Source organism: Equus asinus, chromosome 21 (assembly GCF_041296235.1).
Source record: "Equus asinus isolate D_3611 breed Donkey chromosome 21, EquAss-T2T_v2, whole genome shotgun sequence".
Lineage (NCBI taxonomy): Eukaryota > Metazoa > Chordata > Mammalia > Perissodactyla > Equidae > Equus > Equus asinus.
In genome coordinates, this window is record NC_091810.1 from 52057717 (window position 1) to 52129030 (window position 71314).

At 43.7% G+C, this 71314-nt stretch overlaps 3 protein-coding genes and 2 long non-coding RNA genes across 7 annotated transcripts; all 5 read right to left on the minus strand.

Moving 5' to 3' along the window:
• Positions 1–5195: 5195 nt before the first annotated feature.
• On the minus strand, positions 5196–10473 carry CCR5 (C-C motif chemokine receptor 5). Its single transcript, XM_070492723.1, has 3 exons — positions 10320–10473; positions 10180–10232; positions 5196–8582 (listed from the first exon to the last, which is right to left on the minus strand). Exon 3 carries the CDS (start codon positions 8569–8571, stop codon positions 7513–7515), a length of 1059 nt encoding a protein of 352 aa, XP_070348824.1. The 5' UTR covers positions 8572–8582; positions 10180–10232; positions 10320–10473; the 3' UTR covers positions 5196–7512.
• A 7791-nt stretch (positions 10474–18264) lies between these two features.
• LOC139041349 (uncharacterized) lies at positions 18265–27345 on the minus strand. Its single transcript, XR_011496327.1, has 5 exons — positions 27207–27345; positions 26282–26384; positions 25969–26014; positions 24667–24735; positions 18265–19034 (listed from the first exon to the last, which is right to left on the minus strand). It is a non-coding gene; the product is annotated as an uncharacterized lncRNA (long non-coding RNA).
• Positions 27346–27379: 34 nt separating this feature from the next.
• On the minus strand, positions 27380–31394 carry LOC139041348 (C-C chemokine receptor type 5-like). Its single transcript, XM_070492608.1, has 3 exons — positions 31248–31394; positions 31108–31160; positions 27380–29501 (listed from the first exon to the last, which is right to left on the minus strand). Exon 3 carries the CDS (start codon positions 29488–29490, stop codon positions 28426–28428), a length of 1065 nt encoding a protein of 354 aa, XP_070348709.1. The 5' UTR covers positions 29491–29501; positions 31108–31160; positions 31248–31394; the 3' UTR covers positions 27380–28425.
• A 6007-nt stretch (positions 31395–37401) lies between these two features.
• Positions 37402–45769, minus strand: LOC106838386 (C-C chemokine receptor type 2). Of its 3 annotated transcripts, XM_070492715.1 has the most exons (4): positions 45671–45769; positions 45350–45457; positions 42522–42819; positions 37402–41332 (listed from the first exon to the last, which is right to left on the minus strand). In XM_070492715.1, exon 4 carries the CDS (start codon positions 41319–41321, stop codon positions 40179–40181), a length of 1143 nt encoding a protein of 380 aa, XP_070348816.1. In that variant the 5' UTR covers positions 41322–41332; positions 42522–42819; positions 45350–45457; positions 45671–45769; the 3' UTR covers positions 37402–40178. The 3 variants fall into 3 exon arrangements, with proteins under 3 accessions (XP_070348816.1, XP_070348815.1, XP_044610649.2); XM_070492714.1 differs by lacking the exon at positions 42522–42819 and having other exon boundaries at positions 45671–45711; XM_044754714.2 differs by lacking the exons at positions 42522–42819; positions 45671–45769 and having other exon boundaries at positions 45350–45664.
• A 16028-nt stretch (positions 45770–61797) lies between these two features.
• LOC139041366 (uncharacterized) lies at positions 61798–70197 on the minus strand. The gene is made up of 3 exons (XR_011496377.1): positions 70130–70197; positions 64033–64230; positions 61798–62110 (listed from the first exon to the last, which is right to left on the minus strand). It is a non-coding gene; the product is annotated as an uncharacterized lncRNA (long non-coding RNA).
• Between the last annotated feature and the right edge of the window lie 1117 nt (positions 70198–71314).

The following is a 71314-nucleotide window of genomic DNA, read 5'->3' on the forward strand; positions in this document are numbered from 1 at the left end:
AGCCCTCTCAGGTGTGCAGGGCTTCTGTTCCACTGCAGAAAGTGAGCTGGATTGCCCACCGTGTTGAAGAGCATTCTCTGGGGAAGTGCAACCCTACTCTAAAGAGGAAACAGTCATTTCTGGGAAAGTAGCTACAGCTCCAAGAACTTCTCTGAGCCAGGCACTGCATTAAACCCTTAATGTGCAATTTCTCATTTAATCCTCGGAACAAACCTATGAGGTAGGTATTAGTAGCCCTGTATTACAGATGAGGAAACTGAGGCTTAGAAAAATTCAGTAAGAGCCAGGCCTGCTGGCTTAGTGGTCAAAGTTTGGCACACTCCACTTTGGTGGCCCAGTTTTGGTTCCCGAGTGTGGAACCACAGCACTCGTCTGTCATGTCAGTAGCCATGCTGTGGTGACAGCTCACATAGATGAACTAGAAGGACTTACAACCAGAATATACAATTACGTACTGGAGTTTTGGGGAATGGAAAAAAAAAGAGAGTGAGAGAGATAGGAAAATTGGCAATAGATGTTAGCTCAGGGTGACTCTTTCAAAAAAAATTAAGTAATTTGGCCAGTAATTTAAACATAGAAATCCTTGATGCCATTGTCCAAGTTACACTGATAGTTATTGAACAGCTATCATATGTCAGACTTGTACAGTCCATTAATATAGCCATTGGCCATATTACAATTAAGTTAATTAAAATTAAATAAAATTAAAAATCTCTTCCACTGTCACATTAGCCACATTTTGCATTAGTCTGGTGGTCACTGTACTGGACAGTGTGAATACAGAGCATTTCCATCATTACAGAAAATTCTTCTGGACAGTGCTGGTCTAGACACTGTAGCCCAACATAACTCTGTCAGGTAGATATTAATAGTATCCCAAATTACAGGAAAGGAACCTGAGATCCAGAGACTCTAAGTCACTTCCCCAAACTCCCACAGCCTCAGGGCTGGAACTCAAGTCAGTCTGACTTTTAAATTCCTACTGTTTTGTCTACAAGACTCTGCTTTCTACCCTGCAGGAAGGAGTTAACCAGTCAATAGAGAGTCCGGATCTGGGTAAATGTAAGAAAAGCATCATAATTCTCTTACAAGGGAATTTGAAGACTACTAGCTAGTGAAAAAAACCTAAGTAGAGGCATTTTACAGTAAATACGGACTATCGCTGTTTTTAAACCAGTTTTGTTGTATTCTCTGCAGAATTATCATTGACTCACCCATGCCTGACACAGACTTCCAGAGTTTTCCAGTCCTTCAGAGATATTGCTTTACTGGATGTAGGGGAGGAAGAGAATTCCTCCACCTGTTAGGTCCTTCTGGCTGCGCCATGAATTAAATTGACGTGAGACAGAATAACAGGAGAAAAATCAAACAAAGCTTTATAACATGTATATGTGGGTGAAACTCAAGAAAACTGAGCAACTTTCCAGGATGGCTGAGGTCGACACCTTAAATACCATCTTCAGCTAAAGACAAATGAGGATGTTGAAGGTAGGGAGAGTCTTTTATGGGCGATCACCAGAAAAGCACAGTAAACAAGAGTAAGGTTATTATGCAGATTTAGGTCCTTGTCTTCCGAATTGATAAGAGTTTCTAGAGATAAGGTCATCCCCCTCTTCCTGGTACAGAGAGGGAGACACCTTTACAGATGGAGATTTCCCTTACAAATGTAAACGTCTCTTGCAAAGGGTAACTTCTACTTGGTTTTCAGAGCTTGTCCTCTGTCTGCAGTTTTTAAAAGTAACCAGCCCCAAATGATCCTCATGCCAAAGAGACACATTTTGGGATGGCCAATTCTGATCCCCCACATAGACATGGGGTATGGCTCACAGGAGGGATGAGGAAATGGCAGGGGGAGAATTCTTTCACCAACATAAGCAAAATCTACATTCACTTATAAAGCATCTCAGACCTTTTCTACATGAGACACTGTTCTCTCTTGAATTTGAAGCTGCCACACTCAGCATGGGCACCAGATATCCCACTTTTATTTACTTTTCACTTGGAATGGACGGGGCAAAACATAATTCAAAACCAGAGATGAAAGCAAAATACTTGGAGCCTCAAATACAGGTATTTTATATTGCCAATTAAGTTTAGATGCATACACTTTAAAAACCAGCATACAGGAAGACAGAGTTAATGTTCTGTTGTGAAATCGAGGAGCTGAACGCAGATTCTCCCTGGCCTGCGGGTCTCACGCTTCCCGCCAGGCTGGGTCCTCCTCAGGCTGTAGCCCTTGCTCAGGCACACTCTCAGGTTGATGGGCTTGCAGCTGTGGTTTTCAAACTTGGCTACACTTAGAATCACTGGGAGCTTCTAAAAGTCAAAACCACAGGCCACATTACAGACCGATCAAATCAGAATTGCTGGGGTGGGACTCAGGTGTCACTATTTGTAAAACTCCACAGGTGACTCCAACATGCAGCTAAGATCAAGCCAGGGCTATGAGCACGGCCCCCACGAATTCCAGGCCCAATCCTGCCTAATTAACATGGGTGCTGACGGTGAAGGGAGTTTGAACCGCTCCCACCTGCTCTCCTCCATGGCTCACAGCTGGCTACCCATGTGTGATGGGGAAACACCAAGCGCACGAACCCCCGCGGTGCTCTGGTCTACTGCAGACCTTCTGCATCAGCGTTTCTGGGGCTGGGGGCAGACTCTGCTCTTTGCTCACCAGGCCAGGGGGTTAGATTGACTGATCTTCAACAACCTTTCTCTTTTCAAATTATACGATACAAGGAGAGTGATCAAAACGAGGTGATAACAGTAACGGAGAAAGAGTGTGAATAAAAAAGAAACCCGCCTGAACTCCAATCGTACTTGCTTCAAACGCTTGGTACCTGCAATGGTCGTTGGGCATACGAGACAGATATGTGACAGGGGCTTGTGGTGTTTCATGGACTGTGGAAAATGCTTTGTCACAAGCATTTTCTGACCCTGTTGCAAGGTCGTGAGCTCGGGGATCTGCAGAGATTGGCCCTCAGCAGCGTGGATCTTCATTTTACCGCAGGCATCCGCCTATGTCTTCCACTGATGCTCCTTTTGTTCTTTAGAACAATAGGAGAGAGCTGTGCATCATCTGCCCTGAGCTGCTGTGGAAATATTTCCTGTCCATGTGGGCATGGTGCCAGCAGAGACAAATATTAAACAGCTGAACCTAAAAACATTCCTTGTCTACATTGTCTGCCTTCAAGGCCGCTGCTGGATGCCCTTGTTGGTTCACCAAAGTGGCCACATGGGGGCAGTATAGCCCAAGGTTCTAAACGGCTGTGAAGGCCTTTCCATTGCAACTAGTTTGAAAAAAGACTTTTATGCAAATTCTTTCTTACGCTACCACCTTAAGAAAAAGAAACAAAAATAAGCTGCTGAAACACAGAACTTACAATCAAATTAAGCTGGTAACAGAATGGAGCCAAATATAAAACTTGTAAAAATGCTTACAGAAAATTTTGAAGGAAGATGGGAAATTTGGCATAATTATGACATATATATAATCTAAAATATTACAGTTTGACTCTGTTTTGGAAAAATGCAAGCAAGACTTTTATAGTGCATTTTACTTAAAAGCAAAGATGTTATGTAAATGCTGTCCTGTTTTTGCCCCTTCGACCCACCCTCATCTATGGAAGCTCCGCACAGTCTGACTGCACGTGAGTGGATGTGTTAACAAACCGCGAGCAAGGGCCGTTAGAAAGTTCACGACCTGTTCTCTGGCTCACGTCTTCACTCCTAGCCCCCGGGGAGCTGGTGGTAAGTCTCTGCCTTCATGGGAAGGGTTAACACTTGAAAGTTGATCTTCATGTTTGGGAGCCTGTCCTTCCCTCAGATAGAAAATAATTGACTTGTAAATTTAATCACAACAGCGGAAACGCCAATGCGTTTTAAGTTTTTCAGAGCTGTTTAAACTAAGAACCTTTGGAATACAAGAGTAAACAGAATCTTGACTTATGAATTTGCACATCATTCCTCTCTGCTAAGGATGCTCACCTTTACTTTGACTTTACCTATGGCATGGACTTAATGTCCTGCTTGACAGGGGCCTCTGGCTGAGGCAGTAGGGTACCTTCCCCCAGGGGATGGTGAGTGGAGTCAGAACCTGAAGGTCATGATGAGTTCAAATTTGTTTGCTGATCTAAGGGGAGGGGCAGAGAGGAGGTGGGAGTGGAGGGTCCAGGCAAAGGAGGAGTGAAGGAATGGGCATGGGGAGAGAGGTGATGGAGATGCGCCTGGAAAGGCTGCAGACAGCTCAGGGGCAGCCTTTTCTTCATGCTAACCTTCCTTCATTAAGATGGAAAAGGATACAAAGTGCATGTATATTGGCCGTGAAAACGGATGCCTCCTGACGTCCCGGCAGCTGCCTTCATCGTACAGGACAGGTCTCCCTCTCCCTGACACTTCCCTCTGCTGCAGCCCCGCCCACCCTTCCTTGGCTTTTTCCTCCTTTCGGCCTAAGAGATGGAGGCAAGGCAGCCCTTTACATATTATTAGAGAGAAGCTGTCCTGAGAACCAGCCCCAGGTGTCCTTGTCTTCTGCTCACTTCAGGGACCTCCAGGTAGGATGGTGGCCGGCTCTGGGAGGTGAGAGCTCAGCAGGCTGAAAACCAGCGTGTTCCAAACTGTGAATGACCCAGACAGGTCACCTCTACCTGAAGTGCCTATCCTCTCTGATGGTAAGAGACACGTGCATAGAAATCCAGATGGGTACCGTCGTCATCATTGCAATCACAGCCCAGTTTTGGGGAGGAATTTTAAGTGAAAGAAAAGCAACCTTTATAGCAAGCAACCTCATCCTCATGTTCACGTGTGTGCAACTCAGGACTGCAGACCAATGACCAGGCCTTGACATTACCTGCCTTCTTCATTTTCAAACGTAGATGCATGACATATGCTTGGACACACATCAATTTTCTTCTTTTTCTAAATATGTTGATTCTTTTGCTTGAGGACTAGAATTAAATTTGAAATTTAAAAGTTTTCAGGGTCAGGTGCTCAGAGACTGCCTCTTTAGAGGCAGCATTTTTAAATATGAATTATTCTGGCAAGTTGAGCCAGCGAGAGGGTGAACTTTTAAAAATATTTTAAAAGAAATACAATTTTCAATATGTGTGTGTGTATGAAATTTTCCAAAACAGCTGCTTACAAAATGCTCTCACCATTTTATGTGCTATTCTCTAAACGTACACCTGACTGCAAGAACAAGAATACAAACCATCATTTGAGATGTTGGTTTTTATTAGATACATATTTCTTCGAAGCAATTTGTAACTGTCTTTGTACATCAGAATATCATATAAATGTATATATATATATATATATATATATATATATGTATCCACCCAAAGATATCAGAATGCCCTTGAATTGCCCCAGAGCTGGGGTCATATACCCCTCGTGTACTCTCAGCAACCTTAAGAGCCAAAGAAAAGGCTCTTCCAGTCACTTCCTGTTGACAGCCACAGCCCTCCAGTTGCATGTTTCAGAGCTTGAGAGAAATCAGTAGCACCTCTTATTATTGTGACACCTTGCTCTCCCGAGGAGCCTCACTCCTTTATGTTTCCTCACTTCATCTTTACTACGATGCTCTGAGCTACCCCAACATTCAAAACAATCTCAGGCAAGTACGAATAACACAAGTAGCAAATGCAAAATAAAGTCATCACTCTCCGTTTGAAATGAGTAAATCCCATAGTGTTAGGTACGATTTGTCTGGAGAAGGCATCTGTGAGGTGTGTTGAAAGCCCCACACTCAGCCTGAAACACGGAGGGTAGTCAACTGGCCTTTTGTAGCTTATAAAGCTCGAGGCAGCCTGCTCCCCGATGAGTGTGTCCCTCGCCCCCTTTGCCTACTGATAGTTACATATGAAGACATACTTAAACAGTGGTGTGTCCTGAGCAGGCAGAATCTGAGTCATTTGGGCTTCCCTCCGCTCTTTGGGGCCTCTTTACTCAGTGCTTATAAAGCTCTGGATTTTCATTCACTATGTCATCAGGCCTCACCTAGATCTCGCATCTGTCCTAACGGTGTCCCTTGACCTCTGGCTCATGGTTCACAAGCCGAGCGTTTCAAAGCCCCCTGGAGATGCCTCATTCTCCGAGCTGGGGTGGGAAGGATGGCTCTGAGGGCAGGAGCAGTCAGGGAGAGACAGCCCAGAGTCTGCCTGCGTGAGGCTGTGTTCAAGCTCACAAAACCGACCCTTCCTCTTCCACCAACCCCTCCTGTGTTTGACCTAAACCTCCTGCTCCTTGCGTGCTTGACGTCTCTTCTAGGCCATCTCCACTCTGCATGCTAGAAGCCTGGGGGCTCTCTCTGACTCCCCTCTGCCCTTCACCTCCAAGCCAAATCCGCCCCAAGTTCTGCTGACTCTCATCCTAAATGCTGTGAAAATACACCCCTCCTTCTCCTCCCTGGTGCCTCAGCCTACGCGGGGGCCTCCTCGCTCGGTCTGATTGTTGCTGGTCTCCTTCCCAAGTCACGCCCTGCCCATGGAATGAGACTTGGGCAACCCCGGCCAGGGCTCCCTGCTCTTCCCTCAGGTTTTGATGAGCAAAGCAGTCTCAGTTCCTCACTTTCTCAGCCTTGGCCTTCCTCCCCAGGGACGCCCCCATGTCTCCCGACAGCCAGCCTTTGCCTGTGCAGTCCCTGCACCCTGGAGCTCAGTTCCCTCTCCTCCACCGACAGCTGATCCACCTCAAATCCCTTCTCTTTGAAGAAGCTTCAGCAGGCCACAGGGCTTACCTAGTCCTGAACATCTGTGGAACTTAGTAACCACAACTTGGAGGGGAAATCCCCTTGGAGAAGAGCTCATACGTGGAAGATGTCATTTCTTTTCTTCTCTTTTTTTTTTGTGAGGAAGATTGGCTCTGAGCTAACATCTGTTGCCAATCTTCCTTTTTTTGCTTGAAGAAGATGGTCCCTGAGCTAACATCCATGTCACTCCTCCTCTACTTTGTATGTGGGACAGCACCACAGTATGGCTTGATAAGCAGTGGGTAGGTCTACGCCCGGGGTCTGAACCCTTGAACCCTGGGCCGCCGAAGCAGAGCACACAAACTTAACCACTATGCCACCGGGCCGGCCCCAAGATGTTTTTTCTTAGTGGATCACATTCATGTCCTTTTTCCTTGCAGCAAGACAAGGACCTATTTTAAGCACATTTGCAAACCGTACATTGCCTTGCACAGGTAAGAAGCTATACAATTCATTTGGTTATTCCTGTTCAGGTAAGCAAACCCAAGAATCAGCAATTCTCTGAGGAGTTTTTCTTTCCTATAATGAACTTTTGCAGTGAAGGGAGAGTTTCCCAATAAATTGATGCACATGGAGGGGACATGAGAAGGCTGCTATTTCATCAACACATGGATTTGGCTTTCTGGAATTGATGGGCTTAAAGTATCTAATATACTTAAAAGAGACGCCAAATAGATGGATGGATCTTAGACCCTCTATGATAGTAGGTTCCTTTTTAAAAGAACTGCTCCCAGCCCCAGGCTGTGTATAAACACCACTCTAAGTCACAAGCCAACAGAGATTTCCTGCTCGCCGGTAGATCCGGTATAAACGGAGTTTACTCGCTTGGGAGCCTCTCCCTGGAAGACGGGACAGCTTTTGCAAAAGCGTCTGACGATGTGCTTTCGGAAATACCCCAAGAGGTAGTTTCTGAACTTCTCCCCGACGAAGGCGTAGATGACGGGGTTGATGCAGCAGTGCGTCATCCCAAGCGTCTCCGTCACCTGCATGGCTTGGTCCAGCCTATTAGAGCTACTGCATTGATCCAGGCCAAAGGATTTCTGGAAGGTGCTCAGGAGAAGGACGATGTTGTAGGGAGCCCAGAAAAGAAAGTACACTATCATGATCACGAAAATGAGCCTCACGGCCTTGTGCCTCTTCTTCTCGTTGCGACACCGAAGCAGGGTTTTCAGGATTCCTGAGTAGCAGATGATCATGACCAGCAGTGGCAGGACCAGGCCCAAGATGGTCATCTTTAATGCCTGGAAATTCCTCCAGAAATGGTACTGACTGGGTGGGTAATGAGGGCTGCATGTAAAACGAGTACCCTCTTTTTGGGATTTGGTAAAGATGATTCCTGGGAGAGAGACAAACACAGCCACCGCCCAAGTGACCCCACTTGTCATCAGCCCAAAGGTGACCGTCCTGGCTTTTAAAGCAAACACGGCATGGACGATAGCCAGGTACCTGTCGATTGTCAGGAGGATGATGAAGAAGATTCCAGAGAAGAAGCCTATAAAATAGAGCCCAGTCAGAAGTCGACACATTGTATTTCCAAACTCCCACTGGTGAGCTGCATAGTGAGCCCAGAATGGGAGGGTGAGAAGGAAAAGCAAGTCAGAGATGGCCAAGTTGAGCAGGTAGATGTCAGTCATGCTCTTCAGCTTTTTGCACTTTATCAGGACGAGGGCGACTAACAAGTTGCCCACAAAACCGGAGATGAACACCAGCGAGTAGAGCGGGGGAAGGAGCCTGGCTGCGATTTGTCTCACGTCGGTTTTTTGGCAGGGCTCTGACATACCGTAATCGATGTCATAGAACGGACTTGTCGTCTGATAATCCATCTTGCTCAACCCTGTGAGTAAAGAAACAGTGATCTCTTATAAGGTCCTGGAATGTGTTTAGGAGCCCACCATGGATGCAAGCCATCTTATACAGTAATAGCTTTTTAAAGTTGGAACATAGATTTCTACATTTAACTGAGCTCCCTTTTTTTGGCCAAACAATGAACTTTTTTAGTAAAGGGAAGGTTTGCTGCCAGCTTTTCTGCTCACTAGACGGACAGCCCAGCTCTGTTGGGGAAATTCACGAAAGCATCATCTCTCCAAATAAAATCTGGTGTTCTGTCACCACAGGGAGTGAATGGGGCTTTGATAAGAATTTCAAGAAACTGAGTCAGGTGCCGTCCAACACCGTCTTATAGTCCGTGCTGAAGCTGCTGGTCCCTGGAGTTAGCTTCCTCAGAGCATCCCCACGAGTGTGCCAGTCATCATGACCAGTTCCCAAAGGCGCTCTGTGTGCCAACCAGTGTTCTAAGCTTCACATCCATTCAGTCATTAATCCTCAAGCTGACTCTAGGAGGCAGGTCATGTTACTGTCCCCATTTTGCACATAAGGACCTTGAAGCACAGAGAGGATAAGTAACTTGCCCAAAGACACGCAGCTAGGAAGCAAGTGATTTTGAATGCAGGCAGCCTGCACTTTTATCCACCATGCCACCCTTCCTCCTTGGTGAGAGGACTAAGGAGTGGGACTGTTAGCCTGGCACCTCATTGTGGTCAGAATGAAAGGGGATCATGCCCACATGCCCCTCACAAGGTCATAGGAGCCAGCAGCCACTTTGTAAACGCCAGACTGCCTGTCTCACATTGTCTCTGAAGTTTGTGTTTGTAGTTCCTGAGCTGCTAAAACTAAGAGCTCCCACACATACATGAGAAATGGCCGAGTGGAAAATATTTCATCCAGCACCATACGTTCCAGGTTAGCTTGGCCCCTTCTCAGCCTGCTGGCTTGCCTGGTCTACTTCAGCTCCACTGCTCGGCTCAGAATTGCCTCTAATTATCTTTGTACGTCTCAAGCTCCCTGTGCCTCACGTTAGGCAGCTGGGAGAAGCACACAGAAAATTTCACCTTTAAATTCAGAGCCAGTAAAGGAATCATACACTCCATGTGTTGCAGAACTGATATATTAAAGGAAAACTTTATATCATATTGCAATTTGATATTAATTTGGAGAATATTTAGGCTTCCCTTTTTTTCTGGGGAAAAACAAGACCAAACAAAAGAACCAGACTTAACACAACTTCTGGTTGGCCCCACGTTCAAGGGCATCCCCTGCGGAGGCTGTTGTGCTCCTCACCAGAAGATAACCTCTACCAAGAGTTTGGCCAACAATCATCTCTCTGAAAATCTCTCTTTTGAAAGGTGAGGGTTTAAAAGAAAAAATTCTCCCTTTAAAAACTTTCATTCATAATCATGTTTTATATCTTTGATGTTATCACGGTCTGAAACTCTTTCTAAATCCTAAGTCTTTCCTTGTCTCAAAGATGGTATTTTAGGATAGTTCTACGAGCAGCTGGTATGGTTTAATGTCTTCTCTGGGTTTCCTCTACAGGCTGTTACTCAGCCAGGAGCTGAGCTGACTAGTGGCAAAGGGGCTGGGAGGTGACTTACCAGGAGGCCTTCTCGTCAGGGCACAGATGTCTCAGCTGCTCTGCTCTGCTGAGCTGTGTGAATCAAACATATAGACAGTGTGAAAGTAGGAAATGCAGCTTCTTTGAAAGGGGGTGGAGTTTAATGAACAAGTATATTACCAGGCAAAAAAATCAGAGAACAGTTCTTCTTCTTTTTTTTTTTTTTCCTATTGAGCTAAAAATAGGCTGGAGACTAGACCTCCGTCTGAGAGTGTACTCGCCGTCTCCCCCGAGGGCGCCGTCTTCTTTTGGTTCTCTGCTCGTCCACTGCGCAGAGTCTGTTAGAAAACAGAAAGAACTGAAGGATGTTAGAACTAGAAGGACATTCACACCATCTAGTCCAAAGCCCTAATTTCCTGAAAGAAACTGCTGTCCAGGAAGCAAATGATTTCTACAAGACCTCAGGGCTTATCGGTGGTGAGGCGAAAAGGGTGAGAGATTCTGATTCTGTTCCTATTTGTCCTCCAGGAAAACCAGCTGGAACCAACTTCAAAGTGGGACAGGAGTGCCTCACACCAACCCCGCGCTCCCCTTTATCCACTCTCCTTCCATCCCCCCCGCCCACCTCGACTCACACACTCGCTCACCACTCAATACTGTTTTTCTCTGTAAACTAAAATAACATTGTCTAAAGGGTTTTAACTATAGGTTCACCTTGCAGCTAAACACGTCGCCCAGCTTTCTCCGGGTCAGGTACCTGAGGGGCAGTGGGGGGAGTCGTTATGAATGTTCCCTCTGCCTCGTCACTGTCTTGCAGCCCTCCACGCCAGCAGCACCTGTGAGCGCCTGTGCTGGGCCAGATGGAGAGGCAGCGGACCTCCTCCCGCCACGCACACAGTCTATCTGGAGTATGAGAAATTTTCAACAGGAAATGGGCAAAAATTGACAGAGGGACAGGGTCAGGTTCAGGATCATACGAGCAGACTACTGTATAGGCAGTCACATCGAGCTTTCTTCGTGGTTGGTTCCTTATCTGCAAACCTCAACTGTTGACAACAGAGCTGAGAACACAGGGGAGAGCCGCTCCTGAGCCACAAGCACGCCCTCTGGGGGTGTCTGTTTCCTCACTATGAAATAAGAAGCATTGGCTTCTGAGCTAAGGGATGGCAAAGGAGACCCTAAGCCTGTGGAGGCAGCCTCCCCCTCGGGCTGAGCAAGCGACTTCTTCAGGCAGACGCCCGAGCTTGAGGCCTGCCCGACCCTCAGCTTTCCCATCTGTGCGCTGGGCTGCACACTCCAGCTGCTCCCCGGGTCTGTTGGGAGGATTTCGTGAGGCAGCCCCGTCCAGGATTTAGCACAGAATATGCTCTCAATAAACCTCAAAGTCTTAGTTACTCATTTCGTAATCCTTTCTTAGAGACAGTTTATTTTATAGAATTCTAACAAAATTGGTTCGCTGGGGTCCCCGTCTAGAGCAGATTAGTGTCAGCGAGCTAGAGGCTGGAAGGGTGAAGCTAATGGTTGGTGCTCAGAGACCAGGAGGAAATGAGTGTCGGGGAAAGCCAGGAAAGGCAGAAGTAGCCCAGCGACCAAGAACCAGCCCATATAGGGTGATGGTTTGTGTTACAACAGCGCCCAACGACCAGCAATCAAAACCAGGACAGTGAATCATGCAAAAGATGTTCCAGTTCATCCTGCATGGGCAATTCGAGAGGCGGTGATGAAGAACTGGACTCTGCAGACGTGCTGTGGGGTTTAAACCCCGGCTTCACTGTTTCCTTCTTGACTCTGAACGAGTTACTGAAACTCTCAAGCCTCAGTTTTCTTATCTGTAAAATGGGGGCAAAAACCCCAAAACACAAACCTACTCGATAGGTCTGCGGTCAAGATCAAATGATACAACAAGGGTAGGGTCTTTGCAGATCCTGGCCCTCTGTGAGCTACTGAAGCAGTGAAATATGGGCCACACAGAGATCCACATGCACATTCATAGAAAATAGGTCAGCTAAATTCAGTTTGTTTCTCTGAAGAGCATTCTGTGTGCCCTGGCGATGCACGTGGGTGGAACTGTCAGATGCTGCTGGAGAAACATCACATTTCTGTCTGTGACAATGGCCGGGTCTTACTTTGACCACAGGAGCCAAGGCTTTGCCCTGTGTTCTGGGTCTTGGTCACAGGGGTGGTGGAGCTCGTGAAGGCGTGCCCACCTGCAGAGGGCGGCCTGGAGTAATGGAGCAGCCTCAGAGTCGCCCAGACCCTGCTGCTGACTGTGGTGTGCCCTGGGTAAGATACTTCCTTTCTCTGAGCTTTCATTTCCTCATCTGTCAAGTGATGTGCTAGCCCTGGGGGTCCCAAAGCAGCTCCCCCCTTAATTACTAAACGACTCCATGGCCAGGTTGGTTTGGAAAATACACGTTGGGTGGGAAACAGGGTGAGGATTCAGAGGCTGAAACAAGGAAGCCCAGTTTAGCAGGGTGCGTTACCTCCTTTCAGGTTTCTGGGTCCAGAGGTGAGGTCATGTCACCTCTCGGACCGGGATTCGTCCCAAGGATGCACGAGGAAGTGAGGACCCATGGGAACTTCTTCAGCATTTCATCAATGGAACATTGTTCTGGCTTAAACAACAGTGACTGCAAACTAGGGGTTTCTCATGCTGTGACTTTGTTTCTCTGCTTCTCTTTCTACCTTGGCCCTTCCAGTTTGCAGGGTCTCATTCACATATATATACGGCATTCAGGCTCCCCAGGAGACATGACCCTTAGACTGGCTTGTCACTCTAGACTTGGTATCCATATTGGAGAGTGTCTGGTGCCAGTCCTCCTTTCTGGGCACTGGCCAGCCTTTAGACAACTGCTCCAAACCTAGACACTGCACCCAAGTTCCAAGGGTCATTCACTCTCCTTGCCCACGCCGTCCCTGGACCGTCGACTCAGAGCATCTCCCCCAGCATGGGAGAACATCAGCCTTCCCCTTGGTTGCCAAGGGCCCACTGCGTGAGCCCGACGAGCTGAAACTGCCACACAGCGGCTGCCATGAACACAGCCGGGGCTCGAGTGGGCTCTGGGTCTGTGTCAGTCAACAGTGCGATGGGCCACAGAAACGTAGGATTCTCATTGTGTGAGATGAGGAAAAACAGAGAAATAGAAAGTAGGAACAAAATTAGGCACATTTTCACAATCTCAGAACAACCCCTCTTGACACTTGATGTTTCAATCCAGACCTTTTGCTGTGCATACTTTTTGCTTAACTGTCCCCTCACAACACCAGTTCTGTATGATGCTCTTTTCTTTTTTGCTCAAGATTGCAGTATAGACATTTTCTCATGTTGTTAAAAAACTCTTTGTGAGTATAGTTCTTTGTTACTTTTACTGAGGTGTCACTCACATGCAGCACAGGCCACTAATCCTTCGTGTCAGCGTGGAGAGGTTTGCCATGCATGCACCCAGGGAACCACCACCCAGCTCGAAATGATCACCCAGAAGCCTCCCCCAGAGGCAAGGGCCACTCTGACCTCTGTCGTCATGGATTGGATGTGCCCGCTCTTTAACTTCATATAAATGCCATCACAGATGCTGTCCCCTTTCATGCCTGGCTTCCTTTGGTGAACAGAATGCCGTGACTGGACGTGACAGAGCTCTGTGATGACAGTCGGGCTCTCTCTGTGGTGCACTAATGTGGACACTGTGTTTTGCGTGTTGCTGTCAGTGCTCATATCCCGGCCCAGGAGGATGCTCCCAGTGGCCCGAAAGCCACCTTTACCAGAAGAACCAGAGATCCCCGTGATCCTCGCAAAATAGGAAGACTCCACCCCCGGGGGGTCGCATTTTGTCACCTGTGTGCCTCAGCAATGATGCTGGGTGCTGTGACTCCCAGCAGTCCTTCGCCTTCTGCCTCAGACGCTTCATGGGGAGCGGGGTGGGGAGGTCACTGTGCTGTCCTCTCCCTTCCCGCTGTCTCTGTCCTCTAGAGCCTCCCCTTTTCCCAGCCCATGAGTACATCCCCCATGCCCTATGCACATCGTCGAACCAAGTAGAGGCCTGCAGGCTGCTGCCTCTGCCTTTTATTAGATGTGTCCTGACGCAGTGGAAACCCACTCACTCAGTGGGGGCGTCTGCTGTGTGCATTTTGGGTATTGCTTTCGGATCAGGGCCCAGACCTGGGCCAACGCAATCTTAGGTGCAGTGACAGAAGCCGAATGCACCGATTAAGGTCTATCACAGGCCACTGTGATCTTCCGGGGTCGGATCACACCTGTAGCTCTCGATTCAGCTCTATGATAACAGGATATCATGTGGGACTTTTCTTGTCCCAGAGCTGGCAACTGCGGCCTGAAGCTGAGGGCAACAGGTGTGAAGTACCCGCCAGTTTTAAAACCACTGACACCTGGGCTCACCCACCGCCTCCAGGGCTGACAAAGAGTGACAGAATCAGCCCTGTGCCCCCATCACCAGGTCAACTCCTCCCACCGTGTCCCACAGAAGGAGACAAGCTTGGGGGGGAGAGGGCTGTAGAAGTGGGTGGGATTGACGGGGAGGAGGGGGGTTCCTCTCCTCAAAACCATGGGAGGGGCTCTGAGACAATCATGTGAGGAATGGGGACTTGCAAGAAGGGGAGGCCAGCACCTCCTTCCTGGGTGGGGCATCCACTAGGCAGCAGACCAGCTGAGCAGAGGAAGAGGACATGGGAGAGGTGATGGTGGAGACAGGGTGTGGCAGTGAGGCAGCAAGGATGTCCCGAGGATGTGAGAGCACCCCTGGGTCAGGGTACAAACATGGTGCCAAAGTGGTGAGTCTGAGGAAATTTCCAACCTCAGTCACTCACCACACCCAGGGCCAGCCCGCCCCTCAATTCCTGGGCAGCTGCACAGAGGTGGCTCATCAGCCGGGTTTACACTTCTCTGCCCGTGCGTTTCCTCTTGGAGGCGCTTGGTAGACTTTGCCGCTGGCTGATCACCGGAGGCCATTTCAGTTTGTCCGGGAAATGTGAATAATGAGCAAAAGCAAAAGTGGAAAGATGGCATCTTGATGGGTGCCTCCCAGGAAGCTGCAGGGCCTCTCGGAGAAATGCTCCAACCCGGCCAGCTGCTTTGAGCACCGCAGATCAAGGAGGACGGCATGGGGCGGACTACGTCAAGCCCCCAACTCCACCAAGAGTCTTGAGAGACCCAGACCTTGGAATGGTGACCTTTCCTGAGCTCTGCTTCCCTCACACAGCCCACTCAAAGGTTCTCCCCTGGTTAAAGGAGACTCGAGGTTTCCACTGCTAGAAATGGAGATTGTTGGCAACTTTTTTTTTTATTAAAGATTGGCACCTGAGCTAACAACTATTGCCAATCTTCTCTTTTTTTTCTTTATGCTTTTTCTCCCCAAGTCCTCCTGGTACATAGTTGTATATTTTAGTTGTGGGTCCTTCTAGTTGTGGTATGTGGGACGCCGCCTCAGCGTGGCCTGATGAGCTGGGCCATGTCCGCGCTCAGGATCCAAACCAGTGAAACCCTGGGCCACCGAAGCAGAGTGCACAATCTTAACTTCTTGGCCACAGGGCCGACCCCTGGTCGGCAACTTTTAAGTGGCAGTTTCTTTATTGGCAACAAAATCCTCCTGTACGATTATTATCACTGAGTTAGTCACTCTCTCCTCTGGGCTCTCAAAAAATGTCACTTATGCCTCTATTTCTGTGCTCTGCACAGTGCACTGTGATTTACGAATATTCCGTTGTCTACCGCTCCTCCCCATCAGCAGTCCCTGGACTTGGAAGTCTAAGGGCATGGGCAGTGACACATCCGTCTTTACATACACGACCCAGTCTGGCACGTGGTAGATGCCCAGGTGTGTTTGTCACATTGAATTCCATGATGGAAAAACAAATGGACACTTCTCCAAATTTTGCTTATGAAGTCATTACATGCCATATGTATTAATTAGCTCTTGTTTTTAGCAAACACCTCCCCCCAGCCCCCAACTCAGTGACTTAAAACAGTAAACGTGGGCCTCTTGCTCCTGTGACATGTGGCTGCCATGTGGCTGGGACCCTGGCCCTGTTCTCTGTGTCTTCTCGCTTGCTCACCAGGGCCTGGCTGAAGGAGTCACGGTCTGGGACGGGCCCTCCTGTGGCTGCGCAGGGACAGCCAGGGGCTCAGAGTGACTCCACTTAATTCTCCACTTGGGTGAGGCAGATGTCACTTCTGCTCAGTGTCTATAGGCAGAGCCACCTGTGGATCGGGTGGCGCTGTCCCGTCTGCAGGACACACTGCAAGCCACAGGGCAAGGACCGGCATGTGTGATCACACAGGGGAAGGAGTGAAAATTCGTGAACAATAAGACAATCTATCACACCACAGTATGACAAAGCGGGCAGGCTTCTTTTATTGTGGTAAGAATACTTAACATGGGGTCTACCCTCTTAACAGATGTTTAAGTGTATAATACAGCATTGTTACCTATAGGCACAGTGTTGTACAGCAGATATTTAGAACTCATTCATCTTGTATAACTGAAATTTCATGCGCACTGATAAATGGATAAAGAAAATGTGGTATATACCTAGAATGGATTATACAGGCTTAAAAAGAAGGAAATCCTGCAGTATGCAACAACATGGATGAATCTGGAGGACATCATGCTAAGTGAAGTAAGCCAATCAGAGTAGGACAAATACTGCATGATTCCACTTACATCAGGTACCTAAAATAGTCAAACTCATAGTTGTGAAGAATGGAATGGTGCTTGCCAGAGGCTGGGGGAGCAGGAAATGCAGAGTTGCTAATCAGTTTCTTTTTTAAAACAATCTAGTTAGACCATTGATTCATTTTCCAAGTTATAGGTTTTTTTAAAACAATATTTAGACTTCATTATCATCAAAACAAAAGTGAATGCATTCATTAGGATAATGCAAATGTCTGAAGGTGAAGTAGTGACCTCCCCTCCCCCACGCCCATCCCAACACATACCACTTCTCTCTGAAACCTTCTGCAGCCACCAGGCAAGAAAGTAAAACCATGGTAACTTCCAGCTCCTGAGTTGCCAGGTTCCAGAAGCCCATTGTTTCTCACTTGCATCAGATCAGAAATGCACTGGGCAAAATTCCTAACATTCTTGATGTTCTTAACTTGGCTCTACTGTGAGGAGAGGCAAGTCTTGGCTTACTTAAGTGACCAACTCCCCTCCTTTACAAACAAGGTTGGAAAACTGTGATTAGGGCTCATCTTGATTTAGGAGTTCCCATTGGCCAGACAGGACCTTTTTTTTTTTTTGAGGAAGATTAGCCCTGAGCTAACATCTGCCAATCCTCCTCTTTTTGCTGAGGAAGCCTGGCCCTGAGCAAGATCTGTGCACATCTTCCTCTACTTTATATGTGGGACGCCTACCACAGCATGGCTTGCCAAGCGGTGCCATGTCCGCACCCGGGATTTGAACCGGCGAACCCCGAGCCGCCAAAGCAGAACATGTGAACTTCACTGCTATGCCACTGGGCTGGCCCCCAGATGGGACCTTTTGAGCATCAATAAGGACATCTGCAAAGCACAGAAGCATTCAAATCTGATGAAATCCATGACATCATGATGAAACAAAAAAAGGTTTTTGGCAGCAAGTCTGAGAGAACAAAGGCATAGTTGAGAGGACAGTCGTGGCATGTGTACTGTGATCCAAATGATGTTATAGACACTACATTACTGTAAACTAGTAAACCCGTAGGTCATAGACCTCCAGCTCCCTGATCAACAACTATTTCTGTTGAGTCGGCAGTTTCCAAAAAAGACAACGTGCTCCAAAATTTTAACCTGAAAACCAGAATTGTTTGTGACTAATACACAATTTCAGGCTCAGGATGATAGTAACTCTTAATATGATACTTTACTATGTAGTGGAGGAAGACATTTCTTCTACCCACTCTAGGTCCTTCCGGCTGGAAAACGAATTAAATTCACATGGCACAGAATAACAGGAGAAAATTAAACAAAGCTTCGTAACATGTATACATGGGAGAGACCGAAAACTGAGTAACTCACCAAAATGGTGGAAGCTCTCACCTTAAATACCATCCTCAGCTGAAGACAAAGGAGGATGTTGGGATTGGGGGGAGTCAGCAATGGGAGATCACCGGCAAAGCACAGTAAACAAGAGTAAGGTTTTTATGCAGATTTAGGTCCTTGCCTTCCACACTGATTAAGAGTTTCTAGAGATAAGATCATCCCCCCTTCTTCCTGGTACAGAGAGGGAGACACCTTTACAGATGGATATTTCCTCTAAAAATGTAAATGTCTCTTAACAAAGGGTAAGTAAATTCTACTTTCAGAGTTCCTCTCATGTCTGCAGTTTTAAAAAGTAACCAGCCCAAAATAATCCTCATGCCAAAGAGACATATCTTGGGGTGGCCAATTCCAGTCCTCCGTAGTCCCTCCTTTCAAACTTTTAAGTTTCACAGTTCTTTGAAACTTTAAGAGGTTTCATAGTCAGAAGCTGAGTGGTAGATTATTCCATCTCCCGGAACACATTCCTTAGACCTGGTATAGATCAGTCCAGGGAAATTCATTTTAGAAGTGGTGATGCGGGTGGGCTTCAAATTTGGGTCTATATTGTGGAGGCTAATGATCAGATATTTAATAAGAAGTCTTTCTATGGAAAGAAAAAGAAAAACAAGGTTAATGGTTGGAGCAAATTATAAACCGGTTTCTGAGCCCAGGGGGCAACCAGTCAAGATTTCTAGATGTCAGAGTCGAAGCATGTTTTGCAGTTTGAGATGTCTGTGATAATGTCATTGGATGTTGAAGTATCTTTTTGAGTGGCTTCCAGCCTACACAACAACAGACAGGAATCTCTCTTAAGTTTACATCAAGTTGTGCAGCTTCAGTTTGCAAGGCTTCAGGAAAAAGGGCAGGTTCAGTTCTCAATCATTCTGTATGAAAATGAGGGAAAAATTTGAAAACGTTAGTTTGGGGATTTGTAGCCAGATATTTCAGGAGACTGAAAGAATTCAGGATCCAGTCCAGTTCACACGTAGAAAAACCCTCAAAGACAATTAACAGGACTAGGATCTAATATCCACAAATGTGTATTATAGTTTTTTACTGAAACATAATTTTTCTCTCTAAAATCACTCTCATTTTTACCAAGGATAGCCAAATTAAGACTAACTGATTTGCCGAATAAGTGTAGTTTCAATAAAACTTGGCCCAATTATTTACGTAAGTGCAGCAAGAATAGCAATTGATCATATAGGCTCTTAAATCTGCTTTCCTGGAATTTTTTTGTGAGGAATCTCAGATTGAACTTTAAAGGCCTCTTGAGGCCAGAAGAGCCAAGCCAAGGACTTGCCATCAGATTTTGCCTGCAATACCTACAGATTTGGGTGGACTCCTCTCTTCTTGAGGTCCTCCAAAATATTTCAAGTTTCCTTGCACCTGCCAGATAAGTGAACTTCCTTACTTACCAGGTCAGACTGCTAGAATCTCTCTAAAAAAGGTACCAGGCCAATATTTCCAAGTGGCTTTATTCCAGAAAGTCAACCTTATTCCTCAAAGGCAGTATTGTCATATCTGTGCCTGTATGTTTCTCTCAAATATGACATTCTGGTCAAAGCCTTGGTAAGATAACCAATGTTTCCACTTGTGTCCTGTTATAAGGAGAACAGATTCCTATTGAACTTATGCAAATAACTATATTGCCATGAAATAACCATATTCTCTCACTAAGTTTCCAAATTTTGGAGGGATAAGATACAGAGAAAAAGATAAATGTTTCAGTTCTGCTCGCAAACGTATAATTTCACCAAGATGCTACAAGTCATAGCTAGCATAAGAGAAAAGAGAAGAAGATTTCCTTAAATCTGAGAAAACAAAGCAAAACATAAAAAAAGAACAATATTTCAAGCAAAAGTCATAAAAAATTATTATCATCCTCATCAGTTATACAGTCCTGTATAATTGATTCTTGATCTTAATCTTCTGTTAGCAGATTTATGATGTCATCAGTTTCTCCACCAGATTTCTGTAATTTCTTACCCAGTTCAGTTTTATTATCAGAAACCTGTATTCCAGAGTAAGTGTCAGAGTCTTTTCCATGAATCTTTCTGAAGATGAGACATATTTGCAAAAGCAAAAAGCATCAGAGTAAAACAATAAATGTCTGTAAACAACAAGACTCAAAAATGGAAATTGACAAGTTATTTATCTGACAAAGGGTTAATCTCCATAATATATAAAGAACTCACACAGCTCAACAACAAAAAATCAAACAACCTGATCAAAAAATGGGCAGGGCACATGAACAGACATTTCTCCAAAGAAGATATATGGATGGCCAATAGGCACATGAAAAGATGCTCATCGTCACTAATCATCAGGGAAATGCAAATCAAAACTACACTAAGATATCACCTTACACCTGTTAGAATGGCAAAAATATCCAAAACAAAAAGTGACAAATGTTGGAGAGGTTGTGGAGAAAAAGGAACCCTCATACACTGCTGGTGGGAGTGCAAACTGGTGCAGCCACTATGGAAAACAGTACAGAGATTTCTCAAAAAATTAAAAATAGAAATACCTTATGACCCAGCCATCCCACTACTGGGTATCTATCCAAAGAACTTGAAATCAGCAATTCCAAAAGTCCCATGCACCCTTATGTTCATCGCAGCATTATGTACAATAGCTAAGACGTGGAAGCAACCTAAGTGCCCATCATCTGATGATTGGATAAAGAAGATATGGTATATATATATATATATATATATATATATATACACAATGGAATACTACTCAGCCATAAAAAAGGATAAAATCATCCCATTCACAACAACATGGATGGACCTTGAGGGTATTATGTTAAGTGAAATAAGCCAGACAGAGGAAGATGAACTCTGTATGACTCCACTCATAGGTGGAAGTTAACATATAGACAAAGAGAACTGATCGGTGGGCACCAGGGGAAAGGGGGGGGTGGGGGGAGGGCGAAAAGGGTGAAGGGGTGCACCTACAACATGACAGACAATAATGTACAACTGAAATTTCACAAGGTTGTAAACTATCATAATCTTAATAAAAAGAAAAAAAGGAAATTGACAAAGAAATTTGGTTACTTTTGTGACATAAAACACCTTAAAATAATAACCAGAATTATGCCTGATAACCAGGATAGATAAGAATTTTAGGAATGTCATATAATTTTTTAAACATCTATATCAATAACTTTTACCCACAAAACACCATAGGTCCCTTTGACACAGTGTTTAGTTATGCGTTTAACCATAGTGACAACTAAATACTTTTAGGCAAATTCAGAGGATCAAACAGCTGTAAGACCTTAGCGCCTGTGATTAAAGACTTGCTAAACAATACAGGATATTTATTTTGATAAAACATACAATCCCTTCTGCTAGACAACTTAAAGAAAAAACTTTCCATACTCTCTTTACCAAGAGCAGACTAGAAGTTCAGGAGAATTATCCTTTGAGAGAAAAACCAACATTTAATTTCTGCACCAGCTTATTTTTAACATTAAAACTCATTTACTTTAATATTAGTCAACTTCACCAGCATAAAACTCCTTTCAGAATTGCTCCTTCACAAACCTTCCACTACTTTCTTTTTACCTTCAGAATTCGTCCCAAATTTTCTTCCCTTCTGGTACTTTAGGACAGATTTATCTTTCTTAACCCAACAAACAAACATATCTCACTCTTTATACCTTCTTTACTGAAAACATACATTTTACTTTCCTTAGATACAAAGATGTTTTCCTCTTAAATTTTTAGTGGCTTTAATTACATATATCAATTAAATTTTTAACCCTTACAGACCCTAGTAAAAACTAAAAAGTAAGCAACTATGAACTGTGTTTTATATTAGCATACTGTGGTTTGGCAAATTTATAAATACTTTTCATAATTTCTAGAAACATGCTACTTCGTGGTAAAATACAAGACATGTTTACTGATAGACCCAAACTCCTTTTAGTTTCTTTGTAATAAGAAGCCAAAAGTAGATAAACATATATTTAATAATTAATGTCTAATATATTATTTGGAAATGATCTAAATACTCAATGAATTTTATCATTTAAATTGACCTAGCAAAACTTCAAACTTTCAAGTTACCAAAAAGATTCTGGAATTTATTTTAAATATACATGTCATAAGACATAATTATTTTAAAAAGTTTACCTAACACTTGTAGCTTTTTCACATCTGTTTAGTTTACTCGATCCCAACAATTATTTAGATTGCCTATAAAACTTCATGAGACATTAGTCAAAATTAGCCATCATTTAAGTTATTATTTTTGTTAACCAGTTTTGTAATAGAGATAACATCAGCTTATTTGACCAATAAATGTAGAAGAAAGGCTGCATGTCTGCATCATATCCAGTGCTAACTCTGGAGGACATGTCCATTTTAATCAAACCAACATACTTAAATAAGCTTTCATTTACCAAAGATTAATTTATATCATGTTAACTTGAAAGACAGTTGAGTTAGGTTCTATAATATTTACAATTTACACAAGCGCTTATTTTTAGCCAATTGAACAAAGCTCTTAATTGTAGTCATATCATCTGGAGGTAAAAATATCATACACATCTAACATACATATAGACACACACACAGAGTCTCCACACCTATTGTTTTAAAAGTTACTGCCATGAATCAGGTACAGTAATACAAAGCTCCCTAGTTATGAATCCAAATTTTTTTTTGAGCCTTTTTAGTAATATTTGTGGAGAAGACACTCAAGATGCTAGATTTTTGGCAAGGGCACGCTTATGGCCACGTTTTTGGCCTTTTCCCTTTCCTTTTTTCTTCAGTCTTAGAAATTAGTGATGGGCTAGATAGTCCCCAGAGGATTTGCAGGCTCTTTGAGATGAGGGAAGTGGGTGGAGCCTGAACCACCTCTAGAGCTGCTTTTCTAGCCTCACAAGATTTTTTTAAAGATAGTTGCTCTTGATTTCCCGGAAACTGGGTTGTAACTCAAATGATAGTATAGGTTGATCTACCTGTCCAACTACATAATAAAGGTACAGAGAGAGAAACCTCTCAAGTTTTCTCCAAGATGGAGTTTCTGGGGCATAATCCATCCAATTGAAAGTGTTTCCAATTAAAATGCACCCAAGGGGTGAGTCTCCGGGGATGCTTGGGGTATTCCCCATAGCAGTAAAGCCAGTGTCTGACTGACAGTGGGCTGGAGAAAGGGTGCAGAGCCCAAGTGTGGGCATCGATATAGTTATAAGATGTAGTCAGGTCCCGCTCAGCCCAGGCACTTAGCCCCTGAGCCAGCACAAGGTGAGCCAAGGGAAGCAGGAGGCAAAGGCCTGGAGCTGGCCGGAGGCTGGGGCTCCCAGCACCGGGGTTGAGAGTTAAGTCCCTGGAAAAAATGTTTCAAGCTTTCAATTTACCAAAGATCCAGGTTCTGCTCAGGTCCAGCCTGAACTTAACCTCGACTTGGTGACAATAGAGGAGATGACAAAGGAAACAGACAAAGAAAGGAAAAGAGGAGATCAGGCCTCACCCTCGTGGCCTCTTCCAGAGGTTTATCAAAATAAGGGTCATACAACAGTTCTCATGCCGGGGCACACAACACGGGCAGGACAGTTCACAGAATAAATTGCAGGTCTCCTATCCTTATACCCGACTCAGTAGGCATCTAAAATACTCAACGAGTCAACTGCCAAGAGAGGGTACCCCACTTGGGGTCACCGGGGTGATCAGGCCCAGAAACCAGAGTGGGGGCTCCCAGGGGCGGATCCTTTGACACTTTAAAGATTTCTCTGTTTCTCAATTGCAAAGCTCAAAAGGAGCCCAAAATGGCCACTGTAACTTTAAGAGAGATGAAAGAAAAGGGTCCATTACCTTGAAAATCCCCCCTAAACCTAGGGCAGCGTCCTACCCGTTGTTCCTCCTGTGGAGTTCCTATAGCAAGGGGTGATGGGGACATCCCCCTGCATTGCATCCCTTGTATATCTTCCCTATTATGCCTGGCAGTAATAGGTGCCTGGTGAATGGTCTCAGAGATAAAAGAATAGAGAAAAACAGTGAAGAATTTTCCACCCATCTGGGGGACATTCTACCCATTTGCATCCTGGAGCTGTTCTCCCAAGAAAGGGTTCCCATACTCAACCAGAGGTTAGAGTTTGTTACTTTCCTTGAACCAGAGTCCCAGTTGGGACTTTCCCGAGGTTCAGAGTGTGGTCAGGAGCCATAGGGAGGGATCCCAAACCAGCCTTAGGAAAAGAAACCTGCTGCAGGAGTCTTGGAGATTGGCGGCCGTCCTGATGAGTTACATGGTCTACCTGTGGCCATGTAAAATTTATATATTAGAGATAGGATTAGGAAGGAATGGTTTAATTTGTTCTTCATCACCCTCAGGCTTAAGGTACTGGTTCTCTTCGGGTTGAATGCCATGGTTTGCCCCATAAAATAGCCATGGGCAGCAAACGTGGATTCATACAGCTGTCCAAGAAGGTTCCTGATGGAGAAGTGAATTTAGATCCATCCTTGAAAAAGAGAAAGGCACAAGGAAGAAAAGTGCACTTACCAGAACTTCAGCTCACAAGCTGGTGAAGCAAGGTCTCCATACGGGCCACCAGAAGAAGGGATGCAGGCTCTGCAAGCCAAGGAGTCAAAAGAAAGATTTCTTGGACTCTCAGGGTCTGGTAGTAGTACTCCTTTATTCAGAGAATAGCGTGGGGACAGGACCCATGGGCAGGACTTTATCAATAGGTCATGGCCTTATAATATTGGACAGGGAAGTATTCCCAGTTAGACATTTTAAAACATACTCAGGCAAAGTTGATATAACCTCTTTATAAAAAAAAATCAGCTCAAGCATTCTAATCTTTATAAACTTATCAACACTTACACTTTTATTTTTCATCATTTCAATTGTAACCTGAGTCAGGGGCTTAAAGCTAGTCACTATTTTTCTGTGTGTGTGTTTCTTTTTTAATTTGGCCTTTTCATATGTACCGATAAAAATTATGATGAGAACTCTCACAAATTTTTTCCCCCAATTTAGAAGTTTTCCCAATTTAAATGATCCATCGTCTGGCCATATTGACGAGTAGGATCTTAAAAGCAACTCAGCCAATAAGCTTAACCGTGGACATGGGAGGCGTCCCCAAAAGAGATCCAGAAACGTTCACTCCCAAAAATAGTCTAAGAAAGTAAAGGCCTTCCTTGCACAGCAAGCAACAAAGGTTGAGATGACAAAGGCCCCTCATGAAAGCAGTAGGGACCCCCTATGACAAACTCCCCTGAGAGCTGACACAGCCGGACAAAGAGAGAGTGTCCCGGAACCCCAGTCTACTCCACTGGCCACCAAGATGTGTGCCAGTACATGCCTCCTCCAGATGGCGGAGACCAGAAAATTCACAAACCCAGCTCTCAAGACATAGAACAAGACAAAAGGCCCAGACAACAGGCTTATAGAGGTGTCTGTACCTTATGACAAACAACAAAAAAAGACAGACGAGGAAAAGTACTCTCTCTGGGAGGAAAAGGATCTACAACCAACAGGTGCTCAACCAAATCCCAGAGTTGCTGAATCCAAGAAGCTAGTGACAAGAAATTTTCACATATTGAGGTATATAGGGTAACTATTCGAGTTCAAAACTGATTCGGCATGAACTAGAAAGCCTGACTTATGGCCTATCAAACACACATTGTACATCTGCTTATCCATTAAAGTAAGGACTCTCTTGAGAGAAAGAATGCATACTTCCGCTCCTGTGACCTATTGGTAACAACACCTTATTGGTAACGCCCTTTTGGTAACGCCTGGATTAGTCCCTTTCCTGGCATCATGGTCATGTTGACCTGCTAATTTGCAACTGAATACCTCTTTGAAAATGTATCCTGGGTGTGTCCAATGTATCTTCTTTGTTCTGAAAAGATATAAGACAGTACTGAAACTCACACTTCTCTGGAATGCCTTCTAAGGCCTTCCCCGGTGATAATCTTCACTTTGGCTCATAATAAACTCACCCCAATTTTGATTTATAGGTTGGTTATGGACTATTTGCATTGACACTAGCCTCACCAAAATTCCCCCCACTAGTCTAAAATTAGAAAAGCAGAAAATCTCACCACTCCTGCTTCCATTGGACCCTGCAAGCAGAGATCCGGGAGACTGACGTCGTAAGAACTCTTACCTCTTGCCAGCTCTCATCAGGGGTCCAGGATCTCTTGGTTGCAAGCAGTCCAGGAGTGAGCAGTGTCCAGCCAGTGAAATTTTATCCCATCCAAGTCGCCAAACTGTAGGGGAGGAAGACATTTCCTCTACCTGCTCTGGGTCCTTCTGGCTGGACAACAAATTAAATTCACATGGCACAGAATAACAGGAGAAAATTAAACAAAGCTTTATAACATGTATACATGGGAGAGACCCAGAAAAACTGAGTACCTCACCAAAATGGCAGAAGCTCTCACCTTATATCCTCAGCTAAAGACAAAGGAGGATGTTGGGATTGGGGGGAGTCAGTTATGGGAGATTACCAGAAAAGCACAGTAAACAAGGGTAAGGTTATAATGCAGATTTAAGTCCTTGCCTTCCACATTGATTAAGAGTTTCTAGAGATAAGGTCATCCCCCCTTCTTCCTGGTACAGAGAGGAAGACACATTTACAGATGGAGATTTTCTTTACAAATGTAAATGTCTCTTAACAAAGGGTAAGTAAATTCTACTTTTCAGAGTTTCTCTCATGTTTGAAGTTTTTAAAAGTAACCAGCCCAAAATAATCCTCATGCCAAAGAGACATGTCTTTGGGTGACCAATTCCAGTCCCCAGCAACCACATTTGCAAACTGCAGTTTTCAGCTTTAATTTTACTTTTACAAAAAAATGTTGAACTCCATGCCTATATTCAACAATGAGGTCCTGGAAGGTAGTTTGTACCAACCCATCTACAGTGTTCTTCATCTAGGCCCGCCCAACCTGATAACTTACACCCTGAGATCATAGGCCAGACGGGTGATTTCCAAGGCAGGGGTCTCTGTCACATCTCAGACCCCTTCTCTGCCCCAAGGACACAGCCCAGTGCCCCCACCCATTGTTTTCCCTCTCCTGGGCCCAACGAACCTGCTTGTTGCACAGTTTCCTTCACGTTCTCCCCAACTCTACCCCGCTAGACATCCACAAACTGGGTTTGGGAGAAGGACAATCCTACAGGCAAGAGTTATGTGGCAAAGGCTGTGGGGAAACAGATGGGTCAAGGGCAGCAGGGAGGCAGGCAAAGGCAACAGGAAACAGATGCACACAACACACACACACACACACACACACACACACACACACGCATGGTCCGATCTGAGACGTGAGGCCTCTACTGGTGCTGGTGCATCCGTCCTGGCCTCTCCTCTGAGCTGATTCTGGAAGCATAGTGGTCTCACACGTCCTCCTGTGTTCTTGCTAAGGCTCTTCCACTCCTGATGGAGGAACTCACTAGTCCCCACACTTTCCCATAATCACTACCTCCAGCCCACACCGTTCCCTGGAAAGACCAAACCAGGGCTTTTAATTGTTTATCTCATTGTAGCTCATGCATATTTAATAAACAAAAATTGTCACAAATTTTTATAAAGAGGGATGTGGCCTAAGAACCATGTGAAAAATGCAGCATGATATTTAGTAAACTTTAAATGTAGGGGGTGTGTTTGTTATAGATAAAACGTAACATGGCGAACATGTGTCATGAGTGTATGGAGAAGGGGATCATGGACCCAACCAAAGCTCCAGAAAGTTATCGCGGTTCCCAAGCTCTCCACGACCTGGTGGAGTCTTCAAAGTCAAACACGGGTGGGAGATTTATTTTCTGGCTGAATGAGCGAACCCATCACCTTCATCTTCATCCAGCCTCAGCTGTGCTCATGTCTCCCTCCTCCTTACACTTGGCCCTGACCCCACTCACTCTCATTCCGTTCACCGGTGCCTGGCTGCACTCCTCCCCACCTCCAGCTGGGTCCTTGATTACAAGAGATTGATGGAATCAGAGAGCGAATGAAGACATGGAGGAGGCTGGAAAAAGAGCATCAGCACAAGGCGATGAGGCATTTCCAGGAACTGAGATGAGTTTGCTGGAGAGTTAACGTCTCTACCCACAGTTGTTCTGGAATATTCCCTGAGCACACATTGGCTATGCAAGGAGTGACAAAAGTCTGTCTTGGTACACACAGCCCTGAGGTTCTTGGGCACTTGCTTTAGAGACTTACAGGCCTCTATTCTTCAGCAAACCCCGAGGTGTACTATCAAATATAGATTGTTATCTCCCTTTGAAAATAAGCAAACGGCTACTCCTTTATCAAGCTATTGAGAGTTCCTGCTCCCCAGCGGAAGGGGTGTTTCTTGAACTCACTCGTTCTACAGTCTTCCCACAGAAAACTGGGCAGCGAGGTTTGCAGAGATGTTTGGCAATGTGCTTTCGGAAGAACATGGAGAGATACCTTCTGAACTTCTCACCAACGAAGGCGTAGATGATGGGGTTGATGCAGCAGTGCGTCATCCCAAGCGTCTCCGTCACCTGCATGGCTTGGTCCAGCCGACTGGAGGTCTCAAAGTCACTCAAGCCAAAGATTTCCTGGAAGGAGCTCAGGAGAAGGACGATGTTGTAGGGAGCCCAGAAGAGAAAGTACACTATCATGATCACGAAAATGAGCCTCACGGCCTTGTGCTTCTTCCTGGGGAGACATTGAAGCAGGGTTTTCAGGATTGCTGAGTAGCAGATGATCATGACCAGCAGTGGCAGGACCAGGCTGAGAATGGTGATCATTATTATATGGAAATTCCTCCATTGTGGTGGAAAATAAGGGCCGCAGGAGTAAACAGACTCTTTCTCAGATTCCAAGAAGTCTTCTTTTTGGGATTTGGTAAAGATGATTCCTGGAAGAGAGGCAAACACAGCCACCAGCCAAGTGACCCCACTTGACACCACCCCAAAGGCGACGGTGCTGACCTTTAAAGGAATCACACGATGGACGATAGCCAGGTACCTGTCGATTGTCAGGAGGATGATGAAGAAGATTCCAGAGAAGAAGCCTATAAAATAGAGTCCAATCGAAAGTTGACACATTCTATTTCCAAAAACCCAACCGTGTGCTGCGTAGTGAGCCCACAATGGGAGGGTGAGAACGAAAAGCAAGTCTGAGATGGCCAAGTTGAGCAGGTAGATGTCAGCCACCCTCTTTAGCTTTACGTACTTTATCAGGACAAGGATGACCAGCATGTTGCCCAGAGAACCACAGATGAACACCAGCGAGTAGAGCGGGGGCAGGAGCCTGGCTACGATTTGTCTCAGGTCGGTTTTTTGGCAGGGCTCTGACGTACTGTAATCGATGTCATAGAACGGACTTGTCGTCTGATAACCCATCTTGCTCAACCCTGTGAGTAAAGAAACAGTGATCTCTTATAAAGTCCTGGAATGTGTTTAGTACCCCACCATGGATGCAAGCCATCTTATACAGTAATAGGTTTTTAAAGTTGGAACATAGATTTCCACATTTAACTGAGCTCCCTTTTTTGGCCAAACAATGAACTTTTTTAGTAAAGGGAAGGTTTGCTGCCAGCTTTTCTGCTCACTAGACGGACAGCTCAGCTGTGTTGGGGAAATTCATGAAAGCATCATCTCTCCAAATAAAATCTGGTGTTCTGTCACCACAGGGAGTGGCTTTGATGGGGCTTTGAAAAGAATTTCAAGAAACTGAGTCAGGCGCCGTCCAACACCGTCTTATAGTCCGTGCTGAAGCTGCTGGTCCCTGGAGTTAGCTTCCTCAGAGCATTCCCACGAGTGTGCCAGTCATCATGACCAGTTCCCAAGGGCGCTCTGCATGCCAACCAGTGTTCTAAGCTTCACATCCATTCAGTCATTAAACCTCAAGCTGACCCTAGGAGGCAGGTCATGTTATTGTCCCCATTTTGCACATAAGGACCTTGAAGCACAGAGAGGATGAGTAACTTGCCCAAAGACACGCAGCTAGGAAGCAAGTGATTTTGAATGCAGGCAGCCTGCACTTTTATCCACCATGCCACCCTTCCTCCTTGGCGAGAGGACTAAGGAGGGGGGGTCAGCCTGGCACCTCAATGTGGTCAGAATGAAAGGGGCTCGTGCCCAAGTGCCCCTCACAAGGTCATAGGAGCCAGCAGCCACTTTGTAAACGCCAGACTGCCTGTCTCACATTGTCTCTGAAGTTTGTGTTTGTAGTTCCTGAGCTGCTAAAACTAAGAGCTCCCACACATACATGAGAAATGGCCAAGTGGAAAATATTTCATCCACCACCACACATTCCGGGTTAGCTTGGCCCCTTCGCAGCCTGCTGGCTTGCCTGGTCTACTTCAGCTCCACTGCTCGGCTCAGAATTGCCTCTAATTATCTTTGTACGTCTCAAGCTCCCTGTGCCTCACGTTAGGCAGCTGGGAGAAGCACACAGAAAATTTCACCTTTAAATTCAGAGCCAGTAAAGGAATCATACACTGCATGTATTGTGAAACTGATATATTGAAGGAAAACTGTATTTCATATTATAATTTGATATTAATTTTCACAATATTTAGGCTTCCCTTTTTTCTGGGAAAAACAAAACGAAACAAAAGAACCAGACTTAACACAATTTCTGGTTGGCCCCACGTTCAAGGGCATCCCCTGCGGAGGCTGTTGTGCTCCTCACCAGAAGATAACCTCTTCCAAGAGTTTGGCCAACCATCACCTCTCTGAAAATCTCTCTTTTGAAAGGTGAGGGTTTGAAAAATAATAATAATAATTTTCTACCCTTAAAAACTTTCATTCAAAATCATGTTTTATATCTTTGATGTTATCACGGTCTGAAACTCTTTCTAAATCCTAAGTCTTTCCTTGTCTCAAAGATGGTATTTTAGGATAGTTCTACGAGCAGCTGGTATGGTTTAATGTCTTCTCTGGGTTTCCTCTACAGGCTGTTACTCAGCCAGGAGCTGAGCTGACTAGTGGCAAAGGGGCTGGGAGGTGACTTACCAGGAGGCCTTCTCGTCAGGGCACAGATGTCTCAGCTGCTCTGCTCTGCTGAGCTGTGTGAATCAAACATATAGACAGTGTGAAAGTAGGAAATGCAGCTTCTTTGAGAGGGGGCGGAGTTTAATGAACAAGTATATTACCAGGCAAAAAATCAGAGAACAGTTCTTCTTTTTTTCCTATTGAGCTAAAAATAGGCTGGAGACTAGACCTCCGTCTGAGAGTGTACTCGCCGTCTCCCCCGAGTGTGCCGTCTTCTTTTGGTTCTCTGCTCGTCCACTGCGCAGAGTCTGTTAGAAAACAGAAAGAACTGAAGGATGTTAGAACTAGAAGGACATTCACACCATCTAGTCCAAAGCCCTAATTTCCTGAAAGAAACTGCTGTCCAGGAAGCAAATGATTTCTACAAGACCTCAGGGCTTATCGGTGGTGAGGCGAAAAGGGTGAGAGATTCTGATTCTGTTCCTATTTGTCCTCCAGGAAAACCAGCTGGAACCAACTTCAAAGTGGGACAGGAGTGCCTCACACCAACCCCGCGCTCCCCTTTATCCACTCTCCTTCCATCCCCCTCGCCCACCTCGACTCACACACTCGCTCACCACTCAATACTGTTTTTCTCTGTAAACTAAAATAACATTGTCTAAAGGGTTTTAACTATAGGTTCACCTTGCAGCTAAACACGTCGCCCAGCTTTCTCCGGGTCAGGTACCTGAGGGGCAGTGGGGGGAGTCGTTATGAATGTTCCCTCTGCCTCGTCACTGTCTTGCAGCCCTCCACGCCAGCAGCACCTGTGAGCGCCTGTGCTGGGCCAGATGGAGAGGCAGCGGACCTCCTCCCGCCACGCACACAGTCTATCTGGAGTATGAGAAATTTTCAACAGGAAATGGGCAAAAATTGACAGAGGGACAGGGTCAGGTTCAGGATCATACGAGCAGACTACTGTATAGGCAGTCACATCGAGCTTTCTTCGTGGTTGGTTCCTTATCTGCAAACCTCAACTGTTGACAACAGAGCTGAGAACACAGGGGAGAGCCGCTCCTGAGCCACAAGCACGCCCTCTGGGGGTGTCTGTTTCCTCACTATGAAATAAGAAGCATTGGCTTCTGAGCTAAGGGATGGCAAAGGAGACCCTAAGCCTGTGGAGGCAGCCTCCCCCTCGGGCTGAGCAAGCGACTTCTTCAGGCAGACGCCCGAGCTTGAGGCCTGCCCGACCCTCAGCTTTCCCATCTGTGCGCTGGGCTGCACACTCCAGCTGCTCCCCGGGTCTGTTGGGAGGATTTCGTGAGGCAGCCCCGTCCAGGATTTAGCACAGAATATGCTCTCAATAAACCTCAAAGTCTTAGTTACTCATTCCGTAATCCTTTCTTAGAGACAGTTTATTTTATAGAATTCTAACAAAATTGGTTCGCTGGGGTCCCCGTCTAGAGCAGATTAGTGTCAGCGAACTAGAGGCTGGAAGGGTGAAGCTAATGGTTGGTGCTCAGAGACCAGGAGGAAATGAGTGTCGGGGAAAGCCAGGAAAGGCAGAAGTAGCCCAGCGACCAAGAACCAGCCCATATAGGGTGATGGTTTGTGTTACAACAGCGCCCAACGACCAGCAATCAAAACCAGGACAGTGAATCATGCAAAAGATGTTCCAGTTCATCCTGCATGGGCAATTCGAGAGGCGGTGATGAAGAACTGGACTCTGCAGACGTGCTGTGGGGTTTAAACCCCGGCTTCACTGTTTCCTTCTTGACTCTGAACGAGTTACTGAAACTCTCAAGCCTCAGTTTTCTTATCTGTAAAATGGGGGCAAAAACCCCAAAACACAAACCTACTCGATAGGTCTGCGGTCAAGATCAAATGATACAACAAGGGTAGGGTCTTTGCAGATCCTGGCCCTCTGTGAGCTACTGAAGCAGTGAAATATGGGCCACACAGAGATCCACATGCACATTCATAGAAAATAGGTCAGCTAAATTCAGTTTGTTTCTCTGAAGAGCATTCTGTGTGCCCTGGCGATGCACGTGGGTGGAACTGTCAGATGCTGCTGGAGAAACATCACATTTCTGTCTGTGACAATGGCCGGGTCTTACTTTGACCACAGGAGCCAAGGCTTTGCCCTGTGTTCTGGGTCTTGGTCACAGGGGTGGTGGAGCTCGTGAAGGCGTGCCCACCTGCAGAGGGCGGCCTGGAGTAATGGAGCAGCCTCAGAGTCGCCCAGACCCTGCTGCTGACTGTGGTGTGCCCTGGGTAAGATACTTCCTTTCTCTGAGCTTTCATTTCCTCATCTGTCAAGTGATGTGCTAGCCCTGGGGGTCCCAAAGCAGCTCCCCCCTTAATTACTAAACGACTCCATGGCCAGGTTGGTTTGGAAAATACACGTTGGGTGGGAAACAGGGTGAGGATTCAGAGGCTGAAACAAGGAAGCCCAGTTTAGCAGGGTGCGTTACCTCCTTTCAGGTTTCTGGGTCCAGAGGTGAGGTCATGTCACCTCTCGGACCGGGATTCGTCCCAAGGATGCACGAGGAAGTGAGGACCCATGGGAACTTCTTCAGCATTTCATCAATGGAACATTGTTCTGGCTTAAACAACAGTGACTGCAAACTAGGGGTTTCTCATGCTGTGACTTTGTTTCTCTGCTTCTCTTTCTACCTTGGCCCTTCCAGTTTGCAGGGTCTCATTCACATATATATACGGCATTCAGGCTCCCCAGGAGACATGACCCTTAGACTGGCTTGTCACTCTAGACTTGGTATCCATATTGGAGAGTGTCTGGTGCCAGTCCTCCTTTCTGGGCACTGGCCAGCCTTTAGACAACTGCTCCAAACCTAGACACTGCACCCAAGTTCCAAGGGTCATTCACTCTCCTTGCCCACGCCGTCCCTGGACCGTCGACTCAGAGCATCTCCCCCAGCATGGGAGAACGTCAGCCTTCCCCTTGGTTGCCAAGGGCCCACTGCGTGAGCCCGACGAGCTGAAACTGCCACACAGCGGCTGCCATGAACACAGCCGGGGCTCGAGTGGGCTCTGGGTCTGTGTCAGTCAACAGTGCGATGGGCCACAGAAACGTAGGATTCTCATTGTGTGAGATGAGGAAAAACAGAGAAATAGAAAGTAGGAACAAAATTAGGCACATTTTCACAATCTCAGAACAACCCCTCTTGACACTTGATGTTTCAATCCAGACCTTTTGCTGTGCATACTTTTTGCTTAACTGTCCCCTCACAACACCAGTTCTGTATGATGCTCTTTTCTTTTTTGCTCAAGATTGCAGTATAGACATTTTCTCATGTTGTTAAAAAACTCTTTGTGAGTATAGTTCTTTGTTACTTTTACTGAGGTGTCACTCACATGCAGCACAGGCCACTAATCCTTCGTGTCAGCGTGGAGAGGTTTGCCATGCATGCACCCAGGGAACCACCACCCAGCTCGAAATGATCACCCAGAAGCCTCCCCCAGAGGCAAGGGCCACTCTGACCTCTGTCGTCATGGATTGGATGTGCCCGCTCTTTAACTTCATATAAATGCCATCACAGATGCTGTCCCCTTTCATGCCTGGCTTCCTTTGGTGAACAGAATGCCGTGACTGGATGTGACAGAGCTCTGTGATGACAGTCGGGCTCTCTCTGTGGTGCACTAATGTGGACACTGTGTTTTGCGTGTTGCTGTCAGTGCTCATATCCCGGCCCAGGAGGATGCTCCCAGTGGCCCGAAAGCCACCTTTACCAGAAGAACCAGAGATCCCCGTGATCCTCACAAAATAGGAAGACTCCACCCCCGGGGGGTCGCATTTTGTCACCTGTGTGCCTCAGCAATGATGCTGGGTGCTGTGACTCCCAGCAGTCCTTCGCCTTCTGCCTCAGACGCTTCATGGGGAGCGGGGTGGGGAGGTCACTGTGCTGTCCTCTCCCTTCCCGCTGTCTCTGTCCTCTAGAGCCTCCCCTTTTCCTAGCCCATGAGTACATCCCCCATGCCCTATGCACATCGTCGAACCAAGTAGAGGCCTGCAGGCTGCTGCCTCTGCCTTTTATTAGACGTGTCCAGACGCCATGGAAAGCCACTCATTCAGTGGGGGCGTCTGCTGTGTGCATTTTGGGTATTGCTTTCGGATCAGGGCCCAGACCTGGGCCAACGCAATCTTAGGTGCAGTGACAGAAGCCGAATGCACCGATTAAGGTCTATCACAGGCCACTGTGATCTTCAGGGGTCGGATCACACCTGTAGCTCTTGATTCAGCTCTATGATAACAGGATATCATGTGGGACTTTTCTTGTCCCAGAACTGGCAACTACGGCCTGAGGCTGACGGCAAACAGGTGTTAAGTACCCTCCGGTTTTACGAAAACCACTGACACCTGGGTTCACCCACCACCTCCATGGCTGACAAAGAGTGACAGAATCAGCCCTGTGCCCCCATCACCAGGTCAACTCCTCCCACCGTGTCCCACAGAAGGAGACAAGCTTAGAGGGGAGAGGGCTGTAGAAGTGGGTGCGATTGACGGGGAGGAGGAGGGTTCCTCTCCACAAAGCCATGGGAGGGGCTCTGAGACAATCATGTGAGGAATGGGGGCTTGCAAGAAGGGGAGGCCAGCACCTCCTTCCTGGGTGGGGCATCCACTAGGCAGCAGACCAGCTGAGCAGAGGAAGAGGACATGGGAGAGGTGATGGTGGAGACAGGGTGTGGCAGTGAGGCAGCAAGGATGTCCCGAGGATGTGAGAGCACCCCTGGGTCAGGGTACAAACATGGTGCCAAAGTGGTGAGTCTGAGGAAATTTCCAACCTCAGTCACTCACCACACCCAGGGCCAGCCCGCCCCTCGATTCCTGGGCAGCTGCATAGAGGTGGCTCACCAGCCCAGTGGACACTTCTCTGCTGGTGCGTTTCCTCTTGGAGGCCCTTGGTAGACTTTGCCGCTGGCTGATCACCGGAGGCCATTTCAGTTTGTCCGGGAAATGTGAATAATGAGCAAAAGCAAAAGTGGAAAGATGGCATCTTGATGGGTGCCTCCCAGGAAGCTGCAGGGCCTCTCGGAGAAATGCTCCAACCCGGCCAGCTGCTTTGAGCACCGCAGATCAAGGAGGACGGCATGGGGCGGACTACGTCAAGCCCCCAACTCCACCAAGAGTCTTGAGAGACCCAGACCTTGGAATGGTGACCTTTCCTGAGCTCTGCTTCCCTCACACAGCCCACTCAAAGGTTCTCCCCGGGTTAAAGGAGACTCAAGGTTTCCACTTCCAGAAATAGAGATGGTCGCAACTTTTTCTTTTTATTGAAGATTGGCACCTGAGCTAACAACTGTTGCCAATCTTCTCTTTTTTTCTTTCTGCTTTTTCTCCCCTAATCCCCACAGTACATCGTTGCATATTTTAGTTGTGGGTCCTTCTAGTTGTGGTATGTGGGACGTTGTCGCAGCATGACCCGATGAGCTGTGCTGTGTCCACGCCCAGGATCTGAACTGGTGAAACCCTGGGCCGCCGAAGCAGAAAAGTGTGAAGTTTAGTACTCAGCCATGGGGCCGACCCCTGGTTGGCAACATTTAAGTGGCAGTTTCTTTATTGGCAATAAAATCCTCTTGTAGCTATTATTATCATTGAGTTAGTCACTCCCTCCTCTGGGCTCTCAAAAAATGTCACTTATGCCTCTACGTCTGTGCTGTGCACAGTGTGCTGTGATTTACGAATATTCCATTGTCTACCGCTCCTCCCCATCAGCAGTCCCTGGACTTGGAAGTCTAAGGGCATGGGCAGTGACACATCCATCTTTACATGCACAACCCAGTCTGGCACGTGGTAGATGCCCAGGTGTGTTTGTCACATTGAATTCCATGATGGAAAAACAAATGGACACTTCTCCAAATTTTGTTTATGAAGTCATTACATGCCATATGTATTAATTAGCTCTTGTTTTTAGCAAACACCTCCCCCCAGCCCCCAACTCAGTGACTTAAAACAGTAAACGTGGGCCTCTTGCTCCTGTGACATGTGGCTGCCATGTGGCTGGGACCCTGGCCCTGTTCTCTGTGTCTTCTCGCTTGCTCACCAGGGCCTGGCTGAAGGAGTCACGGTCTGGGACGGGCCCTCCTGTGGCTGCACAGGGATAGCCAGGGGCTCAGCGTGACTCCACTTAATTCTCCACTTGGATGAGGCAGATGTCACTTCTGCTCAGTGTCTATAGGCAGAGCCACCTGTGGATCGGGTGGCGCTGTCCCGTCTGCAGGACACACTGCAAGCCACAGGGCAAGGACCGGCATGTGTGATCACACAGGGGAAGGAGTGAAAATTCGTGAACAATAAGACAATCTATCACACCACAGTATGACAAAGCGGGCAGGCTTCTTTTATTGTGGTAAGAATACTTAACATGGGGTCTACCCTCTTAACAGATGTTTAAGTGTATAATACAGCATTGTTACCTATAGGCACAGTGTTGTACAGCAGATATTTAGAACTCATTCATCTTGTATAACTGAAATTTCATGCGCACTGATAAATGGATAAAAAAAATGTGGTATATACCTAGAATGGATTATTATACAGGCTTAAAAAGAAGGAAATCCTGCAATATGCAACAACATGGATGAATCTGGAGGCCATCATGCTAAGTGAAATAAGTCAATCAGAGTAGGACAAATACTGCATGATTCCACTTACAAGAGGTACCTAAAATAGTCAGACTCATAGTTGTGAAGAATAGAATGGTGGTTGCCAGAAGCTGGGGGAGGAGGAAATCCAGAGCTGCTAATCAGACAGTTTCTTTTTTAAAACCCTCTAGTTAGAGCGTTGATTCATTTTCCAAGTTATAGGTTTTTTTAAAAACAATATTTAGACTTCATTATCATCAAAACGAAAGTGAATGCATTCATTAGGATAATGCAAATGTCTGAAGGTGAAGTAGCAACCTCCCCTCCCCCACGCCTATCCCAACACACACCACTTCTCTCTGAAACCTTCTGCAGCCACCAGGCAAGAAAGTAAAACCATGGTAACTTCCAGCTCCTGAGTTACCAGGTTCCAGAAGCCCATTGTTTCTCACTTGCATCAGATCAGAAATGCACTAGGAAACATTCCTAACATTCTTGATGTTCTTAACTTGGCTCCACTGTGAGGAGAGGCAAGTCTTGGCTTACTTAAGTGACCAACTCCCCTCCTTTACAAACGAGGTTGGAAAACCGTGATTAGCTACGTTTAGAAGTTCCCACTGGCCCAATGGGACCTTTTGAGCATCAATAAGGACATCTGCAAAGCACAGAAGCATTCAAATCTGATGAAATCCATGACATCATGATGACACAGAAAAAGGTTTTTGGCAGCATGTCTGAGAGAACAAAGGCAGAGTTGAGAGGATAGTCGTGGCGTGTGTGCTGTGATCCAAATGGTATTATACAGATACTACATTACCATAAGCTAGTAAACCCGTAGGTCACAGACCTCCAGCTCCCTGATCAACAGCTATTTCTGTTGAGTTGGTAGTTTCTGAAAAAGATGACGTGCTTCAAAATTTTAAGCTCAAAACCAGAATTGTCATGTGACTGATACAGCATTTCAGGCTTGGCATAAGAGCAACTCTTCAAATGATACTTTACCACATTTGCAAACTGCAGTTTTCAGCTTTAATTGTATTTGTACCAAAAAAAATATTGAATTCTCTGCCTATATTAAAAAATGAGGTGCTGGAAGGTAGTTTGCTTCAACCCATCTACAGTGTTCTTCATCTAGGCCCACCCAACCTGGTAACTTGCACCCTGAGATCATAGGCCAGACGGGTGATTTCCAAGGCAGGGGTCTCTGTCACATCTCAGACCCCTTCTCTGCCCCAAGGACACAGCCCAGTGCCCCCACCCATTGTTTTCCCTCTCCTGGGCCCAACGAACCTGCTTGTTGCACAGTTTCCTTCACGTTCTCCCCAACTCTACCCCGCTAGACATCCACAAACTGGGTTTGGGAGAAGGACAATCCTACAGGCAAGAGTTATGTGGCAAAGGCTGTGGGGAAACAGATGGGTCAAGGGCAGCAGGGAGGCAGGCAAAGGCAACAGGAAACAGATGCACACAACACACACACACACACACACACACACACACACACACACACGCATGGTCCGATCTGAGACGTGAGGCCTCTACTGGTGCTGGTGCATCCGTCCTGGCCTCTCCTCTGAGTTGATTCTGGAAGCATAGTGGTCTCACACGTCCTCCTGTGTTCTTGCTAAGGCTCTTTCACTCCTGATGGAGGAACTCACTAGTCCCCACACTTTCCCATAATCACTACCTCCAGCCCACACCGTTCCCTGGAAAGACTAAACCAGGGCTTTTAGTTGTTCATCTCATTGTAGCTCATGCATATTTAATAAACAAAAATTGTTACAAATTTTTATATAGAGGGATGTGGCCTGAGAACCATGTGAAAAATGGGGCACGATATTTAGTAAACTTCAAATGTAGGGGGTGTGTTTGTTATAGATAAAACGTAACATGGCGAACATGTGTCATGCGTGTACAGAGAAGGGGATCACGGACCCAACCAAAGCTCCAGAAAGTTATCGCAGTTCCCAAGCTCTCTATGTCCTGGTGGAGACTTCAAAGTCAAACACGGGTGGGAGATTTATTTTCTGGCTGAATGAGCGAACCCATCACCTTCATCTTCATCCAGCCTCAGCTGTGCTCATGTCTCCCTCCTCCTTACACTTGGCCCTGACCCCACTCACTCTCATTCCGTTCACCGGTGCCTGGCTGCGCTCCTCCCCACCTCCAGCTGGGTCCTTGATTACAAGAGATTGATGGAATCAGAGAGCGAATGAAGACATGGAGGAGGCTGGAAAAAGAGCATCAGCACAAGGCGATGAGGCATTTCCAGGAACTGAGATGAGTTTGCTGGAGAGTTAACGTCTCTACCCACAGTTGTTCTGGAATATTCCCTGAGCACACATTGGCTATGCAAGGAGTGACAAAAGTCTGTCTTGGTACACACAGCCCTGAGGTTCTTGGGCAGTTGCTTTAGAGACTTACAGGCCTCTATTCCTCAGCAAACCCCGAGGTGTACTATCAAATATAGATTGTTATCTCCCTTTGAAAATAAGCAAACTGCTGCTCACTTACAAACCAGCTGAGACTTCCTGCTCCCCAGTGGAAGGAGTATATGTTGAACTCACTCGGTCTGCTGTCTCCCCATAGAAAACTGGGCATTGTTTGCAGAGATGTTTGGCAATGTGCTTTCGGAAGAACATGGAGAGATACCTTCTGAACTTCTCACCAACGAAGGCGTAGATGATGGGGTTGATGCAGCAGTGCGTCATCCCAAGCGTCTCCGTCACCTGCATGGCTTGGTCCAGCCGACTGGTGGTCTCACAGTTACTCAAGCCAAAGATTTCCTGGAAGGAGCTCAGGAGAAGGACGATGTTGTAGGGAGCCCAGAAAAGAAAGTACACTATCATGATCACGAAAATGAGCCTCACGGCCTTGTGCTTCTTCTTTTCATTGCGACACCGAAGCAGGGTTTTCAGGATTCCTGAGTAGCAGATGATCATGACCAGCAGTGGCAGCCCCAGGCCCAAGATGCTCCTCATTATTGTATGGAAATTCCTCCATTGTGGTGGAAAATAAGGGCCGCAGGAGTAAACAGACTCTTTCTCAGATTCCAAGAAGTCTTCTTTTTGGGATTTGGTAAAGATGATTCCCAGGAGAGAGGCAAACACAGCCACCACCCAAGTGACCCCACTTGTCATCACCCCAAAGGTGACAGTTCTGGCTTTTAAAGCAAACACAGCATGGACAATAGCCAGGTACCTATCGATTGTCAAGAGGATGATGAAGAAGTTTCCGCCAAAATAGCCAATGTGATACAGCCCTGTGAATAACTTACACATCTCATCCCCCAAGACCCACCCATTCGTAACGTAATGAGCCCACACTGGTAAAGTAACAAGAAAAAGCAGATCAGAGATGGCCAGATTGAGCAGGTAGATGTCAGTCATGCTCTTCAACTTTTTGCAGTTTATCAGGATGAGGACAACCAGCATGTTGCCCACAAAACCAAAGATGAACACCAACGAGTAGAGCGGGGGCAAGAGACCAGCTGCAATTTGTTTCACATCTGTTTTTCTGCAGGGCTCACTGTAATCATAATCATAACTAGTGGTGGGGTCTTCATCCTTCCCCTTGATATTCGTTGTAAGCAGAGAATGAGATGTGGACAGCATGTTGTGGCCGAACTGGGGAAATCTGTTGTTGCCATCCATTTTTCTCTGTCCTGTAAACGGAGAGCAAAATGATGACACACAACATAACTGCCACAATCCCTGATCTTTCAAAACTTCTTGCTCCACTTTAGCAACGTCCCAGGCTTTGATCTTTCCTTTGCAGCCGTCTCTTTGAAAGCATGTGTGCTAGTTCATCACTTCCCCTTATTCCTTGTTGCAGGAGCCAGTTGTCTCCCCAACAGCCATTTCCCAACGCCTTTGGCCTTCCTGGTGAGCCCGATTCTCACCATAAAGCTAAACGTGCTGGAGGCTTGCTTTCTCTACCTCCTCTGCAGGTGGAACACAACCCTGTGACCCACTCCTGGACAGTACTATACAAAGAGACTCTGGTAGGGGGCTTCTGGGAACGCTCTTCTCTGGTAGGAGAGATGCAAGGGAAATCCCAGTCTGGTCCTTCCGCTTTTGTAGCTTGTCTTATGAGGGCTTGGTGCTTGGGACCGTGAATGAAAGATCCAGAGAACTGGAGCAAAACTAAGCAGAGTCTCAATGTCGAGTCCCAGGCCCACCCTTGAACTGCCCATCTTCTGATTTCTTTTTATTTGAGAAAAATGAGCTCCTGTTCTTAAGCCATTATGGGTTGCATTTTTCTGTTACTTGCATCCAAAGCATTATAACTGATACCTTCTCAGCTTTCTGCCTCCATGATCCTACCCAAACTTCTCTTGCCAAGGTTGCAGTAGCAACCCAAGTTTTAAATGCCCTGGCTTCGTTTCAGTTGCATCCTCATGGAGCATTTGACCCTTCTGCTAACTTCTTCCATTTAAAACTTTTCTGGCTTCCGGGAGGTTAGCTCCTGCCTCACCACTTCTTATTACTTTTCTTCATTGGTGTCTCCTCCCCATGCCCACTCTGTAAGAGGCCTCAGACACCTCCCTTGGCTCCCACCTCTTTATCTCTTCTTACCTCTTTATTCTTGCTCCAAAGTACTTCCTGAATCGTGTTGTCTGACTCAGGATTCTAATTCCTCCCAACGCTAATGCTTCCCAAAGTTCTGTCTTCCAGCCCACCTTCCAACTCCTACTCCTCAGAGTTGAATTTTCCATTGCCTACTGCACAGCTCCCCATGGATTTGTTTGTGTAACCAACATTTACTGAGCACCTACCATGAGCCATACTCTGTTTAGGCACTGGAGCAGTGAGCAAAGTGGGTAACATACAAGTACCTTAAATTCAACCCACCCCAAACTGAACACTTCTGGAAAGCTTCTTCAGCTTGTGCATTCCTTATCTTGGCTATTGTTATTTACGCCATTAGCTAAGAAGCAGGATTTGGTACTCTCCTGGGTCCCCTCCTCTTCAGAAGATTAGAAGCCAGGCCTTTTGAGGCAAACAGAACTGGATCAAATCCTGCCTGCCCCTTATAAGTTGCATAATTTGGGGCTAAGTACTTCTTCAGCTATCAGTTTCTTCATGTGTAAAATGTTAACTAAGCCGAGTTGCTGGGTGGATTAACGGGGACAAGGACTTGGCACAGCACCTGGTGCAGAGAAACACTCTGTATTATTATTATGACATCATGAATCTACTTCAGCAACCCCTCTCAGATCCCTCCCCTCTGCGCCTCGTTCTACTGCCACTCTCTTGCCTTAGACACTTCTTGCTTCTGGCTTTGCTGTGGGCTTTCATTTGCTCATGACTTTTTCCTAGCCATGCTCCCTTCAATCTGTCTTCTCTAAAACTGAAATTAAGTCACGCACTTCTCAGCTTAAAATCAACAGGTGCCCCATGATTTGTATGTGGTGGGACCTCAAGGTAATAGCCAGACTACTCATCATGCTTTTTCTGAGCTCACTTCTCAGCTCAATCTCTGATTGCTTCCCAAATCCCAGATCCTGTGTTCCAGCCACAGCCATCTTCTTTCCATTTCCCCCAAACTCACCATTTCCTTCATGCTTCAATGGTTTTGTATATGCTTGCCCCCCGTCTAAAACAACTGCTGAGCTCCTATTCATCCTTCAATATCCCCTGCTCAAATTCCCCTACTCTGTGAAGCCTAACCTGCCTCCTCTATCAAATCACCCTTATCATCTCAAAAAACTATGTATACCTCTAAATAAGCACTTATCATATTTTCTACACACTGTGAGCTTCTTGAGGTTAAGGATCAGATTATTTCTCTATCTCCAGCTCTTATGATAGCATCTGGCTAAAGGAGGAATCATTAAGCATTTATTGAAAGAATGCACAAAACTCTTTCTAATAAGTATGACACCTAACATCAATAGTCTTGATTTTCAAGATTACTCATTTTTTTCTGGCAATGACTGTAAATTCGTTTTATCTACCTACAACCTTATTCTTCAATTTCTCTTGTGACCGATACACTTCACAGATCATGCATTTCACGTCACTGAGCCATGCTCTTGGAATCTGCAGCGACTAAATAAGTCCTCTGATCAAGATTGGAAAAAAACGTAGCCACCTAAAGAATCACAACTCTGATCAATAACTGAGTGCTCCTTCAGCTCCAAGTGCTGGGCTAAATCCTTTGCATACATTAACTAATTTAATCCTTACAACTATTTTGTGAGATAAGTATCTATACATTTTACAAGTGAAAATTCAAGCATGGGTAGATTAAATGACTTTCCCGAACTCACAAAGCAAATAATGGCTGAGCTGGAACTTCAACCCTGGGTTGTTCAATTTCAAAGGCCCTCGGGGGCTCCCATCTGTGGGCTCTGAGAGTAGAGATGAATGCAGAACACGTAGCAGAATTCCTAGGTATTCTTCCATGCCTCAAACAGAACTTCTTTGGTATTACCCTTAAAATCCACACACTCACTCATACAAGCATGCCCCACCCATGCATGCACAAGCTTGTGTGCGTGCGCACACGCACACACACACACACACACACATTTCTACCAGAAAATAAGCTCCACGAGGACAGAAATCTTTATTTGGCAATGAGGTATCTTGGTGCCCCAGAACCCACCCTAGCACATGGAGGCTACTAAATAAGTATCCATTGAATAAGTGACTAACAGAGAACTAGCAGGCTGTAAGCTGCTGAGAATCAAAATGCTCCACTGTGGACTAGATGCCCAGGTAATCCAGAGGGAGACCTTATAAAATCGAACACTGTATATTGGAGATCTTTGCACACTGCCCCTTAACTGCAGCAAACCCCCTGGGCTGTTCTGCAATTACCTAGGGGGCTCAGTCTCCTCGTCTGTACGGGACAGTGTGGACGGAATCAGTGGTTCTCAGATGCTGTATCACACAGGAAGTTTGTCAGTTAGAGATATACAGCCCAGACCCTCACTTCTGGTGATTCAGATTGGGGGTGAGGGCAGGGTGCATTGCCCCGACCACTTCCACCTCTACGCTGGTTGTTTACCTGCCCTGGCCTCTCAAATGCCAGCCACCATCTCCTTTTTAGTACTCCTCTCCTGTCACTCCAGCACACCTAGCTCCTACCACGCTTAGCAAGTGCTAAGACACTTAGCAAGGTGGCTGAAATGCACTGGTCTAGGTGTCACTTTCAAGTGTCAGGGCACATCATCCAGAATCAATTAAAAGCTGCCTCTCAGAAAAATTCCTCACTTCAGCCTCTGTGGACCTCCTCATTTGAGGCAAGAGGCACATTTTGATTCAGGGCCTTGACTATCACATATGGACTAGAGGGGGAAAAATTCGACATAGAAAGTTCTAGCTCTTTAAAGCCCTTGGGGCCTAGGAGGGGCACAGTGAGAGGAACACTAGCTGAGCACCTGATTGTCCTTACTTTCTTAGGTTGCCCTCTTTTAGCACAATCTCTCCTATCATCTGAGCCTGAGGGGTGGTCTCCCCCTGCTCTGCTCTCCCTTACTGTCACCAGGGTCTCTCTAATATTCCTGGAGCAGACACCACCCTCCACTTCTTTTTCCCATCTTGATCATCCCCCAAGTTCCTGGGCTGGGCAGACCCTCAGGATGTTCCTAGTCCCTGCATCTCCACTGTTGAGATGCTTTGAGCCTATAAAAAAAAGCCATAAAGTAATGGAAAAAGCATCCATAACTCACCAATGGATGGCTTCTTCCAAGTGGCACTGGTGTGTCAGGCTTCTCAGCAGCTGAACAAACAGATCTGAAGGTAGAAACTTGGTGTGCAGAAGTAGGAAATAAAGTTTCCTGCAGAAAGAGAAGGCGGAGATACAAGGGCAAGTAATGGTAAAGATTTGAAAAAAAAAAACAACCCAAAAACAAATGCTATAGTTCTTCTTTTCCAGCCAGGATCGTTGTACACTAGGTTAAGGTCTCCAGAGTAGGATTAATTTTGAAATCTTGCTTATGCAAGCTTGAGCGTGAGTCAGACACACCCTGTACATCTGCTCCTGTGCCTACCGACTCTGGGCTTCTTTATCTTGTGGGTCTCTATATCTGGAAATCTTCCTCTCTCTTCTGCCAGTGATAATTTGCATGAAATGAACACAACAGAACTTCATTTCCCCGAGGATAAATGCTAACTGGGGCTGTTGACAGTGGAGGAAATATAATGAGGTTTTCTGTGACCATATGCACTGGTTTCAGTGGCATCAGCAATTTGGGATCTAGTTAGAAATTTTATTTAGCTAGAGCTTTTTAATGAAAAGGGAATGGTAAATGGTCGCTTGTGTCAGAGATGTCCTTAGCAAGAAGGGCCTCAGTTATTATAGGTCTCACTCCTCAGAAGGAGGCTTTGTTTAAACCACTATTGAGATTTTTGGAAGATGGTGGAGTAGGAAGCACCAGGAATCTCTCTCCCCACCTAGACAACAACAGCAGAACCTGTCTGATCTGAGTGTTTTGGAAGTCTGGAGTCTGCTGAAGGCTTGAATCTTTCAGGGAAAGGCTTGGATGATCAATGGCAGTTAACTCAGTCAATTTCAGCTCTTAGCACCACAGCAGCTACTCATCCCCTGGCCCCTTGGCAGGCTGCCTTGCTCACGTTCCTGGAGCAGTTGGCACACAACTTGCAGGAGCCAGGCTGGGTGAAATTTGGACCTTGTCTTCCAAATACAAGGGATCTGTGCTCTGATTTCTGATTCTGCTTCTGATCTCAGAGATGCAGACAAAGAGGCAGGCAGTCACTTTTGTTGTATTTCCCCTCATTGTTGCAAGGCTCTCCCCCTCTGGCTGAAATGACTTTCAGGGGATTTAAAGAGCCACCACTTTTTATTTCTCTCCCCTTCATTTTCCTCTTTTGGGAACCAGACATTCTAAAGCAACTGTATTTCCAGGGAAAATTAGAAAGTGACCACACACACCCAGGGAAAGGCACATGCTCAAAAAAGACCTGAGAAGACCTTAAGTTCACAGTCAGGCTGATCCTTGGCACAGAGACAGTCCACAACAACTTGAAAACATAATAGAAAACTGCAAACCCTGGAGAAGGGGGAGAATCTGATTTCCAGAGTTACATTATTAGATTCAAATGTCCAGTTTTCAACAAAAAATCACAAGATATACAAAGAAACAGGAAAGTACAACTCATTCAAAGGAAAAAATAAACCAACAGAAACTATTCCTGTAAAAGATCTGATGGCAAATTTACTAGACAAAGACTTTAAAACAAATGCCTTAAAGTTGCTAAAAGAACTAAAGGAAGATGTGGAGAAGGTCAAGAAAACTATGTATGAACAAAATGGAAATATCAGTAAAGAGATAGACAACCTAAAAAGGAATCAAAAAGAAATTCTAGAGCTGAAAAATATAATTGAAACAAAAAAATTCACTAGAGGGATTCAAAGGCAGGTTTGAGAAGGCAAAAGGAAGAATCAACAAACTTGAAGATGGGACAAGGGGAAATTATTGAGTTTGAGGAACGGAAAGAAAAGATTGAAAAAAAAATGAACAGAGCTCGAGGGATTTATGAGAGTCCCAGAAAAAGAGAGGCAGAGATAATATTTGAACAGATAACGGCTGAAAACTTCCCAAACTTGAAGAAAGACATGAGTATGAACATCCAAGAAGCTAAATGAACTCCAAATAAGATGAACTCAAAGAGACTCACACCAAGGCACATTATAACCAAACTTTCAAAAGCCAAAAATGCAGAGAAGATCTTGAAACTCTGAGAGATGAACGACTCATCACATACAAGGGATCTTCAATAAGAATAGCAGCAAATTTCTCACCAGAAATTTTGGTGGCCAGAAGGCAATAGGCCAATATATTAGAAGAGCTTAAAAAAAATTTTCATCCAAGAATCCTATATCTGGCAAAACCGTCTTGTAAGAGTGAGGGAGAAATTAGGGCATTCCTAGATAAACAAAAGCTGAGGAAGTTTGTTACCACTAGACTTGACCTTCAAGAAATGCTCAAAGGAGTCCTACAGAGTGAAATGAAAAGATGCAGGACTCGAAGCTGTGTGAAGAAACAGAAGGAAACACATGGCAATTACGAAAGCTAGTATTATTGTGACAATGTTTTATGACTCCACGTTTTGTTTTCTACATGATTAAAGAGAGTAATGTATTTTTAAAACTTACTAGTCTAAAAGCTAGTATTATACTTTTGGCTTGCAACTCCACATTTTGTTTTCTGCTTAATTTAAAAGACTAATTCATTTAAAAGAATTGTTAGTTTACGTTTTGGGGCACTCATGAATAAAGATGTAATTTTGTGACAACAAAACCAAAAGTGGTGTGGATGGAGCTGCAGAAGAGCAGAATTTTTGTATGTTATTGAAGTTAAGCTGGTATAAATTAAAATCAGAATGTTGTAATTTTGGAGTTAAATGTGATCCCCATGGTAACCACAAAGAAAATAGCTATACAACATACACAAAAGGAAATTTTAAAAAAGTAACCATTTCACTACAAAAAATAAACACAAAAGAAGACAGTAATGCAGGAAATGAGGGACAAAAAGCTATAAGGCATGTAGAAAAAAGAAAAATGACTAAATTAAGTCCCTCCTTATCAGTAATTACTTTAAATGTAAATGAATTAAACTCGCCAATCAAAAGATAGAGAATGGTTGAATGGATCAAAAAAACCCCATGATCTAACTACGTGCTGTCAATAAGAGACTCATATTAGATCCAAAGACACAAATAGATTGAAAGTAAAAGGATAGAGAAAGATATTCCATGCAAATAGTAACCAAAGAGAGTGGGGGTGGCTATACTAGATATCAGAAAAAATAGACTTTAAGTAAAAAAAGACTACAAGACATAAAGAAGGACATTATGTATTAATAAAAGTTTCAATACAGCAAGAAGATAAACATTTACTCCCAACGAAGGATAATCAAAATATATGAAGTAGAAAGTGACAAAACTGAAGGGAAAAAAAGACAGTTGTACAATAATAGTTGGAAACTTCACTATCCCATTCTCGATAATGGATCCAACAGCCAGACAGAAGACAAGTAAGGAAAGAGAGGACTTGAACAACACAATAAACCAACTAGATCTAACAGAGCACTCTGCCCAAGAACGACAGCATACATATTCTTCTTAAAAGCACGTGGGACATTTTCCAGGATGGACCATTTTGAAAATAGAGAACTCCTAAAACTCAACAACAACAAAAAAACTCGATTCAAAAATGGGCAAAGGACTTGAATAGGCATTCCTCCAAAGTAGATATACAAATGGCCAATAAGCACATGAAAAGATGCTCAATGTAACTAATGATTAGGGAAATGCAAATCAAAACTACAATGAGATACCATCTTACACTCATTAGGATGGCAACGATCCAAAAAACAGAAAATAACAAGTGTTGGTGAGGATGTGGAGAAACTGGAACCCTTGTGCTCTGTTGGTGGGAATATACAATGGTGGAGCTGCTGTCGAAAACAGTATAGCAGTTCACCCCAAAATTAAAAGTAGAATTACTATATAATCCAGCACTTCTGCTTCTGGTTGTATATTCAAAAGAAGTGAAAACAGAATCTTGAACAGATATTTATATACCCATGTTCATAGCAGCATTATTCACAACAGCTTAAACATGCAAGAACCACAAGTGTTCATTGATGAGTGAATGGATAAGTAAAATGTGGTATATGCATGCAATGCAATATTATTCAGCCTTAAAAAGGAGAGAAATTCTGACATATGCTATAACATGGATCAAACTTGAGGACATTATGCTAAGTGAAATAAGCCAGTCACAAAAAAACAAACACTGCACGATTCCACTCATTTGAGGTATGAAGAGTAGTGGTCAAAATCGTAGAGACAGGAGGTAGAATGGTGGTTGCCAGGTGCTGGGGGGAGGAGTTAATGGGGAGTTATGGGTTAATGGGTCTAGAGTTTCAGTTTTACAAGATGAAATGAGTTCTGGGGATGGAAGGTGGTGATGGTTACACAACATCACGAATGTATTTAATGCTACTGGACTGTACACTTTAAAGTGGTGAAGATGGCAAGTTTTATGTTTTGTAAACAATATACATTATGTTTATTTTACCACAATAAAAAAAAAAGGAAATCATCATTAACAGTACAAATTCTACAATGTAGGCACTGCACTTAGGAATATTCCTAAAGTCCCACAGGGAACATTGGATCATCTGAGTTGGCCCTTGGCACTTTCTGGAATTCAGCAGACTTTGGGGTCAGGATCTCATGCTGTGGCTTTGGCAAATTTCTAAACTTTGATTTCCCTAACTGTAGAATAGAAAAAATGAAGCCTCTGGGATCTAGGGGGTTTCCATGTACAGAAAGCAGCTAGTACAGTGTCTGCAATGTAGTAGGCACTCAACAAATAGTGGCTAACAACAACAACAGCAGTAAAACACTCAGTGCAGTCTGTGTGTCTCTTCTAGATTTCAGTAAGTTGTGATCATGTGTCTTGCATAAGACCTGGCTTTTGTGTTAAGCAAGAAGGGCCTCAGTTTTTCCTTAGAACACTGCTCCTTGCTTGATCAGGAATGGAGAAAGTTCCACAGCTGTCCCCTAATGTGCTCTCTGAGCAGGGGTGAGAAGAATCTTTCTGAGATTTCAATAGCAAAACAGGTCATACTCATCTCAGTGATGCTGGATCCACCCCCACTTATGGAAATCTCCTGATTCCAGCATCTTGCTTCTAGTTCCTTTGAGTCAATCTGGGATATGGAAGGTCAAGACCCAGGAATTTTGCATTTGCTGATTAGGACCACTCTACATTTCTATCTTCACACTAGACACCATTGACTGAAGCCCTGTAATTTTATAAACAGAGAGAGGTGCAGAGGTAGGTAGTGGTAGAGCCAGGATTTGAATCTTTGACTTATCTCTAGCACAGGAACAGACGAGACACTTGGCTGAGATTTTGAAGAGACTGTGTAAGGATGAGAGTATGTACAGAGGGGTAGGCTGGGTTCAGAGAACCAAGAGGGGTGGTGAAGTGCCCAGAGACTAGCAACAGTGGGAGCTGGTACTCCTATGCTTAAAGGGTTAAAAGAATAAACAATATCACCTGAGTCCTGCTGAGAGCTGTAGGTGAGAGCTGAAGGTCAAAGGACACAGCCACAACTAGAACTTTGGTGATGCAGGAAGAGAGTAGGAGCAGAAAGTATCCTAACCTCCTGCTCCCACTCTGATCTCCTGCCAGTGCCTCCAAGCAACTGAACTCACTGGGCAGAGGGAGCAGCGGGAGTCTAGGTGACGTAGCCCGTAGACATCAGCTTCCTGAGGCTCAGAGTGGATCTGAGGGAGAAAGGCTAATAACCACAAACCAGTGAATCAAACATTTTTTCTTGTCACTTTGTTCTCACCTGGTCCATGCAGATAGAAAATTAGGAACTGGAGTAAGTACACCTTAGAATTCTTTATGCACATGGAGTTAGGAAAGATGCTTTTCCATGAGTTTGAGAACCTCATATCTACCTGTTGGCACTGGGTTCCTGGTTTCTGAAATTCTCTGTCTTGAAGTGGAGTATATCCTTTTGAGCAGACTTGAGGGAAAGTACGTCACCACCCTCCTATTGCTAGTGTGCCTGCTGACTAAGTAAGATCGTGTAGAAGGCATGGCTGTGGTCACCTCAAAATGACCTGGGGCAGGGATGAGGAGACAATCAATTCTTCTGTAAACCAAGGAAATAAAAATAGTTCAAGTTCCCTGAATGAAGAGGCGAGAACCAGAGTGACACTGGCCATGAGAAGTTTAAGATTCTTGTTTATTCGTACTCTGAAGGTCAGCAGCTGAGTTGGGGGTTGGACCATTGAAGCTGAAAGTTAGGTTTGTCCTAAGAAGCTCTCTGCCCCTCCATGGATGGCAATACTCAACAAAATGAAAACATGGAAAAAGGCATGACTGGAGAGAATTGCTGCCAAGGCAAGAAGCCAGAAAAGGTTTCTCAACAGCCTGAGCAGACTTTGACCATGCCCCTTGCAACTTCCTTACTGGTCTGTGATCGATTTGTTCAGTTGACACCTTTAGAAGATAAATTCTTGCCTTTTTTCAACACAGATGCTTTGGGTTGATTGTGGTTTCTCTGGTTTGCATGCTTCCTGTGACCTACTAAAATAGATTAGTGAGTTCTAGGATTTTACCTCTTCAGTTTTGGTTAAAAACAATGATCTGGACTAATAAGATACCCATAGAAAAAGCACAGTTGTATGTTCCCATGTGTTCTGGTCCTGTCTTCCTAATAAAGATAGAAAATTATTTCCACTGTTTTTGTCCCAAGTGACAAAGTAACACAACAGGGCATGTAGTCACAGCAAGAGAGCGCAGAAACTGCAAATGGTTTTTGGAAAGGAAAGTGTCAGATAACAGAAGTTAACAGGAATTTTCCCCTCACCCTCTAAGCTCACCACCGTCTCCAAGTGAATCAAGAACGGACAAGAATATGTGACTAAAAATAGAAATAAAATGTCATCAGAAAAATTGAAATAAAATGATAATTTGTCTTTATTAACCTAGAGTGCAAAGATAGCAGAATTGGTATTTCCATATCTTCAGGCCAAATAAACTTTGGGAAAGTAGAGGTGAAGTCAGAGTCTTTAATACATTCACTTACTGAAAAAACCTATTAAGTGACATAAGGGGATGTCATTTGAATGCTGTAGTAGGGAGATAATCTTGTGTTCTATAGCCCAGATATTTTAAGCTACTCTGTGACTAGACTCAGATCTCGGTCTAGTTGCTTCAGAGGTGGTCTGCTCTGGGGAGGAAGCCTTGGCTAGGGAGAGTCAGGACAGAGTACTTAGAAGGCATTTTTAGACACTCTCAGGACACGGCAACAGTGGGTTGGGGACTGGTTCTGGGGAATGAGAAGCTAGAACTCACTCTCACCACTATCCCCTGCCCTCTCCCCAAAAGCATGGTGAGGAGGAGGAAGACGGGGTGAGTGCCTGCAGGATGAGGTTTCATACACGGCATTAGGGGTCGTAGCTACTCGTCTCCCATCTCTGACATCATCTACTATTTGAGTGTGGCTTCTGAGGTGTCCCAGTGAGGGGCACAATGCTGTAGCCAACTGTAAGAAAACCAATAGTGCTCTTTGCAGGTACAGGTGGCGTGAGAAGAAATCCACAAAACTGGATGTGGCAGAGATTCTCATTGGAGGACATGACTGATGCCTCAACCTAGGTGGGTGATGAAAGATAGTGAGAGAGATTCTGACTAAGCGTGGCTAGCTGGAGATGTGCCCAACTGCTGTTGGTTTTGCAGAAATCATAAATACTTGGTGGTGGGGAAAGGACAAGTCTGAGGAGGACAACTCATTGGTAACGCAATTCACTGTCATGCAACATAATATATATATTTTAAAGCAATGCATGGTGAAAACAAAAGTTAGTTCTTTGAAAATATCAAACAAGTTGATAAACCTCTAGCTACACTAAGAAAAAAAGAAGACACAAATAACTAAAATCATACGAAGGTGGGGATATTACTACTGACTTTACAGAAATAAAAGAGTATAAGAGAATGCTATAATCAATGTCCACCAACAAATTAAATAACCTAGATGAAATGAATGAATTCCTAGAAATACAAACCACCAAAAACTGGCTCAAGAAGAAATAGAAAATCTGAAAAGATCGATAAAAAATAAAGAGGTTGATGGGGCCGGCCCCGTGGTTCAGCAGTTAAGTGCGCACATTCTGCTTTGGCAGCCCAGGGTTCGCGGGTTCGGATCCTGGGTGTGGACATGGCACCACATGACAAGCCACGCTGTGGTAGGTGTTCCACATATAAAGTAGTGGAAGACGGGCACGGATGTTAGCTCAGGGCCAGTCTTCCTCAACAAAAAGAGGAGGATTGGCAGTAGATGTTAGCTCAGGGCTAATCTTCCTCAATAAATAAATAAATAAATAAATAAATAAATAAATAAATAAATAAGAGGTTGAATTAGAAATTAAAAGTCTCCCAAAAGAAAAACATCCAGGACCAGGTGGCTTCACTGGTGAGTTCTACCAAACATTTAAAGAAAAATTAATATTAATTCTTAAACTCTTCCTAAAAATAGAAGAAGAGGTAACATTTCCTAACTCATTTTATGAAACCTGTATTACCCTGATAGCAAAGCCAGAAAAAGACACCACCAGAAAACTGCAGACCAATATCCCCTATGAATATAGATGGAAAACTCTCAACTAAATACTAGTTAGCTGAATCCAACAGCAAATTAAAAGGGTTATACTCCATGACCAAGTGGGATTTATCCACAGAATGCAAGGGTGGTTCAATATAATGAAATCAATCAATGTAGTACACAACATTAACAGAATGAAGGAAAAAACTATGATCATCTCAATTGACACAGAAAAAGCATTTGACAAAAATCCATCACCCTTTCATAACAAAAACACTAAAAAATTAGGAAGATGAGGAAACTTCCTGAACATGATAAAGGGCATTTGTGAAACTCCACAGCTAGCATTACACTTAATGGCAAAAGACTAGAAACTTTCCCTCTAAAATCAGGAACAATAACAATAATTCACCACTGCTATCCAACACTGTGCTGGAAGTTCTAGCCAGAGCAATCAGATAAGAAAAGGAAATAAAAGGCATCCAAATTCAAAAGGAAGAAGTAAAATTATCTCTATTCACAGGTGACATGATCCTATATACAGAAAATCCTAAAGAATCCACAAAAGAACCTACTAGAGCTAGTAAACAAATTCAGCAAAGTTGCAGAAAACAAAATCAATGCAAAAAAATTGGTTGTGTTTTTATACATCAGCAACGAACAATCTGAAAAGAAAATTAAGAAAATTTCATTTACAATAGCATCACAAAGAATAAAATATCTAGGAATAAATTTAACCACGGAGGTGAAAAACTTGCACACTGAAAACTACAAACCACTGCTGAAAGAAATTAAAATAAATGGAAGGACAGTGCATGTTCATGGATCGGAAGACTTAAAATTGTGGAGGTGGCAGTATTGCCCAAAACTGTCTAAGGATTTAATGCAATCTCTATCAAAATTCCAATGGCTTTGTGTAGAAATAGAAAAGTTGATCCTCAAATTCGTATGGAATTGCAAGGGACCCTGAATAGCCCAAACAGTCTTAAAAAATCACAAAAAGAACAACTTGGGAGGACATAAACTTCCTGAATTCAAAACTTAACCACAAAACTATAGTAGTTAAAACAGTGTGGCACTTGTGTAAAGATAGACATATAGACCAATGGAATAGAATTGAGAGTCCAGAAATAAACTTCTGCAACTATTGCCAACTGATTTTCAACAAGGGCGCCAAGACCATTGAATGGAGAAAGAATAGTCTTTTCAACAAATGGTGCTGGGACAACTGGATATCCACATGCAAAAGGATGAAGTCGGACTCCTTCACATCATATACAAAAATTAACTCAAAATGAATTAATGATGTAAATATAAGAGCTAAAACATAAAATTCTTAGAAGAAAATGTAGAGGTAAATATTTATGACCTTGATAGGGAATGAATTCTTATATATGACACCAAAAGCATAAGTCACAAAAGAAAAAAATAGATAAATTGGACTTCATCAAAATTAAAAACCTTTGTGCATCAAAAGACGTTACCAATATAATGAAAAGACAACTTACAGGATGAAAGAAAATATTTGTAAATTACGTATCTGCTAAGGGTCTAGTATCCAGAAAATATAAAGAATGCTTATATCTCAACAACAAAAAGGCAAACAGCCCAATTTAAAAATCGGCAAAGCACTTGAAGACACATCTCTCTAAGGAAGATATGCAAATGGCCAACAGCACGTGAAAACAAATTCAACATCATTGGTGGTTACGGAAATGTAAATCAAAACCACAGTGAGATATCACTTCATACCTACTAGAATGGCTATCTTTTTTCTAAAAAAAAAAAAGAAATAAATATTGGCAAGGATGTGGAGAAACTGGCACTCTCTTAGACTGCTGGTGGGAATATATAATGGTGCACCAAATTTTTAAAAGTTTGGCAGTCCCTAAAAAAACTAAATGTAGAATTATCATATGACCGCGAAATTCCAGTCCTCGATAGAAACCCCCCTAAATTGAAAACAGATAATCAAATACTGGTCCACTAATGTTTATAGTAACACCATTCACGATAACTAAAAGATGGAAACCTGAATTTTCATCAACAAATGAATGGATAAACAAATTGTGGTCTATACGTACAATTATCCATGAAAAGGAATGAAGTCTTGATACACACTGCAATGTGGATGAGCCTCAAAACGTCATGCTAAGTGAAGGGAACCTGTCATGAAAAGTCACATATTGTGTGACCCTATTTATGTGGAATATGCAGAATAGGTAAATCCACAGAGACAGAAAGCAGATTGGTGGTTGCTGGGAGCCGGGGGAGGGGAGAATGGGTACAGGGTTTCATTTTGGGTTGATGGAAACATCTTGGAAGTCAATAGAGGTGGCGGTTGAACAACATTGCGAGTGTACTTTTCCACCAGTTTACAGTTTTGTTATTATTGTTTATAAGGCATTGAAGTCATATCTATATCTATATCTAATTTTGTACCTTTACAGTTTTTCTAATAAGCAAGCCAAAATTTTTTCTATGTTGTAAATTCTTGATAAACGTAATTTTAATGGCTGCATACTTGTCAAATGATAAAATGGTTCATGTATTTATTCACTCAACAAACAAATACTTGGTCTATTCCATTTTGTATCCATTGTCCAGTACAATGGATATAAAAAGGTGAATAAAACCTACCCAGCCTTGACCCTCAAAAAAACTTTTGTGTTCAAATGTGGTAGAGAGATGTTAAACAAACAAAAACACATATAAATATATAACTACAAATTTTAATAAGTGCATGGACAAAAAAGGACAGGGTCTATGAAACCTAGTTTATATTGGAGAGTCAGAGTAGCCTTTGAAAAGTAATATTTTAACTGATGTCTAAAATACAAAGGACAAAGAGGAGTTGACTAGACAAAGAGATTTAATAACGATGGTGGTGATGACGATGGTGATGATGGTATACCGATGGTGATGAGGGTCATGGCAGACATTTGTTAAATGCTTTAGGCGGTGTTCTAGTGCTTTACATACAGTGGCCACTGTTAACCCTTAGAACAACTCTAGGAGCTCAATACTAGTATCATACCCAATTTTTGAAAGAGAAACTGAGGCACCAAGAATCTCTCTCTAAGTCAACTCAGTGGTGGAACTCAAGCCCAGGCAGTCTGGCTCTCTGACTCTCCTCTGAACCACTTCCTAGAGAATTCCAGCTGGAGGAAGCCATGCAGGTGAAGGCCGGGAAGTAGAAAAGAGCTGGTTACAAAAACTACCTGTGTATTTTTTATTTTTTAAATGGACTATTTAAATATACAGAAATATTTAAAAAATTACAGAATGCCTGTGTTCCTACCGCCCAACTTTAACAAATCTTCTTTTGCCATAGTCACTCTATTTTTAGAAAGTAAAAATTTAGAGCTACAACTGAAACTTACCTTGTATCCCCTCTCCTAGTCCCTGTTTATCTTTCTCTCTCTTTCCCTTCCCAGTGGCAACACTGTTCTGAATTGGGTGTTTATTATTCTCATGCATGATTTATTTGTTTTACTGTATATGTAGTGCTGTTTTATGTGTTTTAAAATAAAAAATATATACTGTTTGTATCATCTGAAACTTACTTTATGATTTTAATATTTATCTGACTAGCATAATTGCCTCTTTTGGGTAAATGCTAAAAGTAGGAGTACCAGATCAAAGAATACGTTTGCTTTAAATTTTTATGCATAATAGAGAAGCCCACTGATCAGACTATGGATGGAATGGTCCTTGCAAAGGTTTCCATCTGGGTGAAATGAAATACCGATTGCTTCGTGTAGTATGCCATTGCGTGAATAAATGATAATTTTAAAAATCTTCTTCTGCTGATGGATATATTAAGTGATTCCAGTTTTTACTATTTAAGCAACTCAAGAATGAACTCTCTTAGATATTTAGCAGAATTTCTCTGGACAATATGCCTAGGAGTGGAATTGTACCAGAGGTTCTCAGACCTGAATGTACTTACCAGTCTGGCGGGTAGTAGTGTTTCACTGTGGTTTCCTTTTGCATTTCCCTGATCACTAATGAAGTTTATTGGAGATGTTTATAAATTCAGGTACTAATCTTTTTTCTTTTTAATATTGGTGGCATATATTCTCAGTTTGTGGTTTATTTTAGCTATTCAAGGTGTCTTTCAGTGGACAGAGTTTTTTATTATAGTGCAATTTATTAAAATATTTCTTGATGAGTAGTGTTTTTTGTATCTTGTTTTAAAAATCCTTTTCTACCTTAAGGTCATAAAGGTTGACTTCTAAAAGCATTAAATTTTTGCTTTTCTCATTTAAGTCTATGATTCATCTGAAATTTATTTTTGTGTATAGTGTGAGATAAAGATCTAATTTTTTTCCTATATGCTAATCTATTAACTGTCATTATTGAATAGTCCATTCTTTCCCTGATTTTTAAAGTTTTATTGATGTAATTCACAAACCATAAAACTCACCCGTTTTAGGGGCCATCTCCATGGCCGAGTGGTTAAGTTCGCGCACTCCGCTGCGGTGGCCCAGGGTTCGGATCCTGGGCGCGAACATGGCACCGTTCATCAGGCCACGTTTGAGTTGGCGTCCCACATCCCACAACTAGAAGGACCTGCAACTGAGATATACAACTGTTTACGGGGGGGGGGGGGTTGGGGAGATAAAGCAGAAAAAAAAAAAAAAGATTGGCAACAGTTGTTAGCTCAGGTGCCAATCTTTAAAAAAAAAAAAAACTCACCCATTTTAAGTGTAAGACTCAATTTCTTTAGTATATTCACAGCATTTTGCAACCATTACCACAAGCTAATTTTAAAACGTTTTCCTCACCCCCCCCCCAAAAAAGCCCTGTACCTGTTATCAGTCACTCTGCATTGCCTCTCTCACTCCCTGCTGCCCTGCCATGCCTGGAACTAGCAACCATTAGTTTACTTTCTATCTCTATAGATTTGTCTATTCTGGACATTTTATATGAATAGAATCATACAACGTGTGGTCTTTTGTGACCGCCTTCTTTTACTTAGCATAATGGTTTTAAGCTTCATCTGTCATTGTAGCATGTGTCAATACTTCATTCCTTCTACGGCCAAATGATATTGTATAGATATACCACATTTTATTTATCCACTCATTAGCGAATAGATTTATGGGTTGTTTTCTTTTGTTGCCTATTATGACTAAAGCTGATATGAACATTTTAGTATAAGTTTTTGTGTGGACTTACGTTTTCACTTCTCTTGGACATATACTTAAAAGTTGGATTGCTCACTCATATAGTAACTCTATGTTTAACTTTTTGAGGAACTGCCAAACTGTTTTCCAAAGTTGCTGCTGTACACTTTACATTCTTACCAGCAATGTGTGACAGTTCCAATTTCTCCACATCTTTGCCAATCACAGTTGTCTGTGTTTTTGACTATAGCCATCCAGGTAAGTGTGAATTGGTATCTCTCGCTTTTTAGTTTGCATTTCTGTAACAATGATGCTGAGCATCTTTTCGTGTGTTTATTGGCCATTTTTATATCTTCTTAGGAGAAATGTCTGTTCATATTCTTGGCCACTTTTTAGTTGGGCCATTTATCCTCTTCATTTTGAGTTGTAGGCATTCTTTATGTATTCTGGACACAAGTCTCTTATTAGATGTATCATGTGCAAATATTTTCTCCCATTCTGTGGGTTGTCCTTTCACTTTCTTGATAGTATCATTTGTAGCATGAAAGTTCTTTTAATTTTGATGAAGTCCAGTTCATCTATTTTTTTCTCTTGTTCTTGGTGCTTTTGGTGTCATGTCTAAGAAAACATTGCCTAACCCAAGGTCATGAAGATTTACTCCTACATTTTCTTCTAAGCATTTTATACTTTTACCTCTTCTTGCATTTAGCTCAATGATTCACTTCAGTTAATTTTTGTATATGGTATGAGATAGGCATTCTAATTCATTCTTTTTGTGTGTGTATATGAGGAACATTTACCCTGAGCTAACATCTGCTGCCAATCTTCCTCTTTTTATATGTGAGCCACCACCACAGCATGGCCACTGACAGACGAGTGGTGTAGGTCTGCACCTGGGAATTGAACCCGGGCTGCCAAAGTGGGAGGTGCCAAACTTAATCACTAGGCCACTGGGGCTGGCTCTTTTTTTCTTTTTTAAAGTGTTTTTTTTTTTTTTTTGGCTGGCAAAGATTCACCCTGAGCTAACATCTGTTGCCAATCGTCCTCTCTCTCTCTTTTTTTCCTTCCCCAAAGCTGGAGTACGTAGTTGTATATTCTAGTTGTAAGACCTTCTAGTTCTTCTACGTGAGCTGCTGCCACAGCATGGCTACTAACAGATGAGTGGTGTGGTTCCATGCCTGGGACCCAAACCTGGCCACCGAAGCAGAGTGTGCCAAACTTTAACCTCTAGGCCATCAGAGCTGGCTCTATATGTCTATTCTTATACTGGTAACAAATATCTTGATTACTGTAGCTTTGTAATAAGTTTTGAAATCTGCAATTCTGAGTCTTCCAACTTTGTTCATTCTTGTTTCAAGATTGATTTTCTTATTCTGGGTCCCTTGCATTTCCATATCAATTTTATGATCAGTGTGTCATTTTCTGCAAAAACATCAGCTGGAATTTAATAGAGATTGAGTTGACTCTGTACATTAATTTGGAGAATATTGCCATCTTAACAATATTGAGCTTTATTATTACTTCCGTTTTTTTCTACCCACCAACTCTAGCTCAAGCTTTCTATCCTCAAGTTCACTTGCTCATCTAAAATGGCCCCAGCCATCATGCCCACATTCAGACAGCAAAAAAGAGCAAGTGAGGAAGGAAAGAATAGCAACTCATCCCTTTGCTTTGGAGGAGAATTTGCAGAAGTTCTACATAATACTTCTGTTCACTTCTCATTGGCCAGATATTAGTGATACCCAGTAGCAAGGGAAGCTGAGAAAAGTCATCTTTCAACTGGCTATAATTGCCTTGCCTAGGATCTTGTTGCTAAGAAAGATGGGGTAACAAAGAAAGAAGCGCTATTAGAAGGCAACCAATAGTCTCTGCTGGAGTCAGACATTTGAATGCATTTCTACACAGTCCCCAGTCCTTCTGTCAGGAGGGGGTAGAACCTCATCCTAGCCTCTGACTAGAAGCTATAAGCCTTGGCTATCTCTATTACCATTTGCTTTCTTCACGAATTGTGAAATTTTGACTTGTAATCTCATTTTGAATAAAAGAATGTTGGCTTTCCTCCTCTTCTTATGCTTGCTTCCCTGTCCATCTATTTTGTGGTTGTCTTCATCTAGTCCCCCAGGCCAGAGCCAGGCCTTGTGTGCTGGTTCAAAGCACTTGCCCCAAGAGGATATTGGAGATCTAACAGGAGGTGGCCTGGTTCAGTGCCTGCTTTCCAGGTGATGGCTGCGTCCTCCTGTCTCCTTAGGCCGGCTGCTCTGTATAAGCTGTAACCCTGGGAAAGAACGAGCAACAACTGTCAGCCTTCTTTCAGGAGTTGTGGAATCTCATCTTACCTTTGATTTTAAGACTCAGCCTGGCTCCAAGCCCCATCTCAAGTGTGCACTTTTAGTACCTATTACCCATCAGAAGCCACACTCCTGGCTGCCATCAGCTAATTCTGGACCTGGGACCAACAGGCTTGTGGTTTAGCTCCACTCACCACAGTGGTTTTCTGCTCCACTTCTGTTTTAGAGTCTGGATTTGTCTTTTTATACATATATGATTTATTATTATACATATATATAACATATTATTTTATATATATTATATTTATGTATATATATGTATTTTATGACTGCCATAGCTTCACATGAGAAAGAGCACAACCAACACTCGTTACTAAGCCATCTGAATGAGAAATAAATGTTTCCAAGGAGGTAAAAGACGGCCAATGTGGCCCGAGCACAATCAGTCTGGGAAAGTGACGTGAAGTTTGCTGGGTTGGAAAGGATCAGACTGTATGATGCCTTCTTAAAGGGCTTAAGTATAATGTAAAATAGTAAAGCCTTATAATCAGGGATATAGAGAAGGGAAGTAAGAAATTACATTTCCAAGTTTTTTCCATACATATTCTTAAACTTTTTATTTTACAATGATTTCCAACTTAGAAAACAATTGTAAGAAGAGTACAAATTAATTTCTCCCCTATGCAAAAAAAACCCCCAAAAAACCCCAAACCAAACCCCTACATTTCCCAGAATATCTCTCCTTGAATGGATTTTATATGGCTTCCTTTCTCTGTATGGTTGGAGATTGCCAACGAGAAGAGCTTGAGTGATTTGGAAGGCAGAAGAGAAGAAAGTCCATTATTCTCAGAAATTTGCGGCAGCCAAATAGAAGGGCTATTCAGACTTCTCTCTCAACTCTTGCGTCACTGTTAAGAGAACCAGGAATTATATTGTTCGTGAAGTATTATCATAGAGCCTCATTTTGGTCCCCGGGGGTCTGGGGAATGTGGACTGCCTGGGCACTTTTCATTATATTTTACTGTCTTTTCCCCTTTGACTCATTAACTTGGCCAATATGTATCTCTCTTTAAAGTCAGGTGGACAAACATTGCAATGTGTAATGATTAGCCCTTAGAATTTTTCAATAAATTGTCCTCTATGTTAATGACTTTGCATTGACCTTCATTATTTTTTCTTTAGATCAATATCAGAGGAAATTAATGGCCCACTTGAAATATATACAAATATATCTGGAAACAGAATATATGCATTCATTCATCAAACACTGACTAAGAGCCTAAGTGTTTTGGGTACTGTGCTAACGAAATGTAAAGATGCATGAGGCATGATAAGGTGTCTGTCCTTAAGGGGATGACAATGTGGCAAGCTGGAGAAATTTTAATATAAGGCAACATAGGGGAATGGCCACAAATGTAGACCTCTGTGCTTTGGAGAGCTCAGAGGAGGGAGAACCTCCTGACGGTGGTTTTCATAAAAGACTTCATGAAATAAACGTCATTTGAGATGAGATCTGAAGAATTTAAATCTGGGGACATGGTGAGGCAGGATATTTCAGGTAGAGGAAATGGCATGAACAAAGGTATGGAGAGAAAGTGCAATAACATGAAGTATGTAGTGAAGACACGTCGCTGGGGATGAGGCTAAAATGTTAGGTTGACTCGTGGAAGTATGGTAGACTTTGAATGATAAGTTCAGGAGTTTTAGGCAATGAGGAGGAACCAAAGACTTTTAATCTCAAACCTGCCTTAAATGAATTGGTATTTTGACAAGGTAAATCTGAGGGAGGTGGGCAGTATGGATTGAGGCCAAAGAAACCTACAGAGTGGTTGAGCTAGGAGGTCATTGTAAGAGTTACCTGGTGTGAGGAAACTGGAGAGAAGACAATGGAAAGGAAGGGAGGGATGGATGTAGATGAGAAACTAAAGGGAGAATGAATGGAATTGTGGGTATGTTACCGATTAGGAGTGGCAGTGAAGATATCAGACTCAGAACTTTGGTTCTTGTTCATTTGCCACATCACCCTGATCAGCCTTCAAATTAGGGTGCCTAGAGCCTCGCTGTTCAAAGCATGGTCCACAGACTGGCAGCATCAGCATCATTTGGGAGCTTGTTAGACATACAAATTCATGGGCCCCACTCTGGTCTATAGAATCAGAAGCTCTTGGGATGGAATAATCTGCCTTATAGGTGATTCTGATGAATGCTGATATTTGAAGACCACTGGTCTAGAGAAAAGAGGTTTTCTGTAGGAGATAGGGCACTAGATATGCAGTTGCAAACATTGAGTATGGGTCCAGTGCTGCTCCCTCATAATCTGGATGACTAAGTACAATCTATGTAGCCTCCCTGGGCAGGCAGGCTCTGGAGACAAACAGCCTACATTTTGATCCCACTCTTCCAGGCCCACCTGGTGACCCCAGGTGGGCAACTCTGTCTCTCTCAGACTCTGCTTCCTGTCTGACAGGATCATATGTAAGGCCTCAGAGAATGGGAGTTGTTAGTATAGTCATGCACCACGTAATGATGTTTGGGTCAACGACAGACCGCATACACGATGGGGGTCCCTCAAGATTATAATAGAGCTGAAAAATTCCTATTGCCTAGTGATGTTGTAGCTGTTGTAATGTCATAGTGCATTACTCACATATTTGTGGTGATGCTGCTGTAAACAAAGCAATTGTGCTGCCAGTCGTATAAAAGTATAGCACATACAATTATGTACAGTACATAATGCTTGATAACGATAATAAATGACTATGGTACTGGTTTATGTATTTACTATACTGTACTTTTTATTGTTATTTTAGAGCATATTCTTTCTACTTACGTTAAAAAAATTTACTTTAAAGCAGTATGCTGTGTATGTCGGCAGCAGCCTCATACATCCTGTGTTTACTGCATCTCTTGATTGCATCATTTTCTCTTGTGCTTGGTTTAATATTGTGTTGTTTTCTTCATCATGGCCTGTAATCATACAAAGTCCACTGCTAATGTTGCCAGTGAGAGACCACATCTAGTGATTGACCTGGAAAGGAAATTAAAAGTGATTAAGGACTTCAAAGTTGGAAAATCAGGGACGGTTATTGTTTGCTAGTCAGGCGTGCCCCATTCCACCATAGTTACAATTCTGAAGAACAAGAACATAGTGACAGAAGTTATTAAAGGATCTGCTTCATTGAAGGCAACAAGACTAACAAAAATTTGAGAAGGGCCTCTATCAGACATGGAGAAACTTCTATTGGCCTGGATTGAAGACCAAACACAGAAGTGAAAGCCTCTCACCACCATGACAATCACAGCCGAAGCAAAAAGCTTGTTTACAATGTTGAAAGAAAAAACTGGGCCTGACCATGATGTTGAATTAACTTCTAGCTCTGGGTGGTTTCAGTGATTCAAGAACCGTTATTCATCACATAATGTGAGAGTGGGTGGTGAGTCTGTGAGTGCTGATGTGAAGGCAGCTGAAGAACTTTTGGAAACTCTAGATAAGCTGATTGTGGAGGAAAATTACTTGCCAGAGGAAATATTCAATATGGGTGAAAACTTTCTATTCTGGAAACAATGCCTGAAAGGACTTTGATCCATAAGGAGGCCAAGTCAATGCCAGGTTTCAAGGATTTTAAGGACAGGATAACAGTCTTGCTGGGGGCAATGTTGCAGGCTACAAATTGAGACCCTTTGTGATCTGGCACAGTGAGAACCCCAGGGCCTTCAAGCATATCAGTGAGCACACAGTGCCAGTGTACCACAGCAGCAATAAGAAGTCGTGGATGACCTAGCTCCTCTTCCAAGATGCCCTCCTGAATTGTTATGCCAGTGAAAAGAAGTACCGCTTAGCGAATAACATGCCTTTCGAGATTTTACTTTTTGTTGATAACGCACCCAGACATCCTCCTTTTATTGGCGATCTTCATCCCATCAAAGTGGTGTTACTTCCTCCAAACACCACCTTTTTGATCCAACCAATGGATCAAGGAGTTATAGCAGCTTTTCAGTCCTACTACCTGAGGAGGACCTTTGCCCAGGCTGTTGCTGCAACTGAGGAAGACACTGAGAAGACACTGATGCAATTCTAGAAGGATTACGACATCTATGACTGCATCAAGAACCTTGCTTGGACTGTCGTGATGTCACCAAGGAGCGGATGGAAGGCATCTGGAGGAAGACACTCAAGGGGTTTGTCCATGAAGTTAAAGGACTTTCAAAGGATGAGGAGGTGGCAAAAATCAACAAGGCCGTGGTTGATATAGCAAACAGCTAACCTGGGTGTGGATGAGGATGACACTGAGGAGCTCCTAGAGGTGGTTCCTGAGGAAATGACTAATGAGGAGTTGTTGGAACCAGAATAGAAATGCACAGCTGAAGGAGAGTCAAGAGAAAAGGAAAGTGCAGGAGAAGGAAAAGAAGAACCTTCAAGAAAATTCACAGTGAAGTGTTTAGCAGAAGCTTTTGAAGACAGCAACAAGCTCCTTCAAAGTTTGAAAACATGGACCCCAACACTGAAGGTTTTCATTAATAGAGAGGAATGTTCATGGTGCATTATCCTCTTACAAGCAAATCTATGATGACACCAGACACAAACCAAGCAAACCACCATGGACATATTTCTGAAGAGTGACACCTCCTCAAGAAGAGCCTCAGGCAGGTCCTTCAGGAGGTATTGCAGAAGAAGGCATTGCTATTGTAGGAGAGGACAGCTCCATGCATGTCGTTGCCCCTGAAGACCTTCCAGTGGAAAAAAATGTGGAGGTGGAAGAGAGTTATATTGATGATCCTGACCCTGTGTAGGTCTAGGCTAATATGTGTCTTTGTGTTTTGGTTTTTAACAAAAATGTTAAAAAGTAAAAAAAACCAAACAATTTTTAAAGTAGAAAAAAGCTTATAGAATAAGAGTATAAAGAAAGAAAACATATTTTTGTACAACCGTACAACGTGTTTGTGTTTTATGCTATTTCAAAAGTCAAAAAGTTAAAAAAAATGAAAAAGTTTGTAAAGTAAAAAAGTTACAGTAAGCTAAGGTTAATTTATCATTGAAGAAAGAAAATATTTTTCTTAGTGTAGCCTAAGTGTCCAGTGTTTGCAAAGTCCACAGCAGTGTCTGGTAACGTCCCAGGCTCTCACGTTCACTCAGCACTCGCTCACTGACTCCCCAGAGCAACGCCCAGTCCTGCAGGCTCCTTTCATGGTAAGCGCCCTATGCAGGTGTATCAGTTTTTCTCTTTTATACCGTATGTTTACTGTACCTCTTCTATGTCCAGATATACAATACTTACCATTGTGTTACAGTTGCCTACAGTATTCAGTACAGTAACGTACCGTACAGATTTGTAGCCTGGGAGCAATGGGCTGCACCATATAGCGCAGGTGTGTAGTAGGCTGACCATCTAGGCACGACAACGAAATTGCCTAACAACGTGTTTCTTAGAAAGTGTGACTATTATTATGTCCTCATCTGCACAGTGACACAATTGACCTGGCATTCTATGCCTCTAAGAATTCTCTGAAAGGTAGCCCTGGTTGATACCATTTTACTTCGAAATGCTGTGTGGTAAGTTTATCTAGGAGTGCCTTGGGGTAACTGTGCTGATTTTTGAGGCAGAAGACTCTGTTGCAGTTTTGGCCCCGTCCTCTCCAGACCTGCCATCCCAGGGATCGGTTGCCCTTCTTTGACCTCACCTTTGAGGTCATAAAATAGGTATATCAGTACCTGACTTTCTACTCTCGCAAAAGTTTTAAGAGGACTCCACCTCAAAATAAAAAAGAATGTTCTTTTGTAAATTGGGAAGTACATGTTAATTATTATTCATGCTATCGTAAGGAATAAGGGATATTATTTCTTGGACGAGTGGTTCCCAAGTGTTAGTGCATCAGCAGTCCCCACTGGGCTTGTTGAGACTGGCCTCCACCCCCAGAGTTTCTGATGCCGTAGGTCTGGGGTGGGGCTGAGAATGTGCATTTCTGACAAGTTTCCGGGTGCTGCTGGTGCTGCTGACTAGGATCTCGCTCTGAGAACTATGGACTTAGATGTCCACCTGGTACTGAGGAAAGCTCAAGGGAGTCATGCCAATTCAATACAATGTATACACCATATTGATACGCGGGCCCAGTGAAAAGAGCACAGGAAGGATGTCAGAAAATGACTTTCTGGCCTGTCTCTGACCCCAGTTAGCTCTGTGACCCTGGGAGAGCTTCAGAGGCCTCTTGGCCTCAGTTTCCCTCCCTGAGATGGGAGGGATGGACATTTTTAAGAAAAGCCCTTTCAGCTCTAACACACCTTTAGTCAAGAAATTGCCCAGCTCCCCTTGAATTCTCTGGTTGCCGTCCTGGTGCAGAGACTTATTTTTCTCAGAGCTGTTTCCCATTGACTATTTTTTCTCCTTTTTGGATGGAGTAGTCAGGGAAGAGGAGGAAGCTTTTGGACTTTCTTTGTAAGAAAATTCAATTTCCATTCCTCTTTTTCGGTAAGTAGAATTTTACCTTCCTCTTTTTGTTTCTTTCTCCGGAGCCCTGCCTTCTCTGAAATGTTTCAGTTCCCTCTTGTGTATTTTTAGTCCAATTTTCCATCTTTCGACAGACGTGGCAAGAGTACTTTTTGCATAGCTCTTTGGGGGCTAGGACCCCAGAGGGAGACCCCTTCTGGAATAGACATACAGTGGATCCCCAAGTTTCTTCTTCATTCTTTCAAGGCTTCGGGTTTTAGGTACTGGGTTCTTTTTGTTTTTGTGGGTTTTTTTGTTTGTTTGTTTTAGCTTACAATTAAGGCTGAAGTCTTCTAGGGAAGTCATTCACGAGAGTAAAGGTAAAGCCATTTCATTCAGTGATGCTCAGTCAACTTTGACTTTTTGCCTCTCTTAGTACCTTGCTTCATTTTTCATTCTTTCTTTTGTGATCTATTTAACACCAACAGGAAACTAGAAGTGTATGTGGCTCACTCAGCACATTATACTCACCAGATACTTCTCCCTCCCTCTCTTTCCTTTCGGATCTTTCAGCATTGTTGCCAATTAGGTTAATAAAATGGTCTCTTACTTAGAAAACTTCTGAAGTTCTTTAACCCTGAGAATAGATCAAGAAGTCTTTCAGATCATGAAAGACTGACAGCTTTTCCTCTAAGATCAGGAACAAGACAAGGATGCCCACTTTCACCACTTCTATTCAACACAGTACTGGAAGTACTAGCCAGAACAATTAGACAAGAAAAATAAACAAAAGGCGTTAATACTGGAAAGAAAGCAGTAAAATTATCTCTGTTCTCAGATGACAAGAACTTATATGTAGAAAACCCTAAAGATTCTGTGAAAAAACCTGTTAGAACTAATAAATGAATTCAGCAAAGGTGCAGGATACAAAATCAATACACAAAAATCAATTGCATTTTTATGTGCTTAGAATGAGGAAACCAGAAAGGAGATTAAGAAAACAATTCCATTTACAATATCACCAAAAAGAATAAAATATTTAAGAATAAACTTAACTAAGGAAGTGAAAGACTTGTACCCTGAAATTACAAAATACTGCTAAAAGAAATTGAGGAACATAAAAATAAGTGGAAAGATATTCTATATCCATGGACTGGAAGACTTAGTATTATTAAGATGTCAGTACCAACTAAAGCGATCTACAGATTTTTTTTTTTTTTTTTTGCAGAAATAGAAAAATCCATCCTAAAATTCACATAGCATCTCAAGGGACTCTAAATAGCCAAAACAATCTTGAAAGAGAACAAAATTGGAGACCTCACATTTCCTGATTTCAAACTTATACAAAGCTACAATAATCAAAACAGTGGTTCTGTCATAAAGACAGACATATGGATCAATGGAATAGAATAGAAAGCCCAGAAATAAACCCTCGCGTATACGGTCAAATGATTTTTGACAAGGTACCAAGGCCATTCAACAGGGAAAGGACAGTATTTTAACATGGTGCTGGGAAAACTAAATATCCACCTGCAAAAGAATGAAGTTGGACCCTTACCTTACACCATATACAAAAATTAACTCAAAATGGATCAAAGACCTAAATGTAAGAGCTAAAACTATAAAACTCTTAGAACAAAACAGAGGATGGGGTCCATGACATTGGATTTGGCAGTGAATTCTTGGATCTGAGATCAAAGGTACAGACAACAAAAGAAAAAATAGACAAATTGAATTTCATCAAAATTAAAAACTTTTGTTCATCAAAGGACACTAAAGACAGAATGAAAAGGCAATCCATTGAACGGAAAAGAATATTCGTAAATCATATATCTGATAAGGGATTAATTTCCAAAATATATAAAGAACTCCTACAACTCAACAACAAAAAAACCCAACTGAAAAATGGGTAAAGGACTTGAATAGACATTTCTGCAAAAAAGACAAAGGCCAGTAAGCACATGAAAAGATGTTCCACATCACTGATCATTAGGGAAATGCAAATCAAAACCACAAGGAGATACCACTCCACACCCATTAGGATAGTATTATCAAAAAAACCAGAAAATAATGAGTACTGATGAAGATTTGGAGAAATTGGAACCCTTGTACATTACTAGTGGGAACATAAAATGCTGTAGCCACCATGGAAGACAGTATGACAATTCCTCAAAAAGTTAAATATGGATTACTGTATGATTCAGCAATTCTACTTCTAGGTATATACTCAAAAGAATTGAAAGCAGGACTCACCCCAAACAGATGTTTGTACACCTATGTTCAGAGCAGCATTATTCACAATAGCCAAAGGTAGAAGCAACCCAAGCATCCATCAGCAGATGAACAGATAAGCAAAACGTGGTATATTCATACAATGGAATATTATTCAGCCTTAAAAGGGAAGGAGATTCTGACACATGCTACAACATGGACGAGCCTTGAAGACATTATACTGAGTGAAATAAGCCAGTCACAAAAGGACAAATATTCTATGATTCCACTTACGTGAGGTTCTTAGAGCAGTCAAACTCATAGAGCTAGAAAGTAGAATAGTGGTTGCCAGGGGCTGAGGGGAGAAGGGAATGGGGAGTTATTGTTTATTTATTTAAAAAAAATTTTTTTTTAAAGATTGGCACGTGAGCTAACATCTGTTGCCAATCTTCTTTTTTTTTCTTCTTCTTCCTCTCCCCAAAGTCCCCCAGTACATAGTTGTATAGTCTAGCTGTGGGTCCTTCTGGTTGTGCTATGTGGGACGCTGCCTCAGCATGGCCTGATGAGTGCTATGTCCGGGCCCAGGATCCGAACCAACGAAATGCTGGGCCACCCAAGTGGAGTGCGTGGACTTAACCACTCAGCCACAGCTGGCCCTAGGAGTTATTGTTTAGTGGGTACAGAGTTTCGGTTGAGGAACATAAAAAAGTTCTGGAGATGGATGGTGGTGATGATTGCACAACAATGTGTATTTAGTAACACTGAATTGTACACTTAAAAATGGTTAAAACGGTAAATTTTATGTTATGTATATTTTACCCCAATAGCAAAGATCTCTCAGACTAAATTTCACTACATTGTGGGCTTGTAGAGCATGGAGTGATCTTTCTGGACATGCAATCTGCCTGCGTTACAGCTGAAGGGACTGAGGCCCTGAGGAACGGCGTGACTTACCGTGGCTGCACAGCCACCAGCGGCAGAGCCGAGTCGTGCCAGTTTTCTTTCTATAACACTGCCCTAATTATGTGCCCCATTATGTGATCGAGATCAAATTCGCCAGTGCAGCACAGCAGACCCTCTGAGATCTAGCCCTCTGCCTACCACTCTCTGCTCCTGCTGCCGCCCCACGTGAGTTCCAGCCCCACCAAACCCCTTCTAGTTCCCAGAAGAGATTATGCAGCTTCACACCAAGCCTCCTGCCTGAGTGCCTTTTCTCCTCTCATCTACCTGCAAAATACCCTTTCAGGCAGCCTCTCTTCCAGGCAGCCTCCTGGATGCCCTGTCCAGGATCAGCCCCGCCCATGTTAATGTCAACACTTTCTGAGTAACATGTCTCCCACCTTCCAGTATCCTTGCCTTTGCACTCTGCTTTGCTGGGCCACGGGGATGCAGAGGACAGGGCTCAAGTCTCTGAGCTTAACAAGTGGTTCTCAGTCATGGCTGTGCATCAGCCCCAGTCAAGAAACTTTACAAAAATAC

Excerpts from the sequence above, each read along its gene's own strand:
- CCR5 (XM_070492723.1), bottom strand. The coding sequence starts at position 8,571 with ATGGATTATCAGACGACAAGTCCGTTCTATGACATCGATTACGGTATG.
- LOC139041348 (XM_070492608.1), bottom strand. The coding sequence starts at position 29,490 with ATGGGTTATCAGACGACAAGTCCGTTCTATGACATCGATTACAGTACG.
- LOC106838386 (XM_070492715.1), bottom strand. The coding sequence starts at position 41,321 with ATGGATGGCAACAACAGATTTCCCCAGTTCGGCCACAACATGCTGTCC.